Raw genomic sequence first — 68,353 nt, forward strand, 5'->3', positions numbered from 1 at the left:
AACAATTTTTAGAGACCTTCACTCTCCTGGTGGACTTGCAAGGGGACAAGCAGACTCTGGAGACTCTGGACACACACCTTCTTGAAAGTCTTACGAGGAAGTGCACAGGCTGTGGAGCAGCTTACACCCTTCATAGACTCTGGCACAGGTGAGGCTTCCACCTCCATGCAGGGCTCCGCAGATTTCCCCGACTCCACATCCAAGAGAGACTCCAGGGGAAGCTCCTCCATGTCCTGATGAGAGGCAACCGAGCAATTGGATCCCGCATCTGACAGAGGGTCACAGTAGAACTCCTGCCCCTCAGCATTGCTCTCAGGGGTGGAATGAGCCGATACGGAGTACAGTCTCCACCTCTGGGCAGGGACAGAATGAATCCTCTTGGAGGACTGGCTCTTCTACACAGGAGGGGTGGGAAGGAGTTCCATTTTTCTTCTTTCCCTTCTTTTTAAATTTTTTAAGGGATGAGAGAGTCCATCATAGGGATGTTGAGGGAGGTGTTAGAGGGAGGTTTTGGTCACTAACTGGGTTTCACCTGCCTATTCTTGTATGAGCCTCTCCAACTCCGTATTGATGCAGATCAGCTTTGCATTCCCCAAACTGGTAGTGTCCCTCCCAAGGTATGCGTCCAGCATGTCAGCAAACACGTGAGCCACACATCTCTTGTCAGCATGTGCCTGTTCCGTTTCCTCTGGGAGCAATGCGAAGTATTTAGCCCCTATTAGCAGACCTTATAACAAAAAGGAGGCTCACTGTATCCCTTGGCAGTAGATGTTTCTGTGAAGTGAGCAAGGAAGTGGGATGCCAAGTCAAGTCTCTGTGACAAAGAATGTGTTTGTTAATGTCGTTCCTAAATCCCCAGTCAGCTAGTTGTAAGGTTAAACATTCAAATATAAAGTGAAGATGCAGACTTCAGAATTAGTTAAAGAGAAAAGCTGGTCTGTCTTTTATTGTAGGTTAACGTTTACAATCAAACAAAGAACCCACATTTTTATACATTGGCCAGAATTGATTATGTATTCACCCCACTGTTTTGCATACTAGTGTTTGCATTCGTCACCATTACATCCAAACCATACATTAGTCAACATATGCAAACTAATATTCAACATCTGCATCACTTGGAACCTGTTACCACCACATTCCAAGAGAAGACTTCTCTTAACCTTGTCCTAAAGAAGATTTTTCTGTTGTTCTGTACCATCCTGAGCCTGGTGGAGAGGTCATATATCTTAAACTGAGGTCCACCAAAGCCTAATCAGGATCCTTGGCTGAAGCCTGCAGAAGCATCTATAGAGACCCTGTATGGAAATCATTCTGAAAGGACACAGAATGTCTATACTATACTGCTATACTGTTTTATCTTATTAATCTGTCTAATGTACTGTTAGGCCTCTTTTACCTGTTAACTCTATTTTATTACCTCATTAGCAACACAGTCAAAACCAAAACCTGAAGAACAGAACAAAAACAACAACATAGCAAATAGCAAAATCTGCAAACACTAGCGCAATGCGTAACGTGTATAACACACAGGGTCAAACGCAGACAGCAAACAGCAGTACAATAGGTGTTTAAATACTTGCTAACAACAAACCTAACTAAGGACAGGTGTGATACATGATCAGTTAACAAGGTAACGGCATGATGATAGAGACACGCACGCGCGCAAACATGGGGAGGAGTTTGGGGGGCTGCCATGCCATGACCGGGACACAATGCATGAAGGAGATATAATGGTTTTACTAGATTCTCGGGCATGAATACGTGATAGTGTATCTGCTTTGGTGTTTTTAAAACCTGGTTTGAACTTGTGTGTAATTAAACCTGCTGAAGAACAGCCCAGAATGCTTTGCTGCTTTGATATACTCCAAATTCTTATTATCTGTGAGTATGAGGAGTAGGTGAAGGGCCCACTCTAGCCAGTGCCTCCATTCTTAAGGCTGTTTAATGGCTAACTAATCTGATTCCTTCATCGTAATTGCTTTTGGATGGAGTGTGTTTTCTGTGAATAAAAAGCAAGGATACATTTTTGCAGGTGCACTATAGCCCTGGGAAAGAATTGAGCAGAGAATTGAGATGAGCAGCTAAAATTTCTCCTATAAAATTTAGCAAATCCAAAGAACATCTGCAGCTCCACTCTGTTACTGTACTGGCAAATCTTCAAGATGCTAGATTATCCATTTAGGAGGCCGGCTCATGAAGCAAACAGTGGCAGACAGACAAACAGGCATGCAAACAGGAAGGTAATGTGATCCAATGTTAAGGCTAAAAAAGGCAAATCAGCAGTGTGGTAAAGACCTATGACCTGGCAGCATCTTCCAAAACTATTTTCAATTTGCTTACTACTCTATTGTTGTTGTTGTAGCAGTTTTAACACTTTAAGAAATTGTCAGTCACAGTTGGTAAGGTTAATTTGGGTACCACCCTGATTAACAGGAAAGTTATTAATTTTAACTAATTTGTTAATGATTATGTTGTTAATGATTCAGTCTCAACTCATGAAAGTCGCCAGTTCGATAACATGATTATTTCATCATTAGAACATCAATCTTGACTCACAGACATAATAACTAAGGCATTTTTAAATGGAGATAGGTGAATATGCATAGCTCAGTGGTTAAGGTACTTGACATGTAATTGGAAGATTCCTGGCTCAAGCCCCACCACTACCAAGTTGCCACTGTTGGGCCCCTTAACCTGCAATTGCTCAAGGTGTACTCAGTCATAATTGTAAGTTGCTTTGGATAAAATTGCCACATATGTGTAAAAATAATTGAGTAAGATACTTCTAATGACCAGAGATACTGAGTCTTTTGCAATTGGTATAATATAATATAACTGCTGAAGGTATTCCACCAGTCTCTTAGCCAGTGCCCTCTTTTTTTGTTGGGGTGGTGGAATCAAGGCTGGAGAGGCTAACAGACTGAATAAGCTGGTGAGGAAAGCCAGCTCTGTGGTGGGTCTGGAGCTGGACAGTCTGGAGACAGTGTGTGAGAGGAAGATGAAAGACAAAATGAGGGCAATTCTGGACAATCCCTTTCACCCTCTCAATGAGGAATTGTGGCAGCTGGGCACTCATTCCACCAAAGTGTAGGACAGAACGCTTTTGTGCCCACTGTAATCAGTCTATATAACAATATCTGAGGACACAGACTGTCCTCATGCTGACCAGCACCCTCTTCATACAATAACTTAAGAGCCTCTTTCTCCCACTTTCTACAGCACTAGACTTTTGTTAAACATTACATAGCACATGTGTATATGTTGTTTATTCTAAATACACAGTATATATTTTCCTGTAGCTACGTATACGTTAGAATATAAATGCACTGTTTATTAATATCATTAAGTGTTCTAGTATTGCATACCATATATTGTTACAATAATTATACTGTATACCACTGTTGCACTGATATTGTCTTTAGTCCCAGTAGTCCTCCATGTTGTATACCTGCTGCTATTTCACACTGTCACTTTCACTACGCTCCATGGCACTTGGGCAATTTTGTATAATATAGTAATTGTCCCCGTGGGTTTTATTTTTACTTTATTTTATTGTAATTCTACCTTTCTTTCTATTTATTCTGACCCGGAGCTGTGTTATCGCCCAAATTTCCCACATTGGGCTCAATAAATGGAATCTTATCTTATACCAAATGTAGCAAATAAAATTACCAAACAAACTAGATATGTGGTGGACCAAGTGATTAACTAATTAAAAAAACAACAACTATGTAATCTGCAAGAATGATGAACTGGGCCATTACTTATCAAATCAAACTACAACCAACAAAGTGAACTTATTAACCAAATCAGATTCAGGGTGTGAGCATGAGTAAGCATATCAGGAAGACTTGGTGAGAGAAGAAACCATTGTGAAACAGCATGAGGGAGAACTAATTATAGAATTGAGGAGGGTGTTATCAAAGATGAGAGTACAGAGTTATCTGATCTAATTTAATGTATAAACAAAGTTTCTATTGATACCAACTGATAATGTAAAAAAAAAGGAAATGCCTGTTCGTACGACTTGCTGGCTCAACCATGTAAGACCATCTGGGTGGCACTGAGTATGCCCGTATTCCATTTAAGTTCTTTGGATGGCACTGAGAGAGTGTGTCTGTTTTCCATTTAAGTTGTTTGGATGGCACTGAGAGAATGTGTCCGTTTTCCATTTAAGTTGTTTGGATGGCACCGAGAGAGTGTCTGTTTTCTATCAAACTGCCAGGATGGCACTGAGAGAGAGTCAGTTTTCCCCAGCGTTGCTGGTTCGATGATGGAGTGATGGAGACTAATGACAATGAAACGACCAGGCTTCTCTGACCGAAGGATTGGATCTTTTTTGGATCTTAACAACAATCTACTGACTTTATTATATTTTGTCTATTGATTCATATAAGATTTATAGTAAACACAATTAGGAGTTGTTAATAATTTGTTTACAATAAATTGTTAACAGTTGTTATTCTGTTAATCTGTGGGAAAGAAATATATCTTTGAACATATCTCTGTGGGATGAGAAATGTTGGTTGTCCTGGTAAGGGTTTGAGTTTGCTCAAATTTATGATCACACTTGCGCGAAGTATAACCAGGATGGTAGGAACTTCCCACATTGCAGAGCACTGATGGCAGGTACCTGTGGGTTTAAATTTGTGGGTTTTATGACACCTAAGAAGATGGGGAAGGGTCACAAGGCCAACATGGTAAATTCTCAGCTAGGATATTTATGGCTTTTTTTCTCAGCATCTTGGCACCAGAGGGGTCCTAGTTCCTGTCTGTGGCCCAGGGATAAGAGAAAGCCCACTCTGACCAGGTCAAAGTTTCTAAGTGCTAAATAGCAAGCACTAAAACTCACTAATCAGACAAAGGGTAATAGGCCCTGAAGGCTCAGCAATGCACAGCACTGATGGCAGGTACCTGTGGGTTTAAATGGTGAGGAGAACAAAGAGGGTGAAATAGGGAACAGGTGTGTGCAATGATCAATAATTAGGTGATTGGGACTGGGTTGGTGGGCTTGTCCCTCCTGCTGGGTACTTGGCACATCGTGACATTTAAGACATACAGTACAAACTAGTTGTTTGTGATCTGGCTTGGTTTCAATGATTCTTGCCAGAATCCAGGATTCCTCTGGAACTGTAACATCATCAACTATTACATCATCTCCAGGACAGAACTTGCATCATACATGGGACCATTTCTGTTCTGACGCTTGTGTATAAAGAGCAGATACTCTAGTACTCAGTGTGTCCTAAATAGGGTCAGCAATGTACTGGTCTTGCCTCCAGCAGCATCTGGCATAGAGATCTTTCTTTGTAAATAAGACTGTAGGCATAACAGGCTGGACCTTCAATTGGAGTAAATTATTATGATGTGTTGGCTCCAGTCCATACAATCCATATATGGAATCTAAGATGCAAAAACAGCCCATTTTAACAACTACCACTGACTGCAGCCTGTAGGAAGTTTGACATTCAGCACCTCCAATCCCACCCAATTTTTAATGTGTCACAGTTCAACTCGACACCCTCATCAGTCTTGCTGGAAGTTTGTGGTGTTGATAACAGAATTTGAACACTATGGCAAGGTAGAGATCATTGCAGGAAGTGTAACATGATTTGTTTTGCTAGGGTAATTATGATTTATATTCCTTGATTAATAAGATGGTAGATGAAATTTTAAAGTTAAAGCTGTTTTAATGTGCAGTGTGAGTAGTTTCCGCAACATTATAAGCTATCTGCTAAGTCATCTAGAGTTAACATTATCGGTACACACTTAAAAATATTCATTTTTTGAAAAACATTTTATATAGCCCCCAAATGGGTTCTGCTATTTGTATGATATCAAGCTTGTAAAAAGAGAAGAACCCTTTTTGGTGTTATATAGAACCAGATACGACACATTCTCCAGCAATCTGAAGAACCCTTTCACAATGCAAAGATCCCTTTAATCATGCAAAATGTTCTTTGAGTGTTCATGGTTTTATATAGAACCATTTTCTTTACTAAAGCACCCAGGAAAAACCATCTTTTTTAGGTGTGTAGCAATGCACTAGGTATCATGAAATTCCATTTAACATGACATTTATTACAATTAAAATAAACATTACTTCAATTGATGTGTAATTACATTTGCTATCATGATGTAAGTTAACAATGTTTTTTTGTGGCAACACACATTATATGTTTAAATGTGGAGAGACAAGGGAGATGGTTCCTAAATTAAAAAGAGAAGATGACTAGATGTACAAGGAATTTTACTTGGTTAACATAAAATTGAATTCAAAATAATAAAACTAGAGGAATGCACTATATATATAAAATAGACAGCACACAAATTACAAATATAAAGTGTGTGCTGCTGAAGATATTAGCAGTGAATATAAATATAAATGTGACCACAGAAGAAGGATGTGGGAAAGGGAAGGCAAAGGAAAAATATATGAAATTGGTGTACTCCTTTTTCAAGTCCAATGCCCATCCAGACTGTGTCTGTTTGTGCATTACATCCATGCAAAATATAGTTTACTTAATTTAACTAGTTTACTTGCTTCATGACATTAAACACAATTATTAATATATTTAAATAATTAATATATTTAAATAAATATTTTAAACATTTATTTTCCCATAATGCCAAAACAATTCTACAACCACATAAGAGTAGGAGCTCTTGGCTTTCACCACTGTAAGCCTGGGCAAGATTTCACTGTACCATTTCTTCATAAATCCATATTAAATTTACCTTCAGGCAAATTAATATAATAATTTCATATAGGCTGAATTTATATATCCATTTCTCAGCAATTTCCCATAACAAAACAATTCCACTACCACATAACAGTGGTAGCCCTTGGCTATAACCAGTATAAGCCTGGACAGATTGCACAGCACCATTTTTAATAAATACATATTAAAATCCTAATATCATTAATGGGATTTAGAGACAGTATAGTGAGCAGTCAACATATGCCAAAACAATTCCACTGTCACCCAAGAGTAGTAGCCTAATGGCTACCTTACATGTTTGGCCAGATTCTTCTGTACCATTTGTTCATAAATCCATGTTAGTCATACTATCTTCAGGCAAATTAATATACTAATTTTATATAAGATGATTTTGGTTAACTATTTCTCATAATTTTCCACAAATGCCAAAACATTTCCACTGCCAGTCAAGTGAGGTTACCCTAAGCTACCATCCTTGCACACTTGGGTAGATTTTACTGTACCATTAAAAAAAATAATAATAATCTGTTTTAAAATCCTACTATCATTAATGGGCCTTAGAGACAGTATGGTTAACTATTTCTCAAAATTTTCTCATCATCCCAAAACAATTCCACTACCACATAAGAGCATTACATCACCAGTGCAGGTTTGAGCGGATTCTACTGTAACATTCGTTCACAAATCCATTATAAAACCATACAATTTTAGGTGAAATAATATACTAATTTCAGATAGGCTGAAGTTGGTTATATAGTTCTTAAAATATTATCATAATGCCAAAACAGTTCCACTAGTCTTCAAGTGTGGTAGCCACTGGATATCACCAGTGCAAGTTCGGAAAGGTTCCACTGTACCATTTGTTCATAAAACCAAATCATACTACCTTTAGGTGAAGTAATATACTCATTTTGTATAGGCTCATTTGGGTTATCTATTCCTCATAAATTTCCCATAATGCCAAAACAGTTCCACTACCACATAAAAGTAGTAGCCCTTAGCTATCATCAATACAAGTTTGGGAATATTTCACTTTTTTTCAAAAAGTCAAAGTCAAATTTATTTCTATACTGTTTCAAGTCCAAGCAACAAGTGAGCAATCCAAGGGTGACAGTGGCAAAGAAAAACACCTTAGAGCATGAGGAAGAAACCTTGAGAGGAACCAAGACTCAAAGGGGGGCCCATCCTGCTCTGGCTAACAACAGACACAACAATAGTAACAATATAAACAATAAAGAGCAGAACAATAAGTAGTGAAAGAGATAAATAAATAAATAATAATAAAATGAAAAATAAGCAATTAATGTCTAACCCTAGTCTGATCCTGATAGTGTGTGCATGTCCAAAACCCATCCTGCACGAGAACGTCCATCATGGGCAACGGGTAGGTAGTTGGCTGGAGGGGAGGTGTGGTGTGCTACAGCAGGGGACATCAGCAGGTGGTGGGAGTAACCATGGCAGCTGAGATGGGTTGAGGCTCAGTAACATTATGACATCAGGGGTAAGTGTACCTACCCAGAAGGAAACACAGGCTTGAGGGCACCCTGGAACATCAGCACTTCACCACTCTCAGTCAACAAATCTGAGTGACAAAAGAGAGGTGAAGTGACATCATAATATCCCATTTTACCATAACTCTCAATGCCCATGGACCCCCAGATCTACACCTTTACCTAAGATGGGAAGTAGTTAATAGCTGACTGTACAGATAGGTTTTCAGCCGAGCCTTAAATATTGAGACTGTGTGTGAGTCTTGAACATTTACAGGAAGGTTATTCAGTAGTGTGGGAGGGAGCTTTATAGGAAAAGGCTTTGCCCCCTGCAGTAGATTTTCTTATTCTTGGTACTAGTAAAGAGCCTGCACTTTTTGATCTAAGCGAACATGGTGGGTCGTAATGCATTAGGAGTTCTCTAAGGTACTGTGGGGCAAGACCATTCAGTGCTTCGTAGGTTATTAGAAGTATTTTATAATCAATATGAAATTTTACTGGAAACCAATGTAAGGCATCTAAGATAGGTATGATGTGATCAGATTTTCTAATTCTAGTAAGAACTCTGGTTGTTGCATTTTGAAGTAGCGGGAGCTTGTTTAGGCACTTCGTGGTATAGCCAGATAGTTAGGCATTACATTAATCCAATCTTGAACTGATAACTGCATGGACCAGCTTTTCTGCATCATGTGAGGAGAATATGTTCTTAATATTTGCAGTGTTCCTGAGGTGGAGAAAGGTGGTCCTAGAAATATTATTTACATGAGCTTCAAACGAGAGACTGGTATCTATAATCACTGTTAGAGAAGATGTGATTGGGAGACCATTGAGGTTCATTGACTAATTAGAGAGTGAGGACCTAGCTGTCTCTGGGCCTAATAGAAGCACATCTGTTTTGTCAGGATTAAGTGAGAGAAGGTTTCTTAATATCCAGTGTCTGATGTACTTTATGCATTCGTCAGTAATACTAATATGTCCTCTGGTTTGGCTGAGACATATAGCTGAGAATCATAAGCACAGCAGTGAAAACTAGCACAGTGATTATGTATAATGTCACCTAGAGGTAGCACATATGAAGAAAAAGCAGAGGTCCTAGAACAGGTCATTGTGGGACACCATATCTAACCTTGTTGTATGCTGAAACGTTTCCATCTATGTTAACAAACTGGTAGCAAGCAGCTAAATAAGATTTAATCCAGGAAAGAGTCTATCTAGTAAAATGTTGTGATCTATAGTGTCAAATGCTGCACTCAGATCAAGCAATATAAGCAAAGAGACATAACCTTGGAACTACTTTCATCACTGCTGTCTCTCTACAGTGATGATGCTTAAACCCTGACTAAAAGACTTAATGTATCAGGTTCTGATTCAGTATGAGTTTAGCTGCTGAGCTACAACTTTTTCTAGGATCTTGGAAATAAATGGATGGTTAGAGATCAGCCTATACCTTTGCAGCTGACATGGGTTGAGGTTAGATTTTTTTTATATGTGGTCTGATTACTGCTAATTTGAATGATTTAGGTACAAAGCCAATGTTCAAGGAGGGGTTTATTAAATTTAGTAAAGGTTCAATTACTTCAGGTAGGATTTCTTTAAGAAAGTGTGTATTGCAGCAAATCTAGTAAAAAAGGGAAGAATTTTGAGTGTGCGATTAGAGATAATAGTTCAGGCTCTTGGATAGGTGTAAAGGATTCTAGAGTCATTTTTGGCTTGGTTGTTCTGATCTTTAAGTAGGTGTTCAATGTCACAATAATACTCTGAATTAATCTAATGTGCTTAATTTTCCCAATGAAGAAATTCATGAACTCATTACTACTATGTGATGTAATCGGAGTATTGGTGTCAGTTTTATTCCTAGTTAGATGTGCAATAAATAAATAAATAAATAAATAAATAAATAAATAAATAAATAAATAAATAAAAATCTTATTTTGGTTATATTAGGGTCGAGAGATAAGATGTTTGAGTAGTAATGAGTGCCTTTCTACACTTTGGAAGGATCTTCTTCCAGGCAAGCTGAACGACTACAAATTTAGTGTGGCTCCATTTACATTCTATTTTTTCAAGTGTTTTGTTTTAAATTGTGAAGGTGAACATTATACCAAGGTACTTATTTTTTGTCCCTATTTTTTTTTATTCTTAAGTGGAGCAACATAATTGAATGTGCAGGGAAATATTGATTCTGAAAAGACTGATAAGACCATGTTTGCTAGCAATTCAAACACAGATTAGGCAGCTAGCCAGATCACTTTGTAGATTTGTAAGGTAACATTATACTTGGAATGGAAGCATTAAAGATGATACATGGAACCAACCTTGTCTAGTATTCCTCTTCTGGTGCATTGTTGTTCCTTAGTAGACACATGGAATTGAGCTCTTGTGTCTTCAGGGAAACCTGTCTGCTGCTTATGGACTTTTTTTGTCAGGTCACAAATTGCCATTTTCTTTCTTGTGGTTCTTAGTTGAATTCATTTAAACATGCAAGCGTGTAGGATGACTTTTGGAGCACTGCAACATACATGGTCAGAACCAGATGCTTGCAGCAGGGTGTATTTTACTTACAAAAGGGTTATCCAGAGCCAGAGTCAAAAAACAAGCAAAGGTCCGTAGGTACAGACTAGGCTGCCAGAACATAAGGGTAAGACAGAAGCAATATCCGTGTAGATTGTTACAGTTTTACCTTCAGCTAGTTTGCATGCTTCTGTCAAGACCCATGCACTGAAAAAAACATCTGGGTCATATGTGGAGTCCCTGCAGCCTCTGCTTTGTCCTCTTCCCTGGCTATGCCCTCATTGTCCTCTGCCTCATCCTCGTCTCTGTCCCTGCGTTTGGTTTTCAGTTTTTTGTTTAGATTGCTTTCTCTCTACTTCTGTTTCCAGATGCCAAATGTTTTCCAGTCTGCTACAAATTTACATTTCCCCTTTTCTATTTGTTTTAAGATTTCCTGCAGTTGTAACTGAGACAAGCTAAAACTTTTTTCAGGAAATTCACATTAATTTATCCACACATCAAGCTGTGTGACTGATGCCTCCCCATAATTAGTTTCCATGAAGTTAATATTAGGACCAGTATAAACACGATCCTTTTGTTTACATTATAACTTCCCTATACATCTACATTTTTTTAATGTTTTATAAGAAATGATTAGGTTTCAGATTAGAATTTTATCCCTCTATCTTAATGCACTAATGACTTTATTGTTTATTGTACTCCCCAAAACTTCAGTTGTTAATTTCTAGTTAATTTCTCACTCTCACATCTATGCTGTGTGTGTTAAAATAGAAACCATGCTAGTGTTAAGGCCTATACACTCTTTTCTTGTATAGCTAATGCTTAAGGTATACTACCACTCTCACTTGTTAGCAAGAGCTTGGAGTACTCAACTTGCATGCTTGTAGGTTTTCTGTGTTTTATCCCTGAACCCAAGACTTACGTTTCTCTGAATCCCAGAGTTTGGATTCCCATTTATTCTGCTTCTAGTGTCAACTATTAAAATAAATAGATTAATTCCAGAAATGCCTATTGTTCATTCGGAGTGCAGTGTTGAGCACTTTCTGGCCCTGGCCCACAATGTCTCCGTCTCTGAGATCAGATCGAGGTTTGAGACTTTGAGAATATGATCCCCAAGGGAGTTACCTTGTCGCTGGTCACAGATTCCAGATGCCTCAGATGTGCAATCCCATCCTCATTGCGAGATTTGTCATGGAGTTTCTAGGAATTAATCACACCTGAGACCTTGTAAAAAGAAATAGGTTTATTAGTTAAAAAAAAGAACTTCCGTGCAAAAGAAGGATTTGGTCTCTCTCACAGAGTAGCTGAGAGGAGGAAAGCCCTCAGCAGACACACACACAACTTTATACCTTTTTTTCGCCTGCCGTGGTTGCTCAACTGCTCAACTCTCAGCACGTGTCAGAACTAGTTTCATCCATACCATATTTGGTAAGTACTGCTCTTACACAGATATTCTATTATAGTTCCAGTAACTTTCCACTTAGGGCTGGGAGTTATTAGCAATACTTTTTTTTTTTTTCTAGAAACATAAAGCCTTAACTCTAAAATACTAATGCATGACACTGAATAAACTAATTTCAATATCAACTACCTAAACCTACAGAGTTTTTTAGATAAGCATTTGTATCATCGAATTTGGTACTTTTGAGTATGATACTGAACCAGTTTTACAGCCTCCATTGAAACTGTAATACATTGACATTTGCTGCAACAATAATTCCTTCCAGTTCCATCTTGTCCACATTTTTCAGTTCAATCCTTCTGATCTCCAGTGCATGTTTAGTTTCTCTAAAGCAACAGCATGTTATAAAAGAGCTGCCTACTGAAAATGCTTTACTTTAACTGCCAGAATGTGTACGCTCTGATTTATTGGATTTTCCTAACACATTAGAAATACTATCAAGTGTCTAATTATAGATTTTGAATCACCTTGAGCTTCTTTCCAGTTCAGTTAAAAGGTGCATTAGTCAAGATTCAACACCACTTATAGTGGTTAGGTACATATTTTTGATAGTTTCCTTCATATGTGACACAGATTTGTCATTTGGATGACCTTGTGAACAAAAGCCACAATGAATCTTCCATTTTAGTTCTGAATTTGATAGTACTGATATCCAATACTCAGCAATGTGACTCGGTCAGAACAGTTACATTTGAAATTAATGTGACTATTATGTCAATCTAATCTAACAACATTCATCATATTTTCAGGCTGCTAGGAGGGAAAGATAGATAATAATACGGAGGGAGTGGCAGGATAGCCAAACAATGTGCACACCATTTATCTCTGCTGTCTATAGCAGCAGTGAGAGCAGCAGGGCATTTACCAGATTCCACTATGTTTTCTTATCTTAACATTTGGATATGGGGTACTGAGTATGTATCAGAGGAATTGACCGTAAGCCTGTGTAAAAACAGACAAGACAGGTTTTCTCAGGCATCTAATACACATGTTGATGCCAATGCTAGTTATTTTTTAAAAATTATCTTCTACATATTTTATGGTTTATTTGAATTAGTAAGAAAAGGGGGGAGGAGTATTGACTAATCCACCTTTTAAGAAAGATTTGAGGTAGCCATTTTAGATTTATTTCAATCAAAATTGTCACTTTCCTTTTCAACATGTAATAGCATTTGCCCAGATGCATGAGTCTCTGTAAATTCCAACAAGACTACATAAAAGATCTGAAGACCATTGTTTAAAGCATTAGCATTTCCTTTATCAAGTGAGAGCTTTTGCTCATTCATTCTTAATGTGCAAACCTCAAGTTTTCCCCTGCTCATTAGAAAATGTTTCACAAAACAGACACTCCAATAGCATCCATTTTGTAAATTGTGTGTTATGTCTTCAAACAATCCAAGCTCAATAGCAGGCATTTATGTTTGGTCAGCCAAGGTAATCCTAGTATTACAGAATTATCAGGGGAAACTATAATAAAAACAGAAGTGGTTCCTGTATGCACAATACCAGTATTGAATGTAAGTGGGACTGTGACTTTATTACAGTACCAGTGCCATTGCACTAACCCTGTATTTATACTGAAATAGACATGGCCAGAGCAAGCATTTTGGATTGGTGTGGATTGGGCAGTTAGACTTCTTATGGTACAAACAAGATCTTTTATCAGGGAGTTAAGGTGCTGGAGATGATGTTCATGACTGTCTAACAGTGTCCTTTGGAAGGTCAAATCTGTGTGTAGCTCCTGAAAACCTACTGAATCTATTACTATTACACTATTGAAGTGTTCTGTAATTATTTAGACTCAGAGAGCTGTGAAAGATCCATTGACAAGTTTTTAATTCAACAAAAGATACAAGGCACTCCAAAAGGCAGATGGAGTATCAAAAAAGCAGAAAGATGTCAAAACCAAGATTAGTCCTAAAATCAAGCAAATGTATGAAAAGGGGCAAAAGAGCAAACAGTCCAAAAATCCAGGCAAGATGGTTCAAGGCATAAGAGAGACAAAAGAGTAGCTAAGGCTTAGTATGCACACACAAAGGAACTGGCAATACTTCATATTGGTGTGAAACAGATTAGAGTGGTGGCTCATTAGAGTGGGACAGGTGGATCAGATAATGGTCATCATGGTGACTAGGCTACAATTCAGGGGAGGAAGACCTCTGGTGGTCAGACCAGAGGATTGCCAACAAGTTATTTGATGATTGATGCCAACAGAGACATGGGATTAATTGTCTGCCCCTTTCACTACCTCAACCATTCCATCAGTGGAAAGCAGGGGGATAATGAGGAAATCGTAGGCTGATTAAGTCATATTTGTTTGGTTGTATCTTTACTCCAAAAACATGATTACTACTAAAAATCAAGCAAATGTATGAAAAAGGGCAAAAGAGTAAACACAATCCAAAAATGTAGGCAAAAATGGTCAAGGCATGAGACAAGCAAAAGAGTAGCTAAGGCTTAGTATGCACACACAATGGAACTTCATACTGGTGTGATGAAACTGATTAGAGTGGTGGCTCATTAGAGTGGAAAGTAGCGACAGGTGGTCATTTGGTCTTTTGTGTACTTCACATTGTGCTCAGGCTGACTGAACGCAGTGAAGGGTCAAACCAAAGAGAGCAGGGCCTAGTATTAGTATCAATGGCCTCTTCAACAATCAGGTGGACAAGTTACTGAAAATTGTCCTCTTGCCCCTGAGGTGTATACTGCTCCTATACATCTCCCTTTTGCACTCTTCCTGCCCATGCTGGTTGTCTCCTCTGACATGCTCAGTTTCTTTATACATTTGGACTACGTCTGCAGGTGGAGGCGTTGGGCAATACATCACTGTGATGTCACAGGGAGAGTCAGTGTGTTGCAGACAGACCCTTTCTTTGTGACCCAAGGAAGTGCTGTCCTCACCTGCAACCTGAACCCAGCTGGGCTATAGCCAACATTGCATGAGGTGCTCAGCCCAGTGCTCTGTTCCCAGCAGAGGAGAGGCCCCTGGGGAAGGTTTGCAGGTCTATGCCAGATTAGACTACCTTTCTTTACTAAATATTGATGAGGATGAGGTCAGTGCCGGAGAGCTCCAAACACCATACCCATGATTTCCAAACCAGCTGGAATGGTCACATCTGTCTGAGGAGCTCTGCTTTTTAAGAAGGCAGTGCAGTATCTTATGTGTTATTTGCTTAGAATATGTCTTATACTGTACATACTGATCTTAAGACAAATCCTATTTTTTATGGCCAAGAAACAAGCCTTAGACAAGAGAAAACAATTTAGGTAAATTTCATTTGAGGTTAGAACTATGGCCCAGACAGAAATATGACATTTATTTGCCAGATGATGCCACCTGTCATCCTAGTTTATCACTGTTGTGACGATGTTAAATATAGAAATTACAACATTCTGCTGAGATCAGAGAAACAGGCTACTGTTAAGCATCCTTGCTCAGATACATTCTCTAATACCTCACAGTGACACATGGGCCTACAGCTCATTCAATATGCAAAAACCAAAGTGGGCCTTTTCTATCAGCTGTTTCCAAGGATCTTTGCCCCTTTGCTTTGATCAGCATCTTTGAATCCAAGCATAAGGCTCTCGTTCTGGCAGTAGACAAAGGGGTTAAAGGGTAGAGGGACATGACACATGATCATTTGAGCTAAGGATCAGATATGTCCAATTTGTTGATCTTTTATGGCTTCTGCAGGCAGAATATATTTACCAACTCTGTACTTTAAAAAATACAGTAACCCTAAACATCTCTGTTGTGCATGCCAAATACCTGAGATTTAAATCTCAGAGACACAAAGCTCAAACTCCAGAATTATTTTTTAGTTATTTATCTTAAGGCATTTTATGCAATTGATGAAACATGCTTGTTTTCACCTACACTGAAACTAATATGAAAGTTGTGTAGTTAGAAGAGTAAGGAATGAGAGTCTGAATCCACCAGCATGACCACCAGATTTGCCAGCCTTTGGAGATTAAGGGGTTAACTATTTCTTACTCTTATCTGGATATTCTCCAATATCCGCTGCAGACACCGATATTTCAGGCCCTTCCAATAACACCCACCTCTAATGTACTCATGTATTAACCTCTTATGCCTTAGCCATCTCCCTCAAATCATTCTTGCAGAGTGATGTGTGTACATCTGTGTAACTGTTTTGTGGTGACATGGATGGTTAATGTGGATACAAAAAGCTATTGGTCAGTTTTTGTAAAGGTTTGAGGACAGAGCCCTCCCTTTAGTATATAAAGCAAACAGAGAGACTCCAGACAACTCCACTCCACAACATCCTCTCCATAATCAGACACTGGATATAGTGTTACCATAACTTTTAAAGACAATAGCCAATTCTAGTTATTGTTTTCTCTGTCCAGTTTTGACCAACATTAATCTAATCATTGGCTGCTAACCTCAGGTGACCTGACTTTTGGCCGGCATTTGAATTCACCAGTATTGGAGAACAATGGGTAACATGGTTACAGAGATTGTTGCCTTCTTGCTTACAATATCAGGGTGGGTTCTAATCTCCTCCACACTCCCCACTGACTACTGGAAGGTGTCATCTGTAGATGGAACTGTCATCACTACAGCGACCTTTTGGTCCAATCTCTGGAAGACATGTGTTACAGATTCAACTGGAGTCTCAAACTGCAAGGATTTCCCCTCCATGCTGGCTTTGGATGGTTTGTTATTGAATTTTTAATGGCTTGTGCGTATACCACCATAAGAAATGCATGCTTTTTAGACTTTGTAACAATGCAGGCAAACTCAGATTAGTTTTCTGAGCACATATGTATTCATGTAGGCTTGCTGAGTGGTATGCATCTCTTTTTGTGAGACTTCTATTCCTCGGGGTTTTAGTTATTCCTCTCAAAAAAAACAAAAAAAACAAAAAAAAACATGACTAATATTGTGGATGAAAAGAGCAGCAAGGTATCAGATAACTCTAATGTGATTTTGGCTTAAGCCATGTACTACCATGGCACAAATTAGCCAGGCCAAGTAATTTACTCCACCATTTAAAAGGGACCTTACTGAGCCAAGGCTGTTTAAAATGTGCTAAATGTACTTTAAGTAACACTAATACAAATACTGAGGAATTTAACACATTTTCAAAATGTACAGGGATGGGGCACAGAGATGCACGAGCTGTAAGGATGTCTTCAACTTAACTGGTCACTTACCTTTGTTAATTTCCTTAGCCCTAGGTAAATACAGGAAAAGTATCAAAAGTCATTAATGCACTGAACATATGTAGTGCTGAGCCACTCTAGCACCTGTGGAATAGACTTTAACATCTGACACTGATAACACTGATTCATTTCCTGTAATATAATCTATAATTTACTGATAAGATATTGGTGTATAGTAAATAACTGAATTGCAACCTCTGTCTTTCTGATCCTATAGCTTATATCCAGGTTTGTCGGGGCCTGATGATCTCAGCAGTGTGTCTGGGATTCTTTGGGGCCATTCTGGCCCTGGTGGGGATGAAATGCACAAAAATAGGTGGATCTGAGTCCACCAAGGCCAAGATAACCTGCCTTTCTGGACTGAACTTTATCCTCTGTGGTAAATATAACTCCTAATCTATTGTGTTTTTTATAAAGCCTTAGCCTGAAATTACAGGAAATTTGTAAGGAACATTAACGACACATGCATAGGTCTGCTTCTCATAGGTACATGTTGTAACTTGCTATATTACAAAGGAAGATGTAATTGGTTTGGGCTTCTCTCTGTCTCTCCCATTCTTTTCCTCTCTCCCTCCCCCCTCTCTCTCTATCTCTCTGTAGGTATCTGCTCCTTGACGACATGTTCACTATATGCCCAAAGAATTACCTCTGAGTTTTTTGACCCTTTATTCATGGCACAAAAGTAAGATCCTAAAACTCCATCACTGTAACTGTACTGTGAAGAATATTATGACAGCTATAGCCACCAAATTTACATTATCCATGTCCATGCAGGTTTGAGCTGGGGGCTGCCCTGTTTATCGGCTGGGCTGGATCTGCTCTCTGCATTGTAGGGGGTGTAGTTTTCTGTTTTTCTATGACAGAGGGCTTTAGCATGAGGTAGGGTCTGATGCATGTACAACAAAGCCAATCCTAGTTAGGATCACTATTTCACATTATTTTTTCTATATATATAAAATGGGGAAAAGTGAAGGCTGTGTGTCTTCTAGGGTTAGTAAGGTCATCAGAAGCATTCTGGAACACCACCTACCACAGTTACCCACACCCACATCACCTGAGCAGAACTAAGAATGAGAGCAATAGAAGCAGAGTAATAATAAATAAATACATTTTTACTGATACCAAATAATTTATATAGGCTTTAAACACATATTTACAAATACTCATATTTTGTAGGAGTTACAAAAAGAAGATCTTTATACTTTAAATAGTCTATCCATGTTACAGGACATGTAATGACAACTTTCTCTTCTCTTAAAGGGACTACTCCAACAATGGTGCCAGGTCATTCATATCAACTCAAAACAAAAAGAGTTCGGGCAGTCCTCATAAAGGTGCAGCAGATCAAGGCTGCCCTGCAAGACAGTTTGGGAGGAATGCCTATGTGTAATATACTCCCACAGGATATCTCCAAGGAGATCAACATCAAAACAACTCAGTGTAGACAATAAGAGGCATGTGGTGCTTGTGCAATGGCTGCAAGAGGAATATTGCTCAGGCACAGTCACTATCGCGAAACCCATGACATTAAAAAAGGATACAAAATCACAACAACCAGATCCATTTTCAGTTATTTAAGCAAATGGATGACACCAGGCCAAACATTAAAGACACATTTGCAAAACCTTAAAAAAAAGCAACATTTTTTATAGCAAATCCACTAAGTACTATGAGAATCTCATCCTACATTAGTTTTTTTTAAAGATATTCAGTTATTTCCTTTCATAAGATTAGTTATCAAAAATTAGACATCAGCTGTCAGGTCTAATTATTTAAGTGTAGTTGTTTTTTTGTTTGTTTTTTAATTTGTAAGCCTTGTTTTGCAAGATCATAGGACAAACTGTGCTCTGCCAATGGAAACACATTGTCTGGATATAGAAATTGGATCGGAAGTCACCTGTTCTTCAGGACCAAGCATCTGTCTCCACCTTGTGATCAGTGGAAACCCTAGACCTCGACCTCCGTTTAAGGTTCTTGGTGTATTCTGAAGCTTGTGTGGGCCTCAAAGAATAATGCTCCAGCCAGATGTTTCCAATAAAACAAGCACTGGCTATTTCAGTGTTACTCTTTAAAACTTGTGGCATTTCCTTAAACAATTTAATAAAGGATAGTTTTATTTCTGTAAGCATGCATGTTGTTTAAAAGCAGCTATATAGTAGCATATTGCTAAAATAGACCTATAAGCTGCAAATTGAACAGTTTAGAGAACAATTTAAAGATGGTTATATTTTTAAAGGACACCATATACCTTTAAGAAACATGATCCCACTAGTTAGCTTCTTCATTATTTCTTGCCCAATCAGTAACTGCCTATTTATTTGACTTTAAAGAAGTGAAATCTTTTGAAATGTCAGTGTCTGCATGCACTAACTCAAACTATACATCAGGATGGTCAAAGTCTGGTCCTGGAGGGATATAACTCAGCAAAGTTTGGTGAGTGATCTGCTTAGAAACAAGTGGATCAATGCTTAAATGCAAGTCAAGGTCCCTCATAATGAAAGCTATAAAAAAAGTAAGGTATTGATCTAATCTGTTCAAAGTAGTCCTTAATTGTGGGACTGACCACCAGGGGACAGCATAGTTTATGTATAGATTATTCAAAGAACCTGACACTGCTCCAGTATGTTTAGGCATTCTCGTGGAATGCCATAAGAAGTGCAACTCTTCAAAACATCAAAGGAGCTGATTTCTAAATGTTCAGGTCAGGGCATATAGTCTTAGACTAAGAACTTTTTCAAACATTTCTTGCACATGGTTTGCATGTAAAAATGTTTATAGCAGAACACAGTGGCGTAGGTTTTTTGGGACACTGCTCATACCACATCCTAACACATATGAGTAGTGTGAGTAGGAATTATTAGGGTGACACCCCCCTCCCCCAAACTGCGCCAATGGCAGAATATGACAGCAGTGTTTGGGAAATGCAGAAAGTATAAACTGTATGTTTCATGTAAAAATGTGCTCATTGGATCTGTTAATTGATTTTCTGTGATTTTCTGTGCTTTTAATGTCATAAATAAGTATGAATTACATCCTATGAAATGTGATTTGTCTTGCTCTGACTTCTTGATGTTGAGTTTCAACTCAACTCTGTGCTACTCTGAAAATGAACACCATCATTAAAATGTAGTCAAGTCAAATTTACTTATATAGTATTTTTACAACAGTTGTTGTCACAAAGCAGCTTTACAGATGTTCAAGTCCAAGCCCCCAGTGAGCAAGCCAAGGGTGACAGTGGAAAGAAAAAACTCCCTAGAGCATGAGGAAGAAACCTTGAGAGGAACAAAAACTCAAAGGGGGGCGGGGGAGCATCCTCTTCTGGCTGACAACAGACACCACAGTAGTAACAGTATAAACATGTAGCACTGGTTCCTTGTTTGTTTCTTTCTGGAATTCAGAAAATGAACAACCCACTCTATATAGATAAACCCCAATACACACACACACACACACACACACACACGCACAGTCTTTGTAAAAATGCTCGTAGTGTACAGTAATACTAAAATTACAGTACAAAGCCTAAACTATCTTAGGCTTGCCAGCATTCATTGACCTGTGCTTCAGCTGGTCCACATATCATCTTTAAGATAATGTCAGAAATATACAAACCACTAGACGATGACCATAGCAGAATATTTTTATACTTCTATTGCCCTAACTTTCCAATTGCCCTTTCTTTGTTTCTTTATTTATTTTTATTTTTTTCTACTTTATCATCAACTTAAGATTACATGAAAGGTTTTAGATAGACAAGGATAATTTAAAACAATGACATGTTTGTGAAATTTGAGTAGAAATTTGAGCTGCCTGTCTAAATAAGCACTCTTATTCCAATTCCCCTTCCCACACATCTCATCAGCACAACTCTGTGAATGTATACTGTTACTAACTCACATTGACAGCAAGAAGGACCGTTGCCTTTGAGACAGTTGTGTGCCCTGTTTTTTAAAGAAGAGCCAAACAAGGACTGAGAGGAGACAGCCTCACCATGTCAGGGTATTGGAAACACTGGAAGAGTAAATGAAAGTCCAAGCATAGATAAATGTATGGACTACAGTAAACACAGACAAAAAGGGAAAATTAAGTCATAGATAGATGGATAGATACATACAGAGAGAGCAAGAGTTATCTAAAAGTTTATAGACAAGCAAGAAGCAACACAGGCGAGGGTTTTCCAGGCACTGGAACTTACAGCAGAGTTGAGTTGAAGATGAACATTCGTGCTATGCAGATCTTGGGCTTCCTCCAGACTGTCCTGGGCTGGATCTTCATTGCCTGTTCATTAGCCATGGAGGGCTGGAAGGTGGCCACTACTGGTGGCCAGGGCGGCAGTGCTGTTGTGATTGTGGGGTGGTACTGGTCCAGCCTGTGGAGGGTCTGCTCTACCTTCTCCAACAATGTCTCTACCTGCCATGACTTCCCTGTCCTCTGGTCTGTGGAGTGTAAGTGTAGTAATAGCTTTGTGCCTTAAGAATTACTCTTGTACTTTAGATTTTTGTCCACCTAATAGCTCTGTGTTTTGTTCAAAGACAATTGTTATCACACTGATGCAAGGTGACAAGGTTTGTGTGCACAGATAATCTCCAGATTGTAAGGGGACTGCTAATGAGTGGACTAGCCATTGGAAAGCTGGGGTTTATTCTGAGCATGGTGGGGATGGAATGCACTTACATAGGAGGCAAAAAGAAGAACAAGAACAGAACCGTCTTTGCCGGCGGTCTCTGTCACATCACGAGTGGTATAAAAATGATTTATTTATATAAAATAACTTGTGCATCATTGTACCTTTACACCATAATAGTCACTTCTTCATAAGATAAATGGACAACTTTGTTGCTCTTCCCTATCATGTCTCCAAGGTTTGTTGGCTGCAGCAGGCTACATTATGTATGCTTGGCATGTCTCTGCAGAATACTTCAATCCAAGTTCCGAACTGAAGTAAGTACTGTATCTGGGGAAAGTAAGTACACCTGGGGCAAAATAAAATGACTGACACTGCCACTTTAAAATCTTCAGTAAGACAGAAGTGTGACTGTGGTCCCTAAACCTCTAGTTTCTTTTGCAAATTGTTGTATGACCTAAATGAATTGTGTTCAGTGAAGTTTTCTATTACTTTAACCCCAGGTTCGATTTGGGCACACCGCTGTTCCTTGGATGGGTTGGATGTTTATTTCAAATCACTGGAGGTCTCTTCTACTTGGTTTATTTTAATAAACCCTGGCCAGGGAACAACAACAGGTGAGTTTACATATGGAACTACCATAATAAATAGTCCTATCTGACTGCAACAGGACCATTTTATTGAATGTGTCAGACATTAAACTGCACCCTAAAAAGGTTGATAAAAATGTAAAAATCAGACAGATTTCTTGAGTTTTTTGGGTTTAACTGCTGGACCAATTAGTTGTGTCAACTTATTTTTTTAAGTTGTGTGTGTAGTTTATTCAGGCTATTAGATAATGTTCAATAAACTCACCAATGACATTTGTATGTACTTACAGCTCTCGAATAATGAAGTTACTTAAATTACAATCTTAAAAACTCTAGGTCTTGGCAGATTTTAAATGAAAGCCATCTAAGACAACTTAAAGCCATTTATAACATCTTGCTGTTCCTACATGCAGAGGGAATCAAAACCCTAGTCTTCTATTTGCCCAGGAGCATTAACATTTATGCTCTTTACTTATGAATATTGGCATTGGTTTTGATCTTTTTTTTACTTCATATTATAAAATGTAAATATTTAATCTAATTTATTATTTTACTAAGACTACTAAAGATTCATAAAACTGAGATAACTCAAATGGATTTACAATTAATCTAATTTAACAAACAATGACCATTTTTAATTTCTATTGCCATATATTAAGCTACATTTATGAGTACCTAAAAAGTCAAAGTCACTGTTCTTTTTTAGGTTTCATTTAGGATTTTACTTAAGGGTATTTGATTACAACACTTAATAAGAAAAATCTTGAAAAGAATAATAATAACCAAACATTTCTAAAAAACAAACAAACAAACAAAAAAAACAATGATAGGGCACAAAGAGTGGAGATTTTCAAATATTAAGAAATTGCAAAGATTTCCTTTTTATAAATGCACAAAAAAACTTATCTTTACAATAAATGTTTACAAGAAAGTCAGTATTGGTATTATGATGATAGCCTTGGTATCACTTAGGACTGGATCAAAAAACTAAATGACTGGTAAACCTGAATCACCTGAAGAAAAAAGCATGTAAGTGCAGTAGTGTTAAAGCAAACCTTTCAATATAGAATTCAAAATGAAACCTACTTGTTTGCATTCATTGTATCAGTGGTTAGAAACATTCAGAGGAACTATTATTTGTTAGTGGTTAGAGTTAATGTGGTTATTAATGGTTATGTCAATTAAGTATTTCACACAAATAAATGCCCATTTAAATTAAAAAGGTGTTAGAATAGGAATGTTATACAGTAACAACCTAGGACAGTTTAGTGTATTTCATAACCCAGCCTATGAGTTGATGATTGATTTAAGTTAAATAAGATGTGCTGTTGATGTGGCCCTGACCCTCAAGAACAATGAAATACTGTTAACCTCGTTTATTTGTGTGATAAATGCAATTTTAATACTGTCTAAATAAATGTTTCCTCAGCACCCAAGATTCAGTGATTTCTGCTGAAGAAGGTTCAGCCATGCATCCCAATCCTACAAATCGCTCCACTATCTCTGATCTTACCACCAGGTCCAGAGTGTCCACTGTGTCTGATCTCTCCATAAAGAAATCTTCCAGTCTGTCCAAAATCTCACATGAGACCCAATGCCTTTCTAAACCTAACACTCCTCAAGATCAGAACTCAGTGAGATAAAAGGGCTGTGTTTAGTCATGAGCATTCTTCCCTTCCTCAACCTTCCTCTAGGTCCAGCTGATGAGGGGAGCAGAGCATAACATCTCCAAAATCCATTAATTAGTAGCTCATCTGAAACAATCTCAAAAGGAACTTTTACATGAATGTTTACATTCTCCGATGCAGCATATGCCAGCTCTTCACTGTCATCTGGTTTCTTAGATTTTTGTTTTGTTGCCTACTTTCTATGATTACAGTACTATACTTACTGTTGTGTTCACTGAAATTAAAATTTTTTAAACAGTTTGAACTGTGTTAAAGGTGTTGTCACAATAATCTATTAATATTATATGATGCGAATTGCTCATAGCTTCTAAATATAAATGATTGAACATTATTTTACACCTTCTTCATACTGTAATGTTTTTTCTGCCATTCAAAAATAATTGTGGTGAGCATTGTTTCATGTAAAATGCAACCTACTGACCTTATGATCTTACGACCTTTTAATCTTATGGGTAAAACCATAGTTTAAAGTCAGTTTTTTCCTTACTCTGTGCAGCCTAATTTATGTGTGTTGTATAATACAAAATTATATATATATATATATAAATAATACTGAATATAATACCAAAACTGAATTCCTTGGGATGATACCATAAGTGATGATTATTGTAATTATTGGCCTATATTCCAATATTGAATTGATAATGATAAATTAAATACATTTATCTGAAGCAAATATGGACTGCAGATATATCAAGGAACTCTAATGTATATAGGAGTTGGGTAAGGTCTAGCTCTGTACCTTCGATTCCTGTGGCAAGGAAGGCAGGGTCCCTGTTTCTGTTTTTTTCATTTGAGTATCTTTAGAGTGATATGGCAGGGTGGAGTTCTAAGGTTTCTAAAACATACTGGGTGCTGATGCACACATCTTGTATGCATAGTAGGTAGAGAAGACATTATGGCAGGTTCCATATGCTAGTTGCATCCTGGTGTGATGGGGAGAGACCCACTAGGAAATTTGTGTTTTTGAATCCTGTTATGCATGTTCAGCATTTATACTGGTTTTGTTTACAGAGATGAAACCCTGGGAAAGGAGAGGGAGAACGATCATCCCTCCTCTAGCCCTTATGGTTGCCCTGTGCAATAAGGGTGATATGCTTCCACTACAGTAAATGAGTCACTGAGTACAGCAGTAATTAGAAACTGCCCGCACCAGAATGTCCAGGTGGGTATACCTCCATGGATAGGAAGGTGTTTACAGAGCAGAACCACAGCAAGTTACGTGTTTCAGGCCACAGAATGAGTAGAAAGAGTCAGATAACACCATAGTCTTTTTTCTTGTACTGATTTCAGTTCTGTTGGCAGATTCCATGCATTTTTGTCTGACATATTTAATTAATTTTAAGTTTGTAAACCCTTTAATACAAAGCCAGCAACATGAATCACACATTGATGATGTATATGGAGATTGGCTGTTTTGTGGGTTGTCTTTATGGCTGGATCCTGAACTGTTCAACTTTGGCCACGGAATACTGGAATTTCTCCGAGGTGAGCGAAGATGTTCTCACCACAATTAATTTTTTCTCCAACCTGTGGATGGATTGCGTCTCTGACACCACCGGTGCATCAGATTGCAAATACTACGCCTCCATGATGGCTCTACCAGGTAAGGGTTATCTGTTGTCTTATCCCAAGCTATTCTTTACAAAATATAACAAGGTGTTCATTCATCAGAAAAAAAGACTTAAATTAAACTTGACTTGAGATAAAAAATAGCATTGAGGTTTAGCAGTTGAAGAGGTTGTATTGTGATGCTATGGCATGGTTTATTAAGCAATACACTCTCATAAGTTTTCTTGCATGTGAGCCGAGCCCTGGCTGTTGTCTCTGTAATCCTGGGTTTTTGGGGGGCTGTGCTCGCCTTGATTGGAATGAAGTGCACCAAGATTGGGGGTTCTGAACTGGCCAATGCTCGGGTAACATTTGCTGCTGCCCTCACCTACATGGCATCAGGTTGGACACCTCTTCATTTATTTTTCCTTACTTTTATATGAAATGAGCACACTAATGCAATGTTTTTTGTGGAACAGGATTCAGTGGCATGATAGTGTACTCTATGTGGGGGCATAAAACGCGGTCAGAATTTGTGGATTCAAACTACATGGCACAGAAGTAAGTAACTGCTACATATGATTTTGCATATTGGCCTATTGTAATGTTAAACTAGAAACAAGCTGATAGCTTTTCTATTAACTCTGTTCTGAACTGGACATTGCAAGAATCACATTTTATTTACAGCATCTGAGACTTAAGATTGTGTTAATTTTTATGTTATTTGTGTTTTAATGTTTACTGTGGCTCTTTGTGTGCAAGACAAATGACCTTCAGAACAATAAAGGTTTCAATCACTCAATCAATCGTTCAGATTTGAAATAGGTGCAGCTGTGTTTGTAGGCTGGGGAGGGTCATCCCTGATCATAGTTGGAAGTGCTGTTATGTGTTACTTATCTGGGAGACAGGGACTTCGCTCAAAGTAAGGCCCATGTCACTGCACTCTTTAAAGAAAATTCTCATTATGTTAAATACTGTGGATAAAGAGGTATATAACGTTAATAAAACAGTTGTTCTTGATGATGCTTAGAATTCACTAAGATAAAACCTGCATACAGGAAAGGTTTCATAATGCCACTTTGCCATCTTCCTTTCAGTTCAAATAAGAGCCAGCATTGGTCATATGTTTATATGAGAAGTCCATCCAGAGGCAGCTACATGACAGCCCAAACCAGAGGGACCTACAGGATTCCTGCTTCCTCCAAACACACCAGAGTCATCATGTCCCCTTTATTCCAGTCAGGCAGGAACAACAAAGGAAGCAGGACACAAAACACACAGAGAATTGACACCAACAGGACAGCCAGAGTCCCTGTGTCTCTGAATATGGATTCATATGTCTGATCATATATGTCAGAAAAACAGTACATTGGCAAAGCATAAACTAGGTGGTTAAGAGGATGACATGGTTATAAAAATATCCTGCCACTAGCATAAAGAATAATCTGATATGTTCTTTTTCTGGATATAGTGGTACAAATTCAATTTTGTGTTTGTAATTAAAAACAAACAAAATACACTATATAGTGGGGTAGCCAGGAATTTACTTTAATGGGGGATGAACAAATATGCTACAAATACGTCACAATTTGTAAAATTAAATGGATAAATCCAACTCATATAATGGGGGATAAAATGTATGTACATCATTGATCCTCGTGTGTGTGTGTGTGTGTGTGTGTGTGTGTGTGTGTAAACATAAAAGATTCCAGGTAACTGCAGTGTACTGAAGTAAGAGATGTAGAGATATTCAATATTGTAGTAAAGTACACAGTTTACAGGGAAACTGAACTTTCAGACAGAGGTCTTTCATCAGCTGTGTGAACAAAGTGCTTCTCTAATGAAGCACCCCTGTCTGAAACATCCTGTTTACATATTTTAGTACAGTACACTGGAGTTACTCATTTGCTGTAGTTTACTTATATATGCGTTTGTTCCTTCATATACCAATATTACGTGTTTAATTTGTTTATGGGATATACTAGACCAAATGTAATCCAGATTTATAGTATAGATTAATAATCAAAATACATTCCAAATGTTATAACTTTATATATAGTAACATTGTTGGTTGTACTAGTCACTAATGAGTAATCATCAGAGGTGAGCTTTTGAATTGTGTAGAAATGGGCTATAGTCAAAACAAAGAAAAAAACCCTACCTAGGCATCAGATCAGAATGCATTTTTCCATCCCCCATTGACAATGAATTATATATATATATAAATTCATATTCAAATTGAAGTATACAAGGATTCCAGAGAAACAGGACATTTCCGACAGAATTCTGAATATCTCTACATATTTTACTAAAGTACACTGGTTACTTATACATGTGTGTATATGCTTGTGCGAGAGTGTGGCCTTTCCTCATCAACACTCACAGTCAAGCAATTAGTTACCCAGTGCTCAAACACTGAAACACCAGCCCAAAGAGGGTGGGAAGAAGCTATGCAATGCAAAAGGTGAGGCTGGATTTTAGTATTTATTTTGTTTATATTGCACTATTTAATTCCTCCTATGCATTTTAATCCTTTCAACCTCACGTTATACAGCACCAACCAAAAATCTGTACTCGCGTTTTTGTTGGTTTTGTAAATGTTAAAATGCTAGTGTTATCATAACTATGTAATAACACATATGGTATCAAGTAGTTACCAAAAATGTGTTCTATTTTTAAGATTCTTCAAACTAGCTACTCTCCACCTTGTTAACATTTCTTGGCAATTTTTCCGCTTCTTGTGCTACTCAGCTAGGGATATTCTTCCAACAATTTCAAAATTCTAAATGTTGGAGCTACAGGTTAAGCTATAGAAAAAAGTACTTATTGAGGATGCATTGAAGAAAAAACATGAATAAATACATTTTAAATAGATTTAAGCATATGGTTTTAACTTGTACATCTTCAGTATTATGAAAAATAGTCAATCAGGTGTCTAAACTTTTCACTGTTGCTATTAATGGAGATCACCTAAACAGTCTTTTAAATTTCTGCTCTAAAGAACTAAGGCCAACCACAAGGAATTCATTTTTTTGCTGAAAAAAAGGTTTATTGTGTTAAACATAACATGTTTCTTTAGAAAAAATAAACTATATTCTCTCTTAAAAATCCATGTATAATTTTTCCAAAGTGCAGTATTCAATGACAATGTTCAAAATGAACTATTTATTTATTTACTTTTACAAAATTTTAACAAGAAACTGACAAGGTATGAAAGTCTTTTGCTACACTGGTGTCCCTGAATAGATTGTACCTTTACTAGAGGTTATTACAGCTATATCTTTATGTGAATTACAGTACATTAGCAAGGAATCACTGAACATTTTTACTTATTTATAATGCAGAAACCTATTTATTATATTTTAAAATTAGTTTTTGGTACTACATTTTTACAATTGCTTTTTAAATACATGTTACTGTATTTATATGCCATCCGAGTCATCCCAGTCACTAACAGTCACAATACTGCTGCCTGTGCCTGCATTGAGACCTGAAAACACACACACACACACACACACACACACACACACACACACACACACACACACACACACACACACACTTTTAGTATTGTTGAAAATTTTGTGATGTTATAATATTGTGAAATACCTCCTGGAAGGTATACTTAACATACTTGGGACTTAGTAGCAATATGCAAACAAAATTTTCACAAATTTCTCTTTGTTGCCTTAAGGTACGCAGAAAAGTCTCTTCACTTCCAAGCTGATGTGAGCCACCTACAGTAAATAACCATGACTGATTTCACCTTTTATACCCACATATACCTCAACTAAGAATGTTTTCCTTAGGAGCACTATGCAAGTCTAATCTCACCACTCACTACAGAATACCGCTAACTATACTCAGGATGGTAAAAGAAAAACACGTTGCTGTTATCTTTTACCTAGCCGGCCAACATACAAATGTTTTCTAAATGTTTCTAAAAAGTGATGCTCCAAATCTTGTTATAAAATCTTACTGAATCCTCAGAGTCAAACACAAGAAAAGAAGCAGAAAGATGTTTTCAGTGTTCTCACCACTCGTTTTTTCTTTTAGTCTGCAAATTCCATACTGTCTATTGTGATGTGCTCATCTTGAGTAGTTGAATAAAATTTTGTAAGCAAACATTTCTTGCTTTTCTTTCAGAAATGATTTGCAAGACTTTCTGTTGGTATATGTACACTGATACCAAAAGACATGCACATGCAGGCCTAGCAGGCAACCTAAATAGAAGCCAAAAATAAAAGACCACATTTGGTATCTTTGGCTTATATTTGTCATTCAAATATTAGGGCACCAAGAATGACCATCACAATAATGTCTGTCATGTAATTACATAAGTATTATAATCTAATTATCCTTCTGAATGTTCCAACTTCATTTAACATTTTAAATTATTTTGGTTATTTTCATGCAATTACCTAATATGTAAAGCATACTATGATACCTGGCTTCTGTCCTTTGCCTGTGGAAGTGCCCCACACACTAGTGCTGGTGTCAATACTCTTGTCTGCACTCTTCCTCACAAGGGCTGGATTAGGTTTGAGTGCAGCAGGAATATCCTCCAGAGATGAGATATCCCAGTCATCATCATCACTACCATTAATATCTGTGTACTGTAAAACAAACAGAAAAGCCATGGTTAAAGTTTCTGCTGTGTACAATTTATTTTGAGAGATCAAAGACTACTATAGGTATCAACATTAATAAAACAAGTGAATGATCAATGGTGTGTCATAGAGGCAGGGCTAAGCTTTCTAAAAGCCTTCGTCAGAAACTGCTGAAATATTTTATGTCCTATATATTTATAATCCTCTGTTACAAACAAGCTGCTTGAACAATGTATGATATCATAAACAACCGTCCCTGAGGTGATGTCACTATGTTTGTGTTCTAGATCATGCCAAGCAGAGAGATTAGCAGTATTTAAGGATTTTAAGCCCGTTCAACTGACTAAATCACCAGATGCCTTTTAGGCTAGTCATATTCAAGAGGAAACATGCAATCCTTTTATTGGCCATTTATTAGTTTCAAAATAGCTAAATTTGTAATCACCAGTTTATGATAATGTGTGAGTGACAGCTAAAGCCTGAAAAGAAACCAATAGCACCAAGTTATACTATTTAACTGATGTGTTTGACTGTTGTTAATCACCCCAGGACTTAACAGCTATGCCACTCTCTGATCGGGAATGATGTCACCTACTTACTTTTAGCTCCTGCACCACATCATTTGTTTTAGTGACTGTAGAAGGCTTTTCTGACACTGTGTTTACACCCCCTACTGGCTTTCTCAGGCCTCTTTCTTCAAGCTGCTGCTCCAGATTCTTGGTCAGTGCCTTTACATTATCTATTGGCAGACAAACACTGGCTGAATCAAACTAATAATAATGAAAAAGAAGAATAAGCATGATTTATATAGCACATTTGTAAAACAAATGTAAATCAAATGTACCCACTGCTTTACAGGGAAAAAACTCAAAATTAAACAATATTAAAATTCTAATAAACATAATATTTATCAAATGTGTCTGAAGGATCAAGTGCAGGAATATCAATTTTTATTTTTATTTTTTTTAGATTTTCAGAGGTGACTTCCAGAGCTCTGGGCAAAAGTCACAAAAAGCATCTCCCTTCTGTTCAGCCATTTTTCTGGGATTACCAGCATACTGATTTTTGATCTACATGATCCAGCTATAAAATATCAAACAGTAATTTTCATAAGACAAAAAGGGACAAGATCATGATGAAAAAATAAAACCAAAAAGATAAAATGTTAAAATCAACGATTTTGTAGATCTGAAAAAGAGTTCTTTGGCGGTCTAAGAGAGTATTGCGGTAATCCACTCAAGCTGACACAGGTATACATACATTTCTTACTGTCAGCATTGGGGAAAATGTCATGAATCTGTAATCACATGCAAAGGACCGACATACAGTGCATATAAAAAATATTTCACCCCATGGGATGTTTTGCCCTTTTATTGCTTTTATAAATGAGCAACATAATTTGCTGTTTTTTGACAAGAATTTACAAAAAATAAACCTATTTAATATCAAAGTGAAAACAGATTTCTACAAATGTCAACTAATTAAAAAAAAGATAAATGTCAAACAAGTGACTGCATAAATAAATAATCAATCAATCAATCTCTTTACATGACTGACCTAATTCAACAGGGGTCTAGGCAATTGGTGCTAGTAATCTCACAACCAGTGAAGTGAAGATCACCCAGGTGCAGTGAATATGTCTCAAGTGATTAAAGTATAGATACCTCTGTCTGGAAGGTCCAGTCACTAGTCAAATCAGTATTCTTGGCTACAAATACACCACAAAGACAAAAGAATACTCCACGTAACTCTGAGAAAAGATTACTGAAAAGTCAGGGAATGGATACAAAAAAAATTCCAAGACACTGAACATCCCTTGGAATTCAGTTAAATCCATCATTAAGAAATATTAAGAATTTGGCACATGTGTAAATCTGCCTGGAGCAGGCTGTCCTCACAAACAGAGTGCCTATGCAAGAAGACGACTAGTGAGGGAAGCCACCAAGACACCTATGACTACTCTGAAGGAGTTAAAAGCTTCAGCAGCTGAGATAGGAGCTACTCTGCATACAACAACTGTTACCCATGTTCTTCACCAATCAAAGTCTTATGGGAGATTGAAGAAAGCCCATATTAACTCAGTTCACCCAAGGGCATGTGGGAGACTCCAAGGTCGACTGGCCATCAGACAAGAAATTGTGTTTAGTGGACACCAAACACTACATATCAGCACAAAAACACACCATCCTCACCAAGAAGCATGGTGGGGGGCCGCATGCTGTGGGGATGTTTCTCAGCATCAGTCCCTGGAAGACTTGTGATGATAGAGGGTAAAATGAATACAGCAAAATGTAGGGAAAACCTGGAGGACAACCTGATTCACTCTGCAAAAAAACTATAACTTGGGAGAAGAATTGTTTTCCAGCAAGACAATGACCTGAAGAAAACATCGAAAGCCACACAGAAACGGTTTAAAACAAGGTGAATGTTCTGAAGTGGCCAAGTCAAAGCCTAGACTTCAGTCCAATTTGTGGCTGGACTTCAAAAGGGCTGTTCACGCCTGATCCCTGTGAAACCTGACAAAGCATGAGCAGTTATGCAAAGAGAAATGGAGTAATATTGCAGTGTCCAGATATGCAAGCCTGACTGAGATCTATCCCTACAGCTTTACATTCATCTACAGCATTTAGCTGACCCTTTTATCCAAAGCAACTTACGACTGTGATTGAGAACAACTTGAGCAATTGAGGGTTAAAGGCCTTGCTCAGGGGCCCAACAGTGGCAACTTGGCAGTGGTGGGGCTTGAACCAGCAACCTTCCGATTACAAGTAAAGTACCTTAACCACTGAGCTACCACTACAACATTCACAGCCATCTACTTTACATTATATATTAACAGCCATCTATTTTACATTATATATTAACATTTGACATTAGTTTGAAAAAATCTATTTTTACATTAACATTACAAGTTTGTTTTGGTAAATTCTTGTCAAAAAAGCATAATTATATTATAATTAAATATTATATATATTATAATTATATTATAATTATAATTAAAAGGGGAAAACACACACACACACACACAGAGAGAGAGCGAGAGAAAAATGTTTAAAAATTGCAGTGAAGTACACAAGGGCAAGGTTTTCAGAGTGATATAGTCTATCCTTACCATATTACCATGTGATGGAGATATAATATAATGCACACAGAGAAACAAGAAACAAGCCAGGGGGGACATGGCAAGGTAGAAAAGGAGGATATGAACTAAGGCTAGACGATATGGCAAAAATATCACAATTTCTTTCCCCATATTGATCAATATCAATACTTATCATGATGTATACATTTTATAATGCAGCCAGTATCATGCTAATGACTGAAGCCTAAGGAGACCAGAAGGGTCATTAGTTAAACTTCAGAATATAGCTTACTTACAAAAACAATGTAATGTAAATGTTTTGTAAAAGTTTAAACAAAAACTTTAACAAAAAAATAAAATACTATGTACTAGTTTTACACCTCAAATGTTTTATAGATCTGTGTAAAAATGTGCAAACTGTAAACACTATAAACCAGTCATTATTATTATATCTGCACTTGTTACATCATTGAAACTGTTTGTTACATCTTTACTCACTTTTCAGTATTTTGTCATTTTAGAATAGTGCCTCTTGCGCTGCTGACATAAGCTGCATTTTTCACACTGTGGTCGCTGTAGAAACGTTTTGATGCGATTTCTGTCTTGATTTGCTCTGACCAACAACATTTTGCAGATCATCTGCACTAATATGTACTTCATCACTATACAGATATCCAAACCACTTTCATATAACTGATGATGTGTTTTTTGTCAACAATTTCCTCAGCTTTAGAGGACATCGCAAGTTCACTTTCGTGCTACTCACTGGTTCCACCTGAATTTTTCTAGATTTCAGAGCTGGTAGCCCAAACAATGCTTGGCGGTAGGGAATAGACATTTACTTTGACGTGCATGCCAAAAGTGACTGACTGTTGTCATGTTTATTTCTGCTGTGTGATAGGATTTAACAGCCTATCACACAGCAGAAATAAATACGCTCTTACAGCTGTCCTTATGAAGTGAAAATTTCAAAAGCTTATAACCACAGACATACATTTTATCGCAATTATGCTTCGAGATCATTTTCTCGCCTAGCACTAATATGAACCAGACTTATACTGAGCCAAAGAGGCAAACCCAGTTCAGCAAGTGGTTGAGCAGATTTCTGGTCACCTGTGTGGCTGATATCCTAGGAATTCCAAATTTCCATTACCTGTCAAATTGTTTAAAACTTTAAGTGCCACTTCAGGCCAATGGTACATCCAAAAACCTGACTGAAAAATTCCCCTATCAATTAGGGAAACCTTCTCAATTATTTTGACCAAAAATAAATAAATAAATAAATAGAATTTACAAATCTAAATAGATAAAAGTGTTGGTAAAAGTTTTGGTAATAAACTGAGTTGAGGAAAAGCAGTACAGGCGGAAACAAGCTTCTTACTGTGAAATGTTTTCTGCACATTTCCATTCTGGTCCGTTAACTTCGACAGCCGTTCCAAAGCAAGCTCCTCCATCTCACTGCCTTCAGTCCACTCGCTCTCGCTCTCGACCTCAGTTCCCTCTGTTCTGCTCACACTGAGTACAGGGGCCTGCTGCACTCTCTGGTGAAGGGCATCGGAACGTGGGGCTAGAGCCTGGGGAGCAGTGCGCTGCTGGGCTCTTGGATGCTGAGTTTTCACTGCGGTGGTGTTCACCTGTGGGGCTTTAACCTGAGAGGGTTTCTGAGTCTGTGGAGACTTTTCTTCAGACTCGTCTTCCTCTGAGGAGTTTTCGTCTGAACTGAATGGAGGGGTTCTATTGAAGCAAGGGCGATGGTGGAACATGTCAATAAATCACTTTAAATGAACTTTAAATGTCTTTTTATACCTACAAAAAAAGAGGAGTGGGTGAGCCATATCTCTATGTCAGCTAGCTCATATAAATTGAAATCCTGCACATATGGCAAAAGGCTGTGAGAAGCTGCTTACTTTTGATGCAGGAGTGAGATAGTTGGCTTGGGTGTCTGAGTGCCAGTCTTGCTCCAATGGGCTGGCTGGGGTGTGTGCTGCAGTTTGGGTGGATGGCCTGATGCTACTCTGGTGACTGTGTTCGGTAAGCTACTTGATCGTGGCCTGGGCTGAGCTAATGAAAGTGCTGAAAGAATAAAGTGTTCAGTCAGTACGTTAAGCCTTGCCAAAGCAGAATGTCAGAATAAGGCAGACCAGCTTTTAATGTTACTTCAAGTAACAGACTTGACTATGTTGCATGGCATATTACAATTTTCTGGAGAAATGGCAATAAAATTAAAATTATGTGTATATTGTGCAGACATATCTTACTGCAAAGTTAACTGGCATGTACAAGGAACTTGTTTGTACTGTGCCGCAACTGATATGGGTTAGAGCTGCACAAATATTTGTTATATTGGCTGCTGCTCTGATATCAAAGAAGGACGCAGTTTACAATGAACAAACTAGCACATGATAAAAGGTTGTATTGTGATTGTGGGCTTCCTGACCAATAATGGCCATTGTTTAAACATGCAATGTCACAAACACAACAAATCAACTTAAGTTGCTTATCAACAATCAAAATAAAAGCCTTTTTATACCAAAAAGGTGTGTACTGACCTTGTGCTGGTTGTTTGGATTTGGAGGCAAGCACCATTGTTCTTTCCTGAGCCCTCTGCTCTAGTCTTTGGTTGATCTCCTTCTGTACCTGATGGTACGCTGGGTTCTTCGTCTGCCTCTGCTGTCTTTCAGACGCCACCTTTGTCATGGCGCTCTTATACGCTGTCTTAGAGAGTCCACTTACACCCTGAGCAATACAAAAGCCAGAAGGTTTGTAATGATGCTACATGTATGCACTAGAACAGTAAATAGTTCAGGTAGTGTTTAGTGGAGAACTCACAGGTTGGATGCCCAAATTAAGCAGCTTGTACTGTAGGCTTTGCTGCACAACAAGCCGCATGTCCCTCTTGAGGCCTGGCTGCTGGAGCAGCTCGTCTGCCTTTTGCTGCCAGGACTGGATACCAAAAGGGGCTTCTGTGACACTTGAGGAATCTGGCAAAAGAAGGCAATATGTATCTCGCAGCCCAATCTCAACATGTGCCATTCAGAGGAAGATGTATGAACGATGAACAACCAGAGCAAAGAACTTTTTTTCCCCCCTTATGCTTCTACTATGAGATGAACATGCTTCAGAACACTCTGATGGCATAAAGGGAAAGATGAGAGTTGAGAACCAGACTTTTTTTGCTTTGTTTTTTTAATCAGGGATTGGTGTCTCTCTCCTGACTGGAGCTTGCGTTTATTGACATGCTCACTGACTGGGCAAGAAAGACCTGAACAACAGACACAGTCCATGCAGAGAGCATGCATGCATGCCACAGATGTCCACAGCCAACTTTCTTTTGGTTTGCTCCTTTTACCTTTGTCCTCCTCTGACAGCTCCACTATAGGATCCAATTTATGGACCAAGTTGGACTGCTTTACTAGGACATCACAAAGGGTTTCAAACAGGAGTGAGGATTAGATTGTGAAATTCATGAAAGTCTATCTTAATCCTAAACCCAAATTACTACAGTGTTTTGTTTCGTACATGCAATTGTATGCAAAAATTTAGAGCAAAGTGTATGCTCTTTTTCATTTATAAGCCTCTGAATGGCACCTGTTCACAATATTTTTGCAATACATAAAGCATAACTCCTAATAAATTTCCTTTTTTAACAGATTCAAAGTAAATATATTTATATGGATTTGTGAAAAGGTTTAGAAAGGACATTTTACAAGATTCTTATAGCATCAAGTCTATACTCTTCTAGATAGCTAACTAAGGATTTACAAATGAACTGACTTGTACAAGCCTAAGGTAAAAATCATCTATATTTGCAAGTCTTTTTTTGCCTTCTTCAGAGCCAGTGTAACAAATTATCTATATCCACACTAACATATTTGGCGTCTGCTAAATGAGAGAAGCTCTTACTTTTAGGAGATCTTTTGGAATAATCTTTATGTTTTGAGCTACAGTTGCATTTGTATTGGACTACACATACTTTAGACTTATAGATCTAGCTTCAATTTTAGCTGCTCAATACACTTTATGTTTCTCATTCCTGGAAGTTGAGAGCCCATTGCAGAAGGTTTCCACTTGTTTAAAAATTGACAGGGACATACAGCATAGTTTTTACCCAACTTCTGCATACAATTATAGACAAATATTAGTGAAAGTACTGACATATTAACATGCTGACTAAATTAAGTCTGTTCCCATGATTAAAACGTGGAAGTCAGACCCATCATGATTGGATATTAATTCATATTTATGGATATTATTATCTATAGGTTACTGGATACAAAGGGATGACAGACATTACTAATTCAGTGTCTGTGGAAGACTATAGTAGACAGACAAAAGTGGAAAAGAAGAATTTGTACACAATTTTTTAACTGTGTTGTGACATACCATTGACCACCACTTTGTTTTTAAGTTCTGGGGTTGACACTATAAAAAAAAGAGAGAAATGTTATTTAAAGGTCTAAAATAGCAGCAGTCAATAGTGATATTGAAAATGTAAATATACCCTGTATAAAATGATCAGATACCTTCTCGTTGCACTACTAGAGTAGGTGGACTTGAAGTGATCTGTTTCATCTGTAAACAGAATAGAACATGCATTGCTCAAAGTTTCATCAGCCAAACATTATGTAATGTTCAAGTTTTGCTAATTAAATGAAGAAAAATTCTCTTTCACTTCACTTGCAGTCTATTATCTTCCATGTTTTAGCACACCTCAGCCTTTTATGCGATTATTTAGTGACAGCATTCCAAGTCTCCAAATTAGTCTCTGGAGAACTTTTTGTCAGATTAGATCCAGGACACACTCTCTTCCATGAAAGGCCGGCTGTGGGCAGGCTGCTGGGCCAATACAGGAAATCCTGAACAAGCCACAGGCTTCCTGCTTTGCTCTGCAATGCTGACCTGCTTGCTCTGGTAAGCAATGATCTGCTCCTGCTCCTGCAGCCGGAGCTCCAGCTCCTTCGTGTGCCTCCATGCCTCTTCCTTCCCTTCAGACACAGAGGAGCGCATTTGGGACAGAGAAGCCTGGAGCTGAGCCGAGAGCAAGCAAAGCATGTGCAGATGTTAAGGGATAGAATATTAGATTGTGGAGGTACAATAAATCAGAGCTGCTCAAAAAGGCAGACGGCTCTCAAACCTACCTGACCCTTCTCGTTCTCGTGCTCCTCCTTCATTTTTTGCATCTTTGCAGCCCACTTCATTTCCTGAAAGACATAAAAATGTCATTACTATGCACATCAGGTCATAAACACATTTGTTGCCATTGGCAGACTCTGACCTGTCTGTGGAATTTCTGTCGGAGCTGTGCAACCTCCTGCCAGTGCTTGTCATCACTGTTCTGAGCCAAGTTTGCCTGTGTTTGAGCAGCCTGCGTGCTCTCCCGTATCTTATTGCTCTGCTGCAGCTTTAGCACTTCCTCCAACACAAACGGGAATATAGCATTTTTAGTATCTTTTTTTTAATAATTTGAGAATAATTAGTTTTTGTAAACTCCCAATCAAAAGCTGCTGGGGGCCTGCCTTAGAACAGATTATTTTCTATATTACTTTCGCCATGGTAGATAACTCATACAAATGGTGGCTTTTATTGTATTGAAAACTCACTTTCTCTAGATTTCTGTTCCTCTGGTGAAGTGAGTCCATTTCTCTTTGACAGGCCTGCTTGACTTCATCAATTCTGTGGTTCATACGCACACGCTCATCCTCCTTCCAGACTTCCAACTGCTTCATAAACTGCTCCTGTTTCTGTGTCAGATCTTTCTCCTGAATGGCAGGATAATAAAATAGGTTTAAACATCTGTACACACAAAGACTATAAACCATACCTCTAAGGAGAAAGAAATAAAATAATCCAAATAATAATGATGGATCAATTATTACTTTACTTATTAGTGAAGAATAAGATCTGGCATCATCATCTATTGCAGTATCATTGCTCTTCGCCAACTAAGTTTTGATTAAAGCATACAAAGTGTACCCAACTCTATTGCGTTCGGCAGTGTAATCTTTCTGTTGTGCCTCCATTTGCATTAGTTGGTCCTGTAGCCTATTGACTTCTTCTGCTAACTTCACAGTCTGAACTTTCTTCTGATTATCAGTCATCAGTTCTGAGAACAGAATAAGGATATAAATCAACCTAAATGAAATCAGTGCATATATATGGTAAAGTCACTCACTGAGATCATAGTGAAAATCCAATGGAACTCACTCATGTCATAATCCATAGGATGCCTGCGTTGCATATGACTTTGCAAGAAAGAGGCGTTCATGAAGGCTTTTTCGCAATGTTGGCACTGGAAGATGAGCAAATTAAAATAGGATTAAAACACTGGGGATGGCATACACTTCTGATTCATGAAAGCTGAAAAAATAGTGGTAGCAGGGAGTAAAACATCCAAGTTCTAAGTAACCCAAAAGACAACAGGGTCACAAACCACCACTATAAAGCTACCAATCACAGACCACACACGGCAGAAAAATATAAAGTGAGGAAAGCCGTTGCCATGGAAACACACAGTGGACCTCTCCTCTCAACAGTGTGGAAACCTCTGAGAGATCGGTAGGCAAGATGATGATGTGCCTCTGTACACCACCACCCACGGTCTGTATCAGCACACCCCCCTAGCTGTCGCATTTAAATTTAACCTCCCTTCCATTGATATGCTCAAACATTAAACGCTGTGTGTACGCATGTATGTGCTCATGACAAGACAAATTCAAAGATGTACAGCACACACCACACACATAACCAATTTCCATATTTGGCTCCATTTTGAATGAGTCAGTATTGTGTACAACTAACAGTTGTGGATGAGATTAAGATGCTGTTCAAAGGCCAATTAATTATGGAACTACGGTTATGGAGGTGACATTTAAAGGTTGCTGTTAGCCAAGCCTTCCCAGCACATAGCAACCACTCACATGAACACAGAGTGTTACCCTGGCAACAGCTGTGCAATGGTTAATAGTCATGACAATAGGTAGCTCTTCAATTTCCGCATCAGGAAAAATGTAGCAAGGTACAAAAATCAAATGCACAGGAAATGATGGTGGCAAACAATTTAAAAGGTGGGGATGAAGGGTGTGCCTTTGTCTAAAATACTGTTCATAAGTAGACTGAAGTCATTGTCACCAGCAGACACCATCTGCTTGTAACCCTGAATCCTGAACCCTGCCCAAAAATACAATGTAGTGCATAATCAGAACAAATCTGAGCAGAGTCCAGACTGCAGGAGTAATGTAAAAGAGAAATCTCACTCTCTGTAGAACCTAACACAGAGCATTTGATGTGCTTTTTCACTCCACAAACACCCCCTTCCCCCATCCTTCCTCACGCACTGGGGACAATAAAACATAGGGGCCGAGTTTTCATGTGGGGGAGGGGACCGGATCACATCACATTAAGAAGATACATTCACACCCCAGCAAGCCCACCCCAAGAGTCACACCGACCTTATGGTAATTAGCCAAGCCCGCGCTGATCATGGCTTGCTGAGAGGTAATGATCTTCCTTCTCTGCTTGAGCTCTTCCTTTAAAGACTTGGCATCCTGGCTGCACTTTCGCAACTGCTCCGTGAGCTGCTCCACTTCGTGTGCCTGGGCCTGGAGCCGCTGCTCGGCCACCTGCAGGCTGATGGCCAGGCAGTCTTGCGAGTGCAGCAGGTACTCCACGATGAGCTGGGATAACCGGAAGAGCTTGAGCAGCGCCGGGTCCACCTGGCTGTGGCAGCGGGTGCACCGCTCACCCTCCAGGTTGCAGAACGCCACTGTCGCCACATGCTCCTGCAGCATCTGGAAGTCCAGCTCACAGGCTACACGGTCCACATCGACCGCGTTGATCCGGCGCCAGTCCACACTCTCATGGCGGGCACGGAACTTGAAGGGGGCGGGGAGAGCAGTACCCCCGAAGGCTCCAGACATTGTAGAACTATCGGGTTGGCCCTGACCGCCTGAGGATGGCTGGCTCTGTGGGGAGCTCAGCAGAGATGGTATCCCTGCTGAGGAATGAGCCCCCTGGGGCTCTGATGACAACGGGTAATAGATATTGTTGTAAAATGGCTGCAAAAGAAAAAATGCTGGCTGAAATCAACACAGACAAACCGACCAAATATAATGAAATGCCTCAATAAACAAAAAAATGTATCTAACTCTCAAGCACGTTTTTCAGCATAATATAGCCACAGCGGTTCAAGCACATACACAGCAAACAAAATTAGATATCTACCACAATGATTATACAACAAAAGAGGAAGCGATCAATGTAAACGTCAAATTTTATTGTTGACAGTAATCCACCTTATATTGCTGGTTCACTGTCCTCTTACCATCTTGCGTTTTCACGAGCCTACAGAAATACAGGAACGACTCTCCGAGGTTCTTCCCCCTTACTTGTGACAACGCCAAATCAGGGCGTCCCGTCAGTCTCCATGGAAACAAAAACGCGTGTCCTAGATTGCTAGCTCTTCGCTAACGCTAGAAGGAAAAGAGAATTAAAGTCATCGCTGTATTGCTGGCAAAATGGACAAACAGAAATTCGTGTTTCAAGTATAAAACTAGGATTGACAGTTGGTAAAACATTCTCTAGAAAGCCGAGACCTGGCAAGAGTTGACCTAACAGTCAAGACTAAGATCAAAAATATACACAGCTTTAAGGTTAGATACTTTTAGTATCTGACAGCCAGTATGTTTCTATTTCGCATAGGGTAACCTAAGCAGCTAAGCTAGCTATCGTCTCCCCCCCTCCATTTATTGACTATACCTGCTATGTATCATAGCTGCTTTCTGTTTTACAAAATAAGTTTGCTAGTTAGCTGGCTCAGACAAGTTAACTGGTTTACTTGGTAAGCGGGTATAACTGCATAAATTACATCTATTTCTACCAGCCAAACAAGCTACTAAACAAGCTAACGGCCTCTCAAGTTACTTTGCCTTCCAAACATCAAGTTAGGACAAGCCCCCTTGCTGAACAAAAGACGGACACATGCGTTTTGCCAATTAGGAGTTAAGAGGTCACAAAGTTCTGAGAATTCAAACAAAAAGCTGTACGGCTGCATTCATAGTTCATCATATAGCTACTGTAGATATCTTACCAGCATTTGCAGGGCACAAAACCCAAACCTTATCCAACCCAGCGTTGTTAGGTTAACCTACTTAGGAACGGATATCGAAGTAACGGAAAGGGAATCTTTACACAGTGCAAAAAGGCTTTTTTCAGTTTTTGTACAGAACAAATACCGATTTAATATATCGTTTCAGTTTAAAACTAAAATTATGATTACACAACTAGCATAACGTTGCAAATAACGACAAAAAATCCTTACCTAGCAAGCTAATTAGCTAGCTAGCTAACAGACAAGTTACTTAGGGAAAACGCGTCCAAGATGCAGACCGACGTGACGTAGATCAGGGCTCGCAAGTTCCAAAAGCTGCTCATTACTGCATCAAGAAGGTGAGGGGGAGGGGAGCCTCAGGCTGCATGTTAAGAAGTAAGTGTAAAGAATTGAGTGTTTGTGAACAAACCGCATTTCTGTTCTGTTTCTTTAATTGTCAGGGTTTTATGGTGATGTTAAAACTGTAACCACAAGGAATTATTATAATAATATTATATTAAAATGCACGGTTAATTGGAATGTCTTTTTAAAACATGTCAAACGTGTGCTAAATTGAGGTGGTTGGAATTCTGTTATTCTGTTGCTTTGGCACATCTACTTTCAACGATCAGCGAAGTATGTACCGTGAATGTACAGACTTTTTTGGTCTGTAGCGCCGCCGAGTGGCATATTGGGAGACCGGCTATATTTTGTACTACCTAGTAATACAAAATATTAAATGTCAATGTAAAAAACATTCTGTCACGTAGAGTGGCCATTATGATTTGAGTTTAAGCTATTTAGAGGTGAAAGGAAATTTTGAAAAATACTGAAAAAGAGAAACAATATAGCTAACTTTACAGAAAATGATAACCACAATGATTATACAACAAAAGAGAAAGCGATCAATGTAAACGTCAAATTTTATTGTTGACAGTAATCCACCTTATATTGCTGGTTCACTGTCCTCTTACCATCTTGCGTTTTCACGAGCCTACAGAACTACAGGAACGACTCTCCGAGGTTCTTCCCCCTTACTTGTGACAACACCAAATCAGGGCGTCCCGTCAGTCTCCATGGAAACAAAAACGCGTGTCCTAGATTGCTAGCTCTTCGCTAACGCTAAAAAGAAAAGAGAATTAAAGTCATCGTTGTATTGCTGGCAAAATGGACAAACAGAAATTCGTGTTTCAAGTATAAAACTACGATTGACAGTTGGTAAAACATTCTCTAGAAAGCCGAGACCTGGCAAGAGTTGACCTAACAGTCAAGACTAAGATCAAAAATATACACAGCTTTAAGGTTAGATACTTTTAGTATCTGACAGCCAGTATGTTTCTATTTCGCATAGGGTAACCTAAGCAGCTAAGCTAGCTAAAGTCTCTCTCTCTCTCTCTCTCTCTCTCTCTCTCTCTCTCTCTCTCTCTCTCTCTCTCTCTCTCTCTCTCTCTCTCTCTCTTCCCCCCCCCCCCCCCCCCCCCCATTTATTGACTATACCTGCTATGTATCATAGCTGCTTTCTGTTTTACAAAATAAGTTTGCTAGTTAGCTGGCTCAGACAAGTTAACTGGTTTACTTGGTAAGCGGGTATAACTGCATAAATTACATCTATTTCTACCAGCCAAACAAGCTACTAAACAAGCTAACGGCCTCTCAAGTTACTTTGCCTTCCAAACATCAAGTTAGGACAAGCCCCCTTGCTGAACAAAAGACGGACACATGCGTTTTGCCAATTAGGAGTTAAGAGGTCACAAAGTTCTGAGAATTCAAACAAAAAGCTGTACGGCTGCATTCATAGTTCATCATATAGCTACTGTAGATATCTTACCAGCATTTGCAGGACACAAAACCCAAACCTTATCCAACCCAGCAATGTTAGGTTAACCTACTTAGGAACGGATATCGAAGTAACGGAAAGGGAATCTTTACACAGTGCAAAAAGGCTTTTTTTCAGTTTTTGTACAGAACAAGTATAATACAATAGTTAACCACTTTGTTCAGTGCCACCAGTTCCATCTGGATTTACATCCACTACAAAATTCCAATATTGCATTTCACCCCATCTACTGATATTTATAGCCTGCATTCGCTTTCCACTACACTGCCCCTCAGACACGACTGTAACTGCTTTACTACTGGCACTAATGGGAATCTCTATGTTCTTATTACTGAATAAACCTGCTAAGGAGCTAAGCACCTGATTATGCCTGTACATGCAGCACCCCTGCATCAAAGTAACTTTACATGCTAATAAAATATGTGTCAATGTTCCAGCCCCCACACATAATTTACAGTTTGACTTGTCACTGTCCAAGGATGTCGAGATTGAAGAACATCATGAGTCATTCCAAGTGAAAAGTTGCAACTCAGATCCATTGCCCATAACTCTAACCAGGTGACTGTCCACTTCTGAGCCATTTCTCCTATGAAATAAGTGCTCACTCTAGACACAGGTGCTACAAATGAATGGCAGAGAAAACAAAACAGAAGAAAAACAATTACACAAGACAAGGAAACCATAACAAAAAGGCTAGGAGGATGGCCAGTCATGACAAATATCTGGTTATTTTACTGTAATCTGCAAATTACAGAGCGTTTGCTTCTGTTATTTTGGTAATTTGTCCATAGTTTTCTTTTAATTTTCTCTTCATTCACATGTTGCATACATCATGGTTATTGTAGACAAATAGTTAACCACGTCTAAGTGTGTTTACTGCTAATCTTATACAAACCAGATAGATGAAATGGTCTTTGGTCTTTGCTGAAATTTTGAGCCAAGCTTCTTGTCAGTAACTCTGAGTATCAAGCTCTGTGAGCCCTTGTGCTAGACCTCTCTTCTGCTCTGCTAGGGTGTCTGTGTTTTCACATGTCCCCTCTCTTCTCCAGTTTTCCCCTCTTGAGTCTCCCCATAGCCACTAAAGTTCCTCTCTGTTTTTGTTTGGGAAGTTTCAGTTTGGTTTTCCCCAGTGCATCGGGGCTGACATTCTTCCCGTGGTGTCCTTTGTTTTCCTTTTTTCCACGCTCGGCGTGGTGTTTAGTTTTTCCTCCCGTTTTGTTATCCTCCATTCCTTCGAAGGGCGATATACAGGCAGGTTGTTTTATGGCCACCGTAGTCTAGGGGGAGCTCGTTCGCCTTGCAACAAATGGGCCGGGCTTCGGTTCCCCAGCATTGTTTTTATTTCTTGTTTTACCTGTTCTAAGAGCCAACTGTTTTGCACACGGGCCCACTTTCATTAAAGCGTGGTAGCTCACACAGCGGAGTGTCGGGCTCATCACCTATCTGTCCTGGGTTTGAGCGCCATTACAATGTTTTTAATTTTCCTTTATTATAATTGATGAATCAATAAACACTTTATTAGTTGTAAATATAACGGTGAGCGGTAAGGAGGCGGACGCATGTGCAGAGAAGAGCGAGATTTAGTAAGGGCGGAGTCGGTATAACGGTCCAGGGTCATAGAGCCAACATAGAGATTATGGGGTTTCATGATAAAACAAGGGCTAGGATAAATGAAACAGAGCAAAACAACACTAAGGCAAACAAGGAGAAGCAGGCTATAACAAAGACTAGGAAACACTGGGGGGCTAACAAACACGAAGGCTAGGATACGCGGAGTACAAACTTACGGGCTTTCAAAAACATTCAGACATTAAAACTAATCGAACATAACAATGAACAGCCAAGACCAAGGCCATAAGGCAGGGTTTACATACACGAACTAAACAAGGTAAAAACGAGGGACGGGTATGGAAAATCAAACGAGAAAAATCAAACGATGGGCGGAGGGAACAAAACTATGGAATGGAACTCAAATTCGCAAGACAGGGAAAACATGGAACACGGAAGGTGGGAGGGACTAATCGTGAGAGTAAAGCTTGTGTTTCTTGTATGGCATTTCTAATTTTGATAATGAGTTGGAACTAAATTAACATATTCATTAATCACCTTTAATTACAATTTGTTTTCCCTGCTAATCAGGGTTATGTTCCAATTAATCTTAACAGTTTTGATTGCCAATTTATTGAAGTTCATACCCTTACATCATTCTGAATATTAAAACTGTAATTCATATGAAAATGTAATTATGGATATTCAGGCGAAACCCATTCAGTGTTAAAGTGGCTCATCACAGATGGCAACCCTAAACATTAGTTTGATGGCATCCAGCAAACATGTTCAATGCAGAGGCATTCTTTCAAGAGAAAAAACAAACAAACAAAAAAACCCCATGCTCTGCTGTTATAAAGTGGTTTGTTACTGATTTTATACATTGACAACTTTACCTGTGTGGTTCTTTAGCTAAGCAGCATAGCTAGCTAGCTAATGATGACCCATATACCTATCCAGCTTCTCTCACTAATCGTTGCCCAGTTGCAGTGTAAATATCATGAACAGTGTAAATATCATGTCCAGTTACCTTGTACAGGAACTTCTTTTCTGGCTAACATTTATAGATTTTATTTAAGGGTACCTTTTCAAATATGCATGCTCACCTGGCGTTGCCATTCTAAGTTTCCTGCCAACTACTTTCAATGAAAAGTAGCTAATGCTTTCATGAACAGTCACTAAATGCCACTAATTGGCATATTTATTTTGTCACTGAGTTGTATTTGCATTCTGCTTAGTGTCAGATGGTGTCAGCCTTTTACATCTGGTTACTTCTCTATACTCTGTGCTCTCAAATACTGTATTTTAATACACTCTAATTCCTAGTAAAGCTGTTATCATTTACATAGTTTTCTGTTTCTGTTGTCAGACACGGGACAAGTATGAAATAGTGACAAACAACTTTTTAACACTATATGTTAACCAGTAGTCACTTCCAAGCCATTTCCAAGCTACTGTTCTGCATTGCTAAATTTCAGCATTTATACCCAAGATGTTGTCTGACAAAATCAATATACTCATAACTTAAAGACAACAGCTGTGTTTTGATTTATTTCTTTATCTATATTTACATGTAAAATGATCAGAGAGTTTAAGGGAAAGTTTAAAGGAACAAAATATCTTATTTTTTTCACACAGTAGACAATATATTTACTGTTCACTGAAAACAGTAAAGATGATCAAATTAAATTGTTAAACAAAAAGTAGCAAACAATACAGATTAGTGATTTGTCCTTGGCAATGTATGAGGGAAAGCAAGTCACAGGTACGCCTAATATTCAGGGGACGAGGAAAGAACATGAGGATTGTGTGTAGTGTAGTTTGCCGAAGACTGGTTCTGGGCATGACAGTAACCCCCCCAACCCCCCCCCCCCCCCCCCCCCCATCGGGAACAATCAGGGGCTGATATCCTGACACACACTGAAAAGGCATAAGGCCAGTAATAGAATGTACTATGGAATTCTGAGCCATCTTTGCCCAGATCAAATAATGAGACTATTTATTCTGTTGGTCTCTACAGTAAAGAAGTTTTCCTAATTTTTAATTCACTACTTTTACCTATTCATTCTCCCCCAATGCCTCCCTGCTGTGCCCCCCCCCCCCCCCTCCACCTCATCCACCTACATCTCCGTTGCCCAGGATGTACACTCATCAAACCCTGACTAGGACATCTGGAAAACTGGAATAGACATTAAATGCATATTTTTTTCTCACTACTTATTTTATACTTTGATATTATTGCTTTCGTGGTGTCCATTGTTGGTCAGAGGAGGATGGGCCCCAACTTTGAGTCTTGGTGCCTCTCAAGGTTTCTTCCTCATACTCTAGGGAGTTTTTGCTTGGGTTAGGACATGTGTACAGCTGCTTTGTGACAATGACTGTTGTAAAAAGCACTATATAAATAAATTTGACTTTAAAGTTGTCTTGGATAAAAATGCAGAGCAAATCAGTCTTAAATAACATTGTACCTTATTCAGTACCTTCAAATGTTATGTATGTGATGTTAAAGTTTTATTACAACTAATTTGAATATTTTGTTTTGGACATATTTGATTTGGTGTTCCTATGTGCTTCCTAAGTCAGGTGTTGATTATGCAATTCTATATTGATTATTAAAGGAGATCCTATGAAGTAACTCACTACTTAAGTGGTCTTTTTATTAGATACTTTCTTAGTTATCATTTATATAACTAATTTTAATTCTACTTGTATAATTATTATTTTAAAGTAACAATAATTTTACTTGAGTACAGTTTTGGATACTCTACCAACCTGTGTAGGTCATTAAAACAAATGACCTATTTTTAGTTCTGTAATATTGCCCAACTCTGACACCTTTTTAGTCTGAAAAGTGCTGAAACCCTGCAAGCTATCATTCCTTCATATCTAGATTATTGTAATTCCCTCTTTGTTGTTGTATCTTTAAAAAAGTCTTAATAGATTGGAACTTATTCAAATTGCAGCTCACACACACAAAGGACCTCTGATAGTGGTCTACTGGTGATCCCTCAGACCACACTAGCCATCCTTTAGCACTATGGCCTGCATACTTTGGAATCCCAACCCACAATATATGTGAATGTTCTGTGCCCTGACATACAAACACTTAACGTCAAACAGGTGTGCGCCCTCACGGAGGGTGTGGCTACAAACAAACGAACCCCCTGCACGCGGCAGGCCTTACCACGTGACTCATGGGGGGAGGAGCGTTCCGTGACATAAAATGTAATCATGATTTATTCTTATCTAAAACAAATCTCATCAGTGTACACCCAATAATCCACAATGACAAAGCAAATACAGGATTTTGGAATATTTCACAAATATATCAAATAAAAAACTGAAATATTCGATTTACACAAGTATTTAACCGCTGTGTGCACCTCCAGTTTTAATCTCATTTTGGAACGATTTGTACTTGTAAGCTTTAACACTAGTTATCTGAAATTGTACACATAGCACAGTGATAATTCAGGATTTAAATTGAAGCAGACACTGGGGACAAGACATCAATTAACATCAAGGCTTATGTTTCCATCATTTAGGTTCCATTTGAGCTCATCTAAACCAGAAGAAAATATTTTTAAAAACAAAAAACCTTTTTTTCAAGCTCTACATTTCCTGATTCAGCAGGGTCTTGTCTAATAAACTGAACACTTTTGAGCATATACATACCTACACAGTATTTTCCATTAGGTGTGCTAGTTATCTCATAAGTGCCCCAAAACCTTTCCAAATTCAGACAAAGTCATCAGTCACTATACATCGTGTGCAAGATTATTTTTGCTAAAACAACACAGCAATGTTCTTACTAAAAAGAGTACTAAAAGACAATATATAGCTTCATTGTTAAAGGCTAAACAATATTAGCTTCATTGCTATTAGCTTCATTGCTATTAGGCTAAAAGGTTATGGGGAGGAAAATACTGTAATACTGTAAATGCTGTAATACTATAAAGAAATAGTATGCTTTCTCATTTACGAATTTTTCAGTACTCAGTTAAAACATCCAGTGATTTGTGATGCAAACATCGTAGCAGGTCCATGCTAGAAGTCATTAAACCATCTCTCAGCTTCTAGCTCATTCTTTTAACATCATAGCTTGACAAACACCATCAACTATGAGACCATTTATATATAAATGCTGATATTTTCTAATTATGTCCAATCAATTAAATAAGGTGAACTCCAATTACGTTGTTGAACGGGGATACCCAAGTCTGGTCTTGGAGATGTACCATTGTGCAGAGTTTAGTTTCAACCATAATTGAACAGTCCTGATAGAAATAAGTACTTCAAAAGCATCTTAATAATAGAGCCAGGTGTGCAAGATTAGGATTGGAACTAAACTCTGCAGGACACTAGATCTCCAGTACTGGATGTGGATTTCATGGACCATTGACAGAAGTAGGACACATAGGAGCTCGAGTGCAGCATAACAAATATTTATGTAAATGCAATATTTCCATATTTTGGAAAGTTATTCCAAAAACATACAAATAACGAAAATTTGAAAGGGTCTGAAAATGTTCCATATGCAATATATATTATATGGTTGTCCGATCAATTTTTTTGATCCCGATACCGATCCGAGTCATTTAATATTGAGTATTTAATATCGAGTCTCAATCCGATACTTATATTTTCCAAGATAATACTATTGCACAGTGCACACTTCAAGTACATTACCAGTTATTAAAATCAATGCAACGTGTATGCTAGACAAACTGCCGCGTGTGCAATACCGCACTCTTTAAATCAAAGTCAATTCAGTGTGCAGTGAGACTAAGTAATGACATCGAGGAAACATCAGAACTCCAAATATCTGTGGTAAAGACACATCAGTCACATCTGATAAAAGACCTCGTATGTGGTCACGAACCTTGTAAAGCTTTAGTATAGCCGTGTCTTAAAGGTAGTGTCGAGACGGTAGGATGTACCGTGGCTCCAAAAGACGACGAAACCTGTATTTTCAAAGCGATAGGTTGGTCATCCAATGCAATGTATTCATTTACGTTCTATATAACCCTTTTTGCCATGTCGTTCACTGGATAAAATTTCCCTCTTCTTTTAAAAATTTTCTCAAGTGTGTGTTACTTTAGTGCAGTCTTTGCCTGGCTAACCTAAGTAAACTCACTGTATTCCGCAGAGTGTTTTATTTTTGAGGTGGCGTATCAAATTGGTAGTATTGAATATGGCTCCGTTACTACTGCCTCTCGAAATATTTGCATTGCCGACATTACACGTGGCTGATGGAATGGTTTATTTCCCCAGTTTAAAATATTTCCACACCACAGACGTTTAGGTCTGTTCTCTGTTTACGTTACTGTCTGTTCTCTGTTCACGACACCCGTATGATCGCAAAGGATCGGGCTTGCGGTTGTGCTCAATAAAGCTGATACCGATCAGTAAAAATGCCTTCAACAGCCCCGATACCAATCTTTCAGATCGGATTGGGCCTGATATATTATGCCTATTTTTGTGATCAGTATCAAGCTGTTAAATTATAGCCCCAATAACTGGGCTCTTGAACTACATGCAGAAAAGGTCTCAGCACATGAATCCAATGTAAAAAAAAAAAAAAAAAAAAAAAAAAAAAAAAAAAAAAAAAAAAAACCCATATATGACCTGTTAATAAACTGCAATGACTATAGAAGTATATTCATTTCTAACATATTGCCTAGAAAAAAGCTGAACCTCTGCAAGCACAGCTCACATCTGAACATTATGGCTGTATGGTGCACATAAATTAAAGCAGCTAATGTTCAAGGCTGTGCTCTGTTGCATTTCCTTGACATTTGGACTATGTCATGCTGGGAGAACCCAAGGAGAAATCACTGCAGTCACTGCAAAGTTTCAGCCAGAGCATTAAGAAGAAAGAGAGAGAGCAATGCTGTGACTCTTTGCTGCTTCAGCAGTCTAGATTCTCTTCTACTTTTAGATTGTTCACCTCCAGAAGTCTAACAGGAACAGAGCAGTAATTGCCAAGGGAATTTCTATACTCCTTGCATATGGAAACCATGTCACTGTTCCCTTTTTCTCTTTCCTTCTCTCACTCTCTCTTTCTGTGACATCCTTTTTTATCATTTTGATTATAATAGGCTATTATGGTGGTTAATTTACACAGCAGTTTTAGGGTGAATTAGTACTAATTTGAATTAATACAACATGGGGGAGGTTTAAGTAAAACCGAAACTGATTAGTTTTGAAGTCTATTGTGGTTATTTCAGGTTATTAACAAATTGGCCCAAATGAATTGCTCATGTCCTTGTGCATATACTTTTTTTATCAACAAGCAAATGAACTTGTATTGTAAGTCCCTGAGCTGTAGCATCCAACACATATTTTCAGGCTGCATTCTCTAGGTCTGAGGTGTGGCCAGTGTTGGGGCATTAGCAGAAGAGGGACCCTCATGAATAGAGATTTTAATTTAGGTTGATAGATGGACTTCACTCAAACAGTGAGGCCCAAGGCAGACAGGAGATGGCTCTCTTGTTAAATTATTCCCAGTACAGCCAGACTCTTCAGATGGAGACATCTCAGTGAAGCTCCACTTTGCAGGAATAGCATCTGAAGACACACTCAGTGAGTTTAGAGGATGCTTTTAAACAGATACAGAACAAAAAGCTGAGAAAAGATAATGAGGTTATTCTAATAAGAAGTAGTCATTGGTGCAACTGGGGCCTAGGGGCATATTAACACATAATTCTCCAAGAATAAAACAATAAAATAAAATAAAAATCTTTATTTTAGAAACCAAGTGCTGTCTTAGATTTCGGCAGATCCAGAAACATTGCAACATTGATTTGGGGGAGTCCAGTTACAGGTAAATGAAGTGTACTTTCAATAAAAGGTCTGGGATGTCCTAGACAGGCACCCAGAATCTACTGTGAATACCATGCCTCTCTCAGTCCATGAAGTATACAGCTGACCCGTTCTCATTTGAGAATGCAAATGGATTCTCACCATAGGGATGAGTGATCAACAGAAGTCAAGGGTTCAGTATCCTGCAGAGAGAACCACAGCCCTGTGAAGAGAAATGTCAAGTGTTAATATGATTTGTTTATGTCAGTTAGTTTGCTCTTTCAAGGAACGCTATATATGGTTTACCATGAACTGGTATTTTCAGCTATTTTGTCCAGTGTCATTTTCCATCTTTTACCAATGACATAAGTTTCCTTAATCCATCAATAACTACTTTTACATAACTACTAACAATACATTACTACTAACCCTGTGTGGGTGTGTGAATGCCTTACAGATTTATGCAAGTTAGATATAAACTTCACAGAGAAGTCTGTTGTTGAGACTTCAATTTATGTGACAGGAATCATCCACGCACAGGACCTGCATGAAACAAGTACATCTAAATAGACAAAATGTGAAGAGTTGAAAGGAGACTAAAAGTAACATGCTCAAGCAAGCATGCAGCTACTCACCAATGCCACAAGCTTCCTGCCACCTGACACCTAATCATATGAGGAGCAGTGCTGACATGCCAACTTGCCATCTTAAGGGTCAATATGCACATCAGTAATCCATCCCTACTGTTGTCCTTACTGTAATACTTTCTGTTAACAGAGTGGAGTTAAGAACTGGAAAGCACTTCAAATTTATTGCATGCCCAAACTGAAAGGATTTCATTACATTGCTAGAGTTGGCTCTATGCACACAAAAACCTTTTGACACAAACTGCATTTTGTGTCAGTATTCAATGAAATGCACCAAGTTTGCACTATTTGGCTCTGTCAGGCAATCTAGATGTTAATCACAGCATGTGTTTATGACAAACATAACACCAAAGATAATCACTTGCAAAGTCATTGTAAATGGAACTTGTTGATTGTGCTTAGCAAATGACATATGGAAGGGTGTTTGACACTAAGAGGTGTGAACAAGATAATTCTGGGTACACCATATACAGTCTGATGCAACATATTCCAGAATATTTAAGTGGGCAGTGAAGACAGGAGCTGTTGGGTCTGAGTGGTACCTTGTTGTCAAACTGGTGGGTACTAAGGTGATGACTCTGTCACAGCAGGCATGTAGGAGAGCAGTGTGAGTTCAGTCACTGGATGACGTTTGTGTGAGTTCAGTGACTGGATGCTCCTTTCTGAATATCTTTGTTGAAGTCCAAAGTATAAGACCTAGTAGGTTATATGAGATGGGGAAGAGTACCTTTGAATAAGTGGACCAGTCCTCCAGGGCTACAATAATAGCATAGAATTCCTGCCTGCCACATTAACTTTACTGAGAAAAACTCAGCTGGATAAAGTTTAAATAAGTCTCCTTGCCACTGTAAATGCATAGACACAGTTCCCACTCTAGAGGCTGGCATGCTGCAGAATGAAAGCTGTGGTGAAGCTTAAACTTGTTCAGTAGAAGGCTTGTTCAGTGTAAACATGATTATGTTGCAGATTCTGAAGAATTCTCTGTAAAGGAGGTCTGGCCAGTCTCAATTCTTTGGGAGCAACCCACTGAATAGACGATAATAATAATTATAGCATAGAATTAAATATGTTGTGAGATAGCCAAGACCCTTTGGCAGATCCTAAGTGTTTCCTTTAAAAAAAGGTACCTTTTTATATGTATTATTTTACCTTTTTCTTTCAAATCTGACCGGGTCTTGCAGATTTGTCCTTTGTAACATACGAAGGATTTGGTCCTTTCTCTGGCAGGAAGCTGCCCAGGTGCTTGTGCAGTCTCTTGTAATCTCAGAGCTAGACTACTGCAACTCACTACTTGCTGGTCTTCCTCTAAGAGTCATCAGATCTCCCCAACTTGTCCAAAATGCAGCAGTATGACTGGTCTTTAATCTTCCGAAGTTCACACGTTATTCCACTGCTGCTCTAGCTTCACTGGCTTCCAGTATCTGCACACATGAGATTTAAAACCTTGATGCTTGCATACAAAACCAAAAATGGATCAGTCCCTCCATACTTGATGTCAGTGGTCAAAGTCCGATCCGTACCTCATCTACTTCGAACCTCAAGTATGGCTCGGCTTGAAATGCCATGCTTCAAGTGTCATGGAAGACAAGCATCAAGACTATTCTCTGTCCTGGCTCTTATGGTGGAAAGAACGTTCACTTGCTATCCGGACAGCAGAGTCCCTTGCAGTCTTCAAAAGCAGACTGGAGACCCATCTATTTGTAGAATATTTAAATGACCACAGACTCTTTGTTGACTAAGTGAAACTAGTACTTATTGTAGGCTATTCTTTATTACACTGATGTTGACTGCTGCTTTGTTGCACTTATTGTTGTCTAAGATAGAACTTATGTATTTTGCACTTCTAGGCATCAGCATTGATATCAACAGTATTCTAGTTCATTGGACTCTAGCTCTACTGGCTAGGATGTATTCTCTGAGTAAATGACAAAGCACTTTTGTAAGTCGATCTGGATAAGAGCAGTCTTCTAAATGCTGTAAATGTAAATATAAATGTAAATGGAATAGAATTGTGAATATGGAAAAATCTGTTGAAGCCACACAATATTATCAGATACAAATGTAAAAACTTAGCTGAAATTTCTTATAACATTTAATGTAATTCCTGTAAATTTACAAAGAAAAGCAGTGTTAGTATTCACAACATGGCCCCCTCCTAGACTCCTCCCTATGTTCGTGTGTGTGTGTGTGTGTGTGTGTCTGTGTGTCTTCGTCGCCACACCCTTCCCATGTGTCGTACCTGTTCCTTGTTATCTGCGTTCTTAACATGTACATATAAAGTGCTGTTTACTTGTTAGTCTTTGTCAGTGTGACCCTATGTATGCTGTGTATCAGCTGCTTCATTGTGTGTTAGACTGCCTGTTACATTCTGAGTGTTGTTATTTCTTATTGTTCTTCGTGTTTTGGTTCTTCATATATTATCTCTATATAATTATTATGTCCACCAACAGACCCTGGACATCAACTTACATAGTTTTGTAAAACAATTTCATTCTGAATGCACATTTATCATACAGATCCTTTATGTTAAGCTCATGTTAATGCCCCTTTGTATAGCTCGCTAGCTAAGTAACCAGTTCAGGTAAACTATATCACTAGTTCCACTTTACAAAGAAATGGCCCATTTGTGTACATGAAGTTAATAGGCATCATTAGAAGCCCATCCATATCAGTGGGTCACACAGATCCTTGAATAGCTTGACAGTATTTAGTATGTAAATATTATAGTATGTTTAAAAATATGGCAGCTGGTGTACTCTGTAGTACATTTAACAATGTTGTCTGACAATAAAATACATTTAACATTTTAATGGCATTCTATCACAATTATTTGGGTGCTGCAGCTAGATTTGCTGTAGATTTGGAATGTAAAAATGAAAGTGTCTCCATCAGCCCACTTGATTCCCACCACCACCAGTTGGATAGCTGGGGCTATATGGAGTTTTCTAACAGTGGTTAGTGGGTAAGCTCCATTTAGTTACACCTGTTTAGTTTAAACAGAGTCAATGGCTACTGTGCTATTTTTCTCAAAGAAGCTTGCCAACACTAACAGAGTAGGAAGGGGGGGGCACTATTAAAACACTTCCTATATGTATTCCTACATAGTCTGTATCTGCAAACAAAAGCACATGCAAACAATAGAGTGGACCAAGGAGTTTGGAGCTATAGCAACAAACAAGAGGTTAAAAGTACAGGCCTTGGGTTAGTGAGATGGTGGTTCTATAGCTTTAGTCTTGCTAAAACCTCTTGGCTAGGTAAACAGTTGAGAAATTGTCAGATTCCATGGCAACTGTATTTTCTCTAGAAGTAGAGGTGCAGTGGAGATGGACACGATGGTCTGTAAATGGAGGAAACTGCAACCTCCCTGCTGATCCAGGAAATCTATAGATTTTGCTCCAGTAATTAAGTGTCAGTTGTTGACATGTCATTTATGTATGCTTTTGGCTTTGTCTGTTGTTAATGGCCTTTGTCAGGACTGGCACAAAACATTAAAACATGAAAACCAGAAACTTGAAAGTAATAGATTCCTCAGAATTGTATGGAACCACTGACTCAAGACTGGCAAAGACCATAGTTAATGGCTAGGAAGTACATGTACACGACAGTCCTAAGTGTGAACAGGTGTTGGTCTTCAGGGGAGGTGGAGTACTGTAGAAATAGTGGAGAAGAAGGCAGGAGCAAATTAGAAGGCTATTTCTGTATGCTCCAGCCTGGGAAGTGAGATCTCTGGCTTCTTTCAGGTGAAAAATTAATTGTGTGGGTGGGGTGCTATTGTGAGCTGAAGTGAGGTATAAGTCACCAGGACAGACAATTGCTTGTCATACCCATCGAAAGACACCATGAAAAAGCTCAATAGCATTTATAAATCCGTCAGGGGAAAATATGGTGTCTTTCTGACATTCTGGATATGATATTTCTAACTACATACTCCATACTATCATGACAGAGCCTCAAGGCTGTAATTAACCAAAGAGCAACTAGTTTTACAAACCCAGTTGGAGATATATCGTGATAAACAGTAGTTTGTGGAGGTCCATTGGTGAGGATACTGAATCCAACCACAAAATATTTGTGAAATATTTGTGCTCTAGGGCAAATTCTAATTGCATTGTTTAGTTTGGAGAAGTATGACTATATTTTGTATCACCATAACACTTTCCAATTAATCCAATTACTTTTTTATAAACGGTGAGGCTCTTTTTTTATAAATAAAGGGACCTTTAATATGTAGCAGAACAAGAATATCAAAAAGCCCAGATATTTATCTGTAAATAGTTTGTGGATTATGTTCTCTAGGGAATGCTTCAGGAGTCTTAAGAGAAATATGAAGCTTCAATTCAGTAAATATGAATTATTTCAAAGTGTGATCTTCTATGCAAACAAGAATAATGTCCTCATAAAGGCAGAGGTCACTGCAATATTACCCACAATTTCCAAAGTGCCTGGAGCCTATCATTTGCCTCAGTATGACTAATGGCTGAAAGGGGTCAAAGGGGGCAACTATCTACAACTCCTCCTTTTCAATTCACCATTGGCCAAAGTTCCCTCTCTCTATCCTTTTGGAACAACTAGTCAAAATGTTGGGCCTTTAAATGCTCATATTCTCAAACTATTCAGTCTATCACCTTTCACAAAAGCAAGATGGTTTCAAGGCAAGAAAATGTCCAACTGGTACATTTGTATATAAACTGGGGATATAATAAATACTCTGTATAAAGTAAAAGTTTGTAAGCGATCTGTTTTGATAATTAAATGACAGTGTGACTGTGTGTCTGTCATCAGGTTTTGTTCACATTCCACCCCCCCCCCACCCCCCCCGGTGTAAGAATGTAAGAATAAAGGCAAGTTTTTCATTATTATTTCAGAACTTGATGTTGAAAATTAATTTGGGGGTTCATTTCTGAAGGTCTGGAAGATGAGAGGCAAGTCTGGCAGCTCCTGTCGTGACTCTTCTGGGCACAATGACTCACCACATGCCACAGAACACACAGCTCTGTCCAAACCCCATTCCCAGCTAGATGACAAATTTCCTCTAGCCTGTCATCATCAAGACCACAGAGAAAAGCACAATTCTGCAGCACAGCTGTGATCTGTGATCTGTATTAGCCTTTAAATTAATGAAATGCCATGGTCATTGTTCTATTGAACACAACATCTGATAATGTATTGAATAATTCTAAACTGTCCAAAAACATGTAGCTAAAGCGCATCGCTTCAGTCCACCAACACAATGCTTAGATTTATTATTTTCACTTTTCTATTTTGTCTATTTCTGACTAGAATGACTGCCTGAGGGCAATAATAAATCCCAGCAATCTCTTTGTCTCCCACTTACAAGTGTGGTCAGGGTGATTCACTAAAAACTACAAAAATAATAAGGAAAGTTTTCCCACTTATGTACAGAATTTCCTTTTATGGACATCTAGATAAACACAATTTTAATGGAATCTATATTATTATTATTATTATTATTATGATTATTATTATTATTATTAAGTACCTCAACATGACTTAGGCATTTGGAAATTTGGCCATGTATGTACTGTATGGGTATTTTTACAGAGTCCCCCATGGCATTTCATTGTTGTTTCTATCTCTTCCTGGCCTGCCTCCAGAAGGCTAATGTGATTATCCTATTGAAATAGTTGTGACACTGCTAGCCATCATCTCTTGAACTGCTCTTCTCATTCTGCTTCCAGGAATGCTCAATTATCTACCTCTTATCCAATAAAACACAGCTATAAAACAATCAATCACAACTTTAGAGTAGCCATTTATCTTTGATACCCACCTCCATACAGAAATGGACTATTCACACATAACCACATGCAATATGACATTTGACACCATTGCATGATTTGCTTATAATAAACATAAAACTCCCTTTCTAGTATTCTGTGATAATTAATTGTACTAATATATTCCATTTGGCTGCATGATCTTAAGTTGATTAAAGCTTTTATGAGTTTCGTTATAACTATAATGCTATTATCTAGGATAGAAATGCTTCCTATAGTAACCAAGAATATGTAAAGTAGCCTATATGAATAGGCTGATGCTTTTTACTTACATTTTGTATGAAATATGCTTATATTACTTTTTTCCTTCCACCACCTGCTTCAAGAGAGATGCATGGAGTGCATAGGTAGGAATCCCTTACCCCATTAGTTCAGTCCCATTCTGTTGGTTACTGTGTATGCGCTTTGTTAATAAAGCAGTGTTCAGTTAAAGCAGAAATGTTGTCTTTTTCCTCAAGGATGCTACACTGGTTTCAGAAGTGGGTTGGTGCTGCCAAGCTACAATTATACAGGTATCAAAGAATTTGAGGCATCAAAGAACTTGAGGCCAGACAGCAGAGAAGATGTAACCCAGTGGAAGAGGGTATGCAGCGCTACACCTACCCCATGCCTGATGGGACCAGTTAGCCCAGAGCAAGGTGGCTGGCTGGGGAAGACAGTGAGAAACACAGTGGAGCCCAGTTGATGTCCACAAAGAGAGAGTCAACAGTGATGGCATAGACTGTGCATCTGCCTACCATGCTACACCATTGAAGGTGCTTGGGAGCCATAAATTGCTTGGCATCAAGGCTGGACAGAGATTGTCACAATAATGTTGTGTCAGGCACTCAAGGGAAAAGCACTGTAGTGTTCATGGATCTGTCACTGGAAGAGTGGACACTATGCCAGTCAGTACTTTAGCCAGTAGGGAAACTGAAGTGGGGCTGCTCAGTGAGGGGTAAACAGTCACTGGAAGGAAACACTCTCCTGTGTCAACACCACAGATATGAAGATCAGCTGCTGCTTCTGACCTTAGGTTAAGTGTAGTGTAGGTGGAAAAGAGCTCAATGCCCTCATTGACACTGTTTCATAATGATGCTTCTATGACCAGGCGTGCTCCTTCACACTGTGAATGGCATACCAGATGGCTGAGGATTACCAATGGTCCAACTGAAGTAAATCACCAGAACAAGAGTTGACATGTGAGGGAATTAGTGGTTTCCAGTCATGGTGGAGGGTCTTAGTTGAGTTTTTGTGTGTATACAGGAAGTGTGCATACTTTGCTTGGATTTTCTTGTTGCAGTGAGGGGCTTTGACTTCAGAAAAAAAAAAGAAGAAAAAAACAACAACAAACAAACAAAAAAACGAGCTTAATGGGGAAACAAGTGAAGCTGACGGCTGTGAAGAGCTGCACAGATGCAGAGAGTCAGGGCTCCTTGGCAACATTGTTCCTGATTTCCATGACTGAAGCTTCATGCAAATAATGTCACGATTAGTCCCTCCCATCTTCCGTGTTCCGTGTTTTCCCTGCCGTGTGTATTTTAGTTCCATACCATAGTTTCGTTTTCTCCGCCCCTCGTTTGATTTTCCACACATGTACCTCATTTAGTTAAAACCCTGCCTTGTTCCCTTGGTCTTGGCTGTTCATTGTTAGGTTAATTATGTTTGATACGTTTATGTGTTAGGTTCATAGTTTGGTTGTATTATTTATTTGAATGTTGGTTTGTAGTCTGTGTATCCTAGCCTTCGTGTTTCTTAGCCCCGAGTTTTCCTAGCGTCTTGTTATGGCCTGATTCCACTTTTTGCCTTCGTGTTTTTCTTTTGCTCATGTATCCACGTACTCTCCGCGTTGGCTCTATGACCCTGGACTGCTACAATGACTCTGATTTTGGGTTTGCCCATAATAAATTTCGCTCTTCTCCGCACACGCGTCCGCCTCCTTACCGCACACCGTTACATCACATTCAGAAGAAGTACAGTGTTAATATTGTTGTGTAATTCCTGTTGACAGAACATGTTCAGAGCTCAACCAATATCAGTGCATGCTATTATACAGTATCATCGTTTAGAGTGTATTTTTCTTTTGTCATTTTTTATACTATAAGCACACAGCATTAAATTCTGTCCAGTAAATTCAGGAAAGCAATGTATCAAACATCAGTGACACAATATATTTTATGTCATACCCTTAACTGTTTTCTTTAACACAGATAACATAAATGAATCCATATACAGAGGCACAGGGACTCTGGATGAACTGTTAATGTGAGTTCTCTGTGTCTTTTGTGTCCTAGTTCCTTTGCTCTCGGTTATATTATTTTTTCCATCGACTTTGATATCTTTTCTCTGAATGGTTAGATGGGCCTGACTGCACACCACTGACTGAAATTTAACCAGGGCAAATAAACATGTGTAGGGTCTGACATGTTTTGAAGGTAATATATCCAAGAATCTTCTCCCAGACATTTGGCTTTGAGAGGCCTCGTGTCTAAATACAATATGAATATAGTTAGTATTAATGTATGGGCAAGCCCTCATGGGAAAGTATGAGGAACAGTGTTCAGCACAGCATTTGAAATATTACTCATACCTTACATACGGAGCTTACATTTACATAACATAAGACAGAACTACAGAACATTTTTTTAAATTTTCTCTCAAAATTCAGTCTTTGCATTTAAAGAAGAGTCTATACACATGAGTACCCCTTTAAATATTTCATCAGAGATTGTATTTGAGTAACCTGTCAGTGTGATATATGATCCTTGTTTATAATTACTGAAGGCCCTAACAGCTCCTAACAACCCCACCTCTGCTGAAGTAAACCTCCCTGCTAAAGAGAGCATAGAGTTGCATGGAAGCCACTTACATCTTGCAGTGGTCACTGCTCAGTGCCAGTGGGACCCACCATCAAAATCATCTACATGGGCAGGAATAATGCACTTTAAACACTTCTCGCTGAATTACATAATACACGTCTTAAACTATGCATCAGTATTTGAGTGCATATGGGAGATTTCTTGTCTTATCTTTAACAATCTTTTCATTTCTCCTGTGAAATGCAGACTCAACCATAAATAGAGCTCTAAATGGTTTGGCCCTCTTGGCTTACCAGTTTTGTCCACTGAAAGGGCAGACATAATTATATAGTGTACAAGCCTAAACTTAACCAATATGTAACTGTTCCACACAGTGATGAACAAATATGCATGCAGTAAACACACTGGTGTTTTAATTTATGTAAATGTTCTCTCTCTCACTGGCCAATGCATCACTTACCTGTCTAGCGCTTGCCAAGGTCTGGGCAGTTCCATAGAGGTGGCAGACACCTGACAGCAGACTAGTCCTTGCCCTAGCTGCCTGTTTCCTGTCCATGCTGATGTGACCATGTAAACCCTGAGACTGAGGTGCAAAGCTTTTTCACTGTAGAGGTGTGGCTCTCTGTCATTTCAGCCTGGCCTGCCATGACATGACAAGTATGGGTGAAGGAGGGAGCTGGCTCATGTTGAAACCAGTGGTGGCAGAAAGTTGGCACTGCAAACTGCAAACCTGGGAGGTGGCTCCAAGGGCTCTTTGAGACTGGGATAAGGCCAGGAACAGCTATGCATTAACAATTCAGTGCCAACATCCTTCACATAAGGTATGGTGTAATGTATTGTAATGTATGGATTATAACGTATTGTAATGTATGCATACAGTGCACTATACTGTATGTACAAAGGTAGACGACTTGACACACAGTCTGTGTCAAAATATTGAAATTTTATATGTCATTTCCAGGGTTGAATTATACACTATGAGTTCATACTATACTTAGTATGCACTATAAGACCATACATGATGTCAATGGTCAAAGCCCAATCGGTACCTCTAGTACTTTGTACCTCAAGTACAGCTTGGATTGAAACACCATGCTTCAAGTCTCAGGGACGACAAGCATCAAGATTATTCTCTGTCCTGACTCCCAGATGTTGGAACAAACTTCCTCTGGGTGACTGGACAGAAGAGTCCCTTGCAGTCTTCAAACACAGACTGAAGACCAACCTATTTGTAGAATCTTTAATTGACCATTGATCCTGCACCTGTATTGAGTAACTGAAACTCTAGTACTTATTGTAGGATATTGTTTATTGCACTTTTATCATTGTCTGAGATAGAGCTTATATGTGTTTTGCACTTCTAGGCATCAGTATTTTAGTTCAATGGTATCTTGAACGCTAACCTGCTGTACTGACTAGGATACATTCTATAAGTAAATGACAAAGCACTTTTGTAAATCATTCTGGATAAGAGCATCTGCCAATCACCATAAATGTAAATGTAATTCAGGGAACTGGTATATGGACTTGAATTTCATATCTTTAAGTCCCACCTATTGTCTGACAAATCCACCTACAGCTGTCTATCACCTTTTAATGCTCATTTGTAGAGAAACAAGTCTACAAAGTGCACAGCTCATTCCAGATGTCATTCAACATGTTTGTCAGCCACTGAATTGAACTGTTTTCTTGAGCAAGAACTAGAAAGCAATAACATAATAATGTACAGTGTGAATGAGAGACTAGTAGAAAAAAATCTACCATCATCTACATATAATTAATATTTAACTGGATAATATTATGACAGTGTACTAATACTACATATATGTGATACATTAGAAATTGTGGTTTTACAGTTAGTGAGACAGCACAGTTTCATTAAATTATATGGAATTTTGTATTTCACTGTTTATAGATGACTTATATAAACTCAGTTTGTCAAACATACTCTGACTTATTGCTCATTTCCAGTCTCACTGGGTTATGTCTGTGTCAGCAATCACCACATACCACAGCCATTTCCATCATCCTCCTCACCTCTCCTCTTCCTTGCAAGATGGTAATCAGAAAGTAAGCCTGTGTGTGTGTGTGTGTGTGTGTGTGTGTGTGTGTGTGTGTGTGTGTGTGTGTGTGTGTGTATTTGGAGGAAGAGGTCGGGGGGAACCCTAAATTCAATTTTCCCATAATCCCTGGCTGCCTCCTCTGGGTTGTATATATATCTGTGACTGTGAGAGGCGCTGACTCAGTTGTCTTCGGAGGGCCATTCCTCATAGTGCTGTCTCAGTGGATGGCTCTATAAAAACCACTGGCAGTCAAGGTGCATCATGGCACATTACTGGGCTGTAAGCAAACAGCGCATGATGAGACATTGCACTGAAAGGCTCACATTGCCATCAGCCCACTGGCTACTGACCCTCATGCTGTTTGTGGAAAGCATTATTGCACACTGTAGCTTCAGCTGTTAATCTTAAATCTGCATGAATACTGCATATAATATTGAGAAAAATAATCATAAAATCAAATTTTAATGCTGTTAGAGATGGAATGCTTTTAAATATTTTTATTCCTGAATCATAGGATTCTCAGTGACTTTCTTAGCTCCAAATGTTTTCTATATTAATTTGAACTTGGATATGGGCATGGTTACAAAACAGAACATTTGCCTAAAAACAAACAATACAGATAGGAAAGGAGAAAAATAGGAGAGGTAATTCAGGTTGTAATTGTAATTCAGGTTGTAACTGTATTTGTGTATTTAGGTGTTATGTGTAAGAGGACAGAATATAAGATGAAATGATGATATGCAGTATTCTCTGCCTTTGACACCCTGTCTAACTTCTCTGTCCAACCTACACTACCTCTCTCTCTTTCTTTCTGTCTATCTTTCTATCTTTCTTTCTCTTTTCTCTTTCTTACTTCCTCTCTTTCTTTCCCTCAAGACTGTGCAGGTGCAAAGGTGCAGGAGAGCAGGATATAGGCCAATGCTAAGGATTCCTCTGGTAAGGATTCCTTACAGACTTCCAAATGTCTGCAGGGTGGCTGGCTACCACTATACTTATGGAGAAGACCAGAACGTCCAGCCTTCTTCATAGAGTCTCATCTTTATTCTTTTCACTCCAAACATTAGGACTTTTACCACAACAAAAGGCCCTTTCCAAAATGAGTTTAATTATTACAAGGCTTAAGGTCTTTTCTAAATTTTCTCCTGGCAATGCAGTTTGCCAAAAAAGCCAAATATAGCTAAAGTTTTCTGTGCAGAAAGCTTTGCTCAGTGATTCAGTGTCCCTTATGTTCTCCTTAGATCTCTCTGCGGAGACATGTAGGCCTTTGGTCAAACACCCACACTTAATATACATCATCTCAGCAAAAAGAGACTTTGCTTCACAAGCCTAAAGAGGTTCAGGGGCTGAATGCTTATTGTTAGGGCTGGGAGGGAATGGGATCATTTAGGCTTTTTAGCTTTTTACTGAATTTTCATTTGTATGAAACTCATAGAAATCTTTGCTCAGTTTTATTTAGTTTTTATTTTTGAGAGCTCAGAGTTCTCAGTTATAGTCACTGAAGACAACAGCACTGCATCGCTAGTGTACTCCTTGCTTAGGGAATGAGTAGGGCATAGAGAAAGAATGAAATGAAAGACAGAAATTGCTGCTCTGAAGTTGAAATTAATGTGAATTTTTGTTTAACTGTGTGGAAGTTAATTCAGCAGTGGTGACTTCACTGTAATTGCTAAAGTTGTCTGAGCACTCCCCCACTTCTATTTTCTCTCCCTGTCACACACACATACACACATACACACACACACACACACACACACACACACACACAGCGAGAAAGGGAGAGAGATTTAGGGATATCCTTTCTTTAAAGTGCCTCAGTTTGCTTTTTCTATCACATGAAGTCCTACCTCACAAAGTCATCATCTCATATATGGTTTCATAGCTGAACACCTGCTTTGCTGTCTCATATACTGTTCCAAAAAGGATGATTGCATTTATCGTGTCATGGCACATGGCATGGCATATGATGTCACATATTTATTTACTCTTTTTATTACTTGCTTTGCTGTCAATAAGAAACAGTCCAATTAACAGCAACAGAAGAGTGACTGTTATGTAGGTGCTGGTTTCTAAAGATAGGTGTTTCAATATCTACAGGCAAAGCCTTAGAGTCAGCTCATCATTAGGCTGTCATGAGTGTCTCTCACTGCATATTGCAATGCATTTCTGTCTTTTAAATCTGTCACCTGGGGAGCTATAATTATGAATGTGTTGATGTGATTTCAACAGAGAAGTAGACACATTCACAACACATAGGGTAGCGGAATTCATTTTGTAGAATAGAATACCACTAAATTAAATTTCATTAAATTTAAGTGGGTCATACAAATCTTACATTTGATTTTTAAAAATAATCCATTTGTGTGAGATTTTCCTGTGTATGTCAGATTTAATCAGAAATCGAGTATTTGAAGTATATCTCTTTCCTTTCGTATAGCCTGCTTTAGAGAAACGTTATTATTTTACTCGAGAATTTGAAGGAATGGTTTTAGAATGTCTTGTGTTATATAGACTCCTTCAAATAACAGCATGTAGGTCGCTCACATTTTGCTCTGATTTTCATTCTGCTGCGGATGTGAGGAGACGAAGGGCATTTAATGGATTGAAGCTTTACCGCCGCCTGCCTTTGTTTACGGGTTTGAGGTGGGATGCGTCCGTGGGCGAAATGGCGAAACTTTTGTTATCCATCTTTTTCCGAAACAACCTAGCTGTGAGGAAATAACCTCACTCGTGCGCTTATCAATTTATGCAAAAACGTCATAAATCGGGGGAATGGAAGAACGGTATTTTCCCCTTGCATATAGGCTGTAACAGACGGTTGATGTGCAGGGAAAGAAAAGAAAATGGAACGGAGACAACTTAGGTAGATCTGTTTACATGTATGATTGGAATGAGACAAATTGCGTTGTTGCTACTACAATGCATTATACTACAATGCACTACTACAATGCATTACACTGTGATAACGCAACTACTGGGGATAACGGCTTGTTTTCTGCTTAAGATACTACTCATTTCAAAGAACCTGAAATATGACCATTTACAGGCCTTACTCGCATTAGTATTACTCTCAAAGTGTACAACGTAAAGACGATGATAAAAAGCTTGTTGTTGTGAACTGTCCTTGGTGCTGAAAAATCGCCCTTTTTAGTGTATTGTGGTTAAATTATTTTCAAAATGCATAATGATCAGATAAAGTGCTGAGAATGTACATTATGTACATCACTTGAAAAATATATCACTATGAATCACTATGAATATCTCCAAAGTGAAAGTGTACTGTGGCATACACTTGGGTTTTCGTCAATGGGTTTACAGGTAAACTAGCATAAAAATATCTGGGCACTAAACACCAGAGTGGTTTTGTACTGTGGCGTGATAATCCACTTAACTCGCATAAAATACGTTTTTCTTAAAATATCATAATAACTGAAGATTCAAAAGCAGGCATCAACTGGCCAAGTAGAACGTACGCTTAATATTTATATTACGTTAAGACTAAGAATAAAATAGCCTACGTTAGTCCTTTAGTAATACAAATTCTACACTGTTTTTTGACATATTAGACCTACTTGACTTTATCACGTCATTAAGTGCAAAGTAAAATACACAGGTAATAGTAACCGTTCATAACTATTTTGTTATATCAGGTGGGTTACTCTGCATTGAACTGGTATTGGCTGTAGCAGGTCGATTTCAGTTTTTGCATTGGTCCACATTTCTATGTATCTCTATTGTGATTGGGTAGTTGCTTCTGGTTCGCGCTTCGTTTGCTTCCAATTTCCGTCTGCTTTTCTGCAGATGAAGTATACATGAACATTTTTAACTTTGCCCTCCCCGCAAACGCTCAAATAGGGCGTTTAAGGGTAAGGAAATAATTCACAAAGAAACACGATCTGATAAACTGCGTATGCAATTTTTAGCAGCCTATTCGTTGTTTTGGTGTTTATTGCTTAATTTGGAACCCATGCTCCATCGCCGAGGGATAGACGCTGCCGGAGACTACTTGGTTATCCTTGCCGGCTTTGAAGGTTTTCCATCACTAAGTTCCAAATTCGAAAGGGAACATTAACTAAATGGAGAAAGGACTGGACGATTGAAATGTCTGTTAAAAACGGGTTTTCGTATATGGACGCCAGAGAGTGAGAACGCGTGTTCGTTTTAAAGCGTCTTCAGTCTTGTCCTTTGGAAGAAGTAATTTCAAAGTTAGAGTTACTGTTAGATAATTATAATTAAGACTCTTTCATATGCAG

General features: G+C 38.5%; 4 protein-coding genes across 9 annotated transcripts; 3 read left to right on the forward strand and 1 right to left on the reverse strand.

Moving 5' to 3' along the window:
* Positions 1-16,642: 16,642 nt before the first annotated feature.
* On the forward strand, positions 16,643-18,768 carry cldn10a (claudin 10a). The gene is made up of 5 exons (XM_027014442.2): positions 16,643-16,868; positions 17,596-17,757; positions 17,979-18,060; positions 18,153-18,257; positions 18,639-18,768. Exons 1-5 carry the CDS (start codon positions 16,649-16,651, stop codon positions 18,766-18,768), a joined length of 699 nt encoding a protein of 232 aa, XP_026870243.2. The 5' UTR covers positions 16,643-16,648.
* Positions 18,769-21,591: 2,823 nt separating this feature from the next.
* Positions 21,592-24,448, forward strand: si:busm1-52i16.2 (claudin-10). The gene is made up of 5 exons (XM_027014767.2): positions 21,592-21,823; positions 21,958-22,119; positions 22,241-22,319; positions 22,506-22,619; positions 24,022-24,448. The coding sequence occupies exons 1-5, from the start codon at positions 21,592-21,594 to the stop codon at positions 24,233-24,235; spliced, it is 801 nt and encodes a 266-aa protein (XP_026870568.2). The 3' UTR covers positions 24,236-24,448.
* Positions 24,449-25,558: 1,110 nt separating this feature from the next.
* si:ch211-181l5.2 (claudin-10) lies at positions 25,559-27,504 on the forward strand. Its single transcript, XM_027014478.2, has 5 exons — positions 25,559-25,886; positions 26,072-26,233; positions 26,311-26,392; positions 26,646-26,753; positions 26,929-27,504. Exons 1-5 carry the CDS (start codon positions 25,658-25,660, stop codon positions 27,173-27,175), a joined length of 828 nt encoding a protein of 275 aa, XP_026870279.2. The 5' UTR covers positions 25,559-25,657; the 3' UTR covers positions 27,176-27,504.
* Positions 27,505-27,606: 102 nt separating this feature from the next.
* On the reverse strand, positions 27,607-43,592 carry dzip1 (DAZ interacting zinc finger protein 1). Of its 6 annotated transcripts, none has more exons than XM_027014498.2 (19): positions 42,840-42,962; positions 42,609-42,665; positions 41,844-41,991; positions 40,972-41,577; positions 39,728-39,812; positions 39,502-39,626; positions 39,124-39,282; positions 38,799-38,936; positions 38,662-38,724; positions 38,423-38,551; positions 38,047-38,095; positions 37,907-37,945; positions 36,353-36,504; positions 36,073-36,259; positions 35,431-35,596; positions 34,905-35,257; positions 31,041-31,180; positions 30,279-30,447; positions 27,607-29,321 (listed from the first exon to the last, which is right to left on the reverse strand). In XM_027014498.2, the coding sequence occupies exons 3-19, from the start codon at positions 41,844-41,846 to the stop codon at positions 29,254-29,256; spliced, it is 2,631 nt and encodes an 876-aa protein (XP_026870299.2). In that variant the 5' UTR covers positions 41,847-41,991; positions 42,609-42,665; positions 42,840-42,962; the 3' UTR covers positions 27,607-29,253. The 6 variants fall into 6 exon arrangements, with proteins under 6 accessions (XP_026870299.2, XP_026870291.2, XP_026870335.2 ...); XM_027014490.2 differs by having other exon boundaries at positions 42,609-42,668; XM_027014534.2 differs by adding an exon at positions 36,873-36,935 and having other exon boundaries at positions 42,609-42,962.
* Positions 43,593-68,353: the final 24,761 nt, after the last annotated feature.

This window comes from Electrophorus electricus, chromosome 1, assembly GCF_013358815.1.
Source record: "Electrophorus electricus isolate fEleEle1 chromosome 1, fEleEle1.pri, whole genome shotgun sequence".
Lineage (NCBI taxonomy): Eukaryota > Metazoa > Chordata > Actinopteri > Gymnotiformes > Gymnotidae > Electrophorus > Electrophorus electricus.

Bases quoted from the DNA above. Each gene is read 5' to 3' on its own strand.
- cldn10a (XM_027014442.2), top strand. From the start codon at position 16,649: ATGGGTAACATGGTTACAGAGATTGTTGCCTTCTTGCTTACAATATCA. The intron at 16,869-17,595 runs GTTTGTTATTGA...CTGATCCTATAG, and splicing joins CTCCATGCTGGCTTTGGATG to CTTATATCCAGGTTTGTCGG. The intron at 18,258-18,638 runs GTAGGGTCTGAT...CTTCTCTTAAAG, and splicing joins ACAGAGGGCTTTAGCATGAG to GGACTACTCCAACAATGGTG.
- si:busm1-52i16.2 (XM_027014767.2), top strand. From the start codon at position 21,592: ATGAACATTCGTGCTATGCAGATCTTGGGCTTCCTCCAGACTGTCCTG. The intron at 21,824-21,957 runs GTAAGTGTAGTA...TTGTGTGCACAG, and splicing joins TGTCCTCTGGTCTGTGGAGT to ATAATCTCCAGATTGTAAGG. The intron at 22,620-24,021 runs GTGAGTTTACAT...ATGTTTCCTCAG, and splicing joins TGGCCAGGGAACAACAACAG to CACCCAAGATTCAGTGATTT.
- si:ch211-181l5.2 (XM_027014478.2), top strand. From the start codon at position 25,658: ATGAATCACACATTGATGATGTATATGGAGATTGGCTGTTTTGTGGGT. The intron at 26,234-26,310 runs GTTGGACACCTC...TTTGTGGAACAG, and splicing joins CCTCACCTACATGGCATCAG to GATTCAGTGGCATGATAGTG. The intron at 26,754-26,928 runs GTAAGGCCCATG...TCTTCCTTTCAG, and splicing joins AGACAGGGACTTCGCTCAAA to TTCAAATAAGAGCCAGCATT.
- dzip1 (XM_027014534.2), bottom strand. The intron at 36,936-37,906 runs GTATGTCACAAC...GTGATGTCCTAG, and splicing joins AAACAAAGTGGTGGTCAATG to TAAAGCAGTCCAACTTGGTC. The intron at 35,258-35,430 runs GTAAGCAGCTTC...TTGCTTCAATAG, and splicing joins ATCTCACTCCTGCATCAAAA to AACCCCTCCATTCAGTTCAG.